This window comes from Xiphophorus hellerii, chromosome 9 (genome assembly GCF_003331165.1).
Source record: "Xiphophorus hellerii strain 12219 chromosome 9, Xiphophorus_hellerii-4.1, whole genome shotgun sequence".
NCBI lineage: Eukaryota > Metazoa > Chordata > Actinopteri > Cyprinodontiformes > Poeciliidae > Xiphophorus > Xiphophorus hellerii.
The window spans coordinates 15942610-16003781 of NC_045680.1; the positions used below are offsets into that span (position 1 = coordinate 15942610).

At 37.6% G+C, this 61172-nt stretch overlaps 2 protein-coding genes across 4 annotated transcripts; one reads left to right on the forward strand and one right to left on the reverse strand.

The window, feature by feature from the left end:
- Positions 1–2932: 2932 nt before the first annotated feature.
- On the reverse strand, positions 2933–21393 carry LOC116725376 (guanine nucleotide-binding protein subunit alpha-11-like). The gene is made up of 8 exons (XM_032571370.1): positions 21136–21393; positions 20646–20818; positions 14021–14205; positions 13195–13349; positions 11535–11663; positions 10205–10334; positions 8244–8397; positions 2933–5242 (listed from the first exon to the last, which is right to left on the reverse strand). Exons 2-8 carry the CDS (start codon positions 20794–20796, stop codon positions 5040–5042), a joined length of 1107 nt encoding a protein of 368 aa, XP_032427261.1. The 5' UTR covers positions 20797–20818; positions 21136–21393; the 3' UTR covers positions 2933–5039.
- A 7730-nt stretch (positions 21394–29123) lies between these two features.
- Positions 29124–58863, forward strand: LOC116725378 (guanine nucleotide-binding protein subunit alpha-11-like). 3 transcript variants are annotated; one of them, XM_032571372.1, is made up of 8 exons: positions 29124–29664; positions 30034–30308; positions 47464–47648; positions 48318–48472; positions 49333–49461; positions 52062–52191; positions 52893–53046; positions 54310–58863. In XM_032571372.1, the coding sequence occupies exons 2-8, from the start codon at positions 30173–30175 to the stop codon at positions 54498–54500; spliced, it is 1080 nt and encodes a 359-aa protein (XP_032427263.1). In that variant the 5' UTR covers positions 29124–29664; positions 30034–30172; the 3' UTR covers positions 54501–58863. The 3 variants fall into 3 exon arrangements, with proteins under 3 accessions (XP_032427263.1, XP_032427262.1, XP_032427264.1); XM_032571371.1 differs by having other exon boundaries at positions 29124–29660; XM_032571373.1 differs by having other exon boundaries at positions 29124–29551.
- Positions 58864–61172: the final 2309 nt, after the last annotated feature.

Below are 61172 nucleotides of genomic sequence, written 5' to 3' on the forward strand. Positions count from 1 at the left end.
ATGAGGATTCTATATGAAAAAATAACCCTCTTGCTTTGGTTATTTAAACATTCAAAATAAAAGAAAATTGTTTCAAAAATATGACAACATATTCCCACTTTGTGAGCAAAATGTGCCACAAAATCAGTGACGTCTCTTAGTCTGACATATAAAATCCCAATAAAAATATCTTGAAGTTTGTAGTTATGACAAAATGTGCAGAGATTCAACATACAAAGTAGTTGTTGTAAATGTTTTACTTTTGACTAAATTGACACAAATCTGAACTTCCTTGGCAGTAGATGAAACACCTCTGTTCTGTTCAAGGTCTTTTAATATTGGGATGGAAGAACAGCAGTCAGGTATCCTCCTTACAACCTGTTCAGACGTGTGTGTGTGTGTGGGTGTGTGTGTGTGTGTGTGTGAGGCCAGAGCACGGTGAGGGAGATGTTGGCTACAAAGGGCCAGCTGCTGCTGTAAACGCTGGAGCTGTTTTGGGAAGCAGAGAGGTGATTCATGCTGGAAAATTGATTAATTTCTTGTGCTGATAAGCAGCTTCTCTCTTTGTCCTCTCATGCTGCAGTGGCTTTGAAAGGGGCCCCTGAACAACACGTCTGTTGTCACAGAGAAAAGAAGCAGGTTGGGAAACACGGCGACGGCAATATCTTATAAATGCAGCACTGAAACACAGGTCAGCATCACAGAACCTTAATCAGTCAGCGTACTGCAAGTCTGCACATTGGTGAACATTATCAACATAATTGGGTCTGGAGGTGTTTCAGAGTTACCGGTGAATCCAGACGGGACGAAGCTTTGGTTGGAGAATCCTCACCTGCGTGTTTGTATGATGAAAGCAAAGCAGACGTTCACTTTGCTTTGAGGAGCTGCAGAGGAAATGGAGGAGCTTCTTATCAGTATGCAGCAGTCCACAACAAGAAGACCGGCTGCAAAAATAAAAATTATAAACCACCCACTTGGTGCGTGGGTGTCCGTTCCAGTTTAAACCTCTGCACTGATGGAAAGGTGAGAGACTAACATGAATATATTAGTTGAGATTTAGTCCAAAGCAACGTTTTCTTTTCCTCCTGATCATCAAGACGTTCTGAATCAGAGAAGTTCATCTTTGGGTCACACAGAAGACAAATAAAAATAAATAAAACTGGATGCCAGTGGTTGAATATTGTTTAAAAACTGGAGCCTTGATCTTTGCTTTTCTACAAAAACCGAGCTTAAGATTGTTCAACAAAAAAGAGAGAAACAAATAAAGACCGTACACGCTGATCTTCACCAGAGTTAACATGAAAATGTTTTATTTTTGCAAATAATGAATAGGGAAAGCAGATGAATAATTCATGTCAGCATCTCATATGCAATTCCTGAAAATTCCCATCAGAATTTTTTCAGCATCTATTTTTCTAGATAATAAGACTCTTTGACAGCGGTTCCCATCAGCGCCTGTGTGAACACAAGGCAGCTGTAGGTAATTAATGTGATTAAGGTTTGTGTCCAAACAGTTCATAGTCTGGATAACAGCAGACTCTCATGTCTGCTTTCAGTGCTGGAAGAACTCAGCTTTATTCTCACAATAAATGGTGATTTTCAAGTGACTTACATGAGTTTTGTTTTGCTGTCATCAATAATGAATGCTTGGTTATTTGAAGACACATGAGTCTGCGTATCTTTGTCATTTTCCAGTGAATACCACAACTTTGAAATTATGAGCCCTGATGGGAAAACTCAACACAAAACTCAGTCTGATCAAACGGTTAACTTTGTTTGAAACGATGAGATTGTATTTTGTCACTTTTATAAAATAGGAATTTGTTCCATCCTTACAAAACTGTGACATTGAGCTTGTGCCTTGCATTTCATTGGGATAGGATGCCTTAAAATACTTGATAATCTCTTTCCTGTTTCCAGAGAAAACTTTCATTTAATTTCCAGAACAAGTCAAACGGTTCTTCACCCTCCTGAGATATCGACAAAGGAATCTTTATTGGTTTTACAGAAATCTTTCCCTCATTATTATTGCTAGTTTGTGATTGCCTCCATAACGTTAATATTACTTCCAGTCAGAAAGAAAATATTGGTAAAAACAAAAGGTTACCTTAAACCAAAAAGGTTCAAAATGATCAGATATTTATTGTGATCTTCATTCTGTTAACATGTCAGTCCAGATCAAATTCAACGTTCAACAGTAAAGATGCATAGGAAGGCGATCTTAGAGGGTTTCTTTGTTTTACTCTATATCTTCTAACATCATTGACATATAAGGCAGAATGTAAACAGTTTGATGCAGGTTTAATAACAATATCAGGTTTTGAGTTAGGTGACCCACAGGGCACTTCTGCACACACCCAGACACGCACACACACACACCAACACACACACACACACAGGCTCAAGGCTGCAGACACGATAAATTATTTTGCGTGAACACATGTCTAAAACAGACATCTACCCAGAGACAGACAGATTCGGTCCAACATATGAGAATATCAAGTCATGTAGATGACAGTCACCGTGGCGACCTTCTCATTTTTTCTGTGGCAGCCAGACAGAGACAGGCAGTCTGTCTAAGGTTGCCTTTTGGGGATTATTTGTATGTATGTTTTGTAGTTGTGTTTTTTTTAGTCAGAAGGGGAAAAGTGACAGACTTTTGTTTGCAGAAGCGATCTGTCCCTCACTAATGAGGAACCGCTTTTCTCCTGCCAGCGGAAGACGCGCCGCTTGGGTTTCACACGCTGACACTACAGTGGAAGGTTTCTCATCTATGTTGTTTTCCCAGTCTGCACCACAGACAAACATACACAACATATGGAAATGACTGCTGTGTGCATGTGTCAGTTCGATGCAAATCCAGCAGCGTTCCTGTTTGCAAACCCCAGGCATCAGCGAGTCTCTGACACAGAGCAGAGAGGCAAGGAGACAAACAAAAGCAAGCAGGTGAGAGTGTGTGTGTTAAGATTTTCTCTTTAATATTAACTATAAAAACATGTTTTTATTCTTCCTCCACCAGACTCTACACAAATGTTTTACTGCCTCCAAAGGGGGCAGATCATTCACTGACACTCTCTGGTCACAGTCTGTGTCCAGCAGGTAAACAATTATTACAAATTCAAGACTTACAAAGAATCAAGAACAGTAGTCATGTACAGAAGGCGTCCATATTTGTATCAAATGCATGGTAAAGAATCAGAAACATGGAAATTAATGCTCTGCTCCAATGAGCTTTACATTCAGGTCAGTTAGTTTTATGATTTTAAAGAAATTTTTTTACGCCTTTTGGACTCATGAATTTGATACAAGACAGAGGAAGAACTCACAATTTAAATAGATTTGAGGCTGAGTTATTATTACACTTTAATCAGCCTTTGTTTAATTTAGCCTTTAATGTTATTAAAGTATGAGAGTACAATTATCTGACCTTTCTAAGAAGGACACCACTTCATATTTCAGCCACTGAAAGACTTTTACATTTCTCTTTCTTTCTGTTATTTACATAAAAAATACCCAAAAAGATATTTGAAAGCTTGGATTAACAGATTGGAGGCTTTTTTGCACCTCCAAGCAGCAATAATGAATTGGCAACACTGAGATAAAACATACCTGCCCATAAAATGAAAAAGCATAAGCATAGTAGATAACATTGAGTGTCCCAGCAAATGATGAAAAGTATACAGATTTCAGGCAAAATCCACCAGATTTTCAGACGTCAAGCTTCTTCTGAGCCCACAGCATCACAGATTATCCACCATGCTCAACAGTGGGGTTGAGATGCTTCTCCATAAATCGACTCCAGGACTCACTTGGAGTGTTTGTCACCAAAAACAGTAAAAAACAGCAGTTTTCAGTTGCAGGATGATAAATTTTCTTAGATATTATCTTAAATATGCATATAATTTAAGGGTTTGTACACGTCCTTTGTAGGTTTACACATAAGTCTGCAAACTTCTGCATAAGTCAACTATATATCCCTCCTAAAAAATTGTGTGCACATAGTGTTTCTCCTCTGTCAGAAAAGCACTAAAAAACACAGATGCACCAATCAATCCCCCAAAGTTGAATTCAGCTGATTTCCTCCTGATACAACAAATACTGAAAAATCAGTCTTTTCTTCCTGCTATTCATTAAATGCTTCAAAAACATAAAATCCCATCATGTTCAGTCTCCAAATGCATCAACCAAAACATGTACTTTGGCACGCATTTTTGCCATTTCTTCATTTTTCTTCTAAGTGCAAAGAAGATATTGAAAAATGGGTTCAGATTTGAATTGGCAAGTCAGACCTCAAATAAAAGTGGAAATCAGAAGCAGAAAAACTCAATAAGTGCCTTTTTAAAACTCAAAACAGGCTTGGAAAAACATTCATCTGAGCAGCTTGACAGTGTGGCTTTTAACACATTAAGCAATAAACTCATCAGCCAAATTCAGTGTAGTGCAGCAGCTTCAATTTCAAGAATTTGACATGCTTTTGAGTCTTTGTTGTAGAGATGCATTATATTTCCAAGATTGATAATAGATGATTGCAAAAAAACAGCTTATCCCGATAAATATCTGTCCTAATAGTTCACATTTTGGTGAAAAATGTGAACTATTATAGGCTTCTACTTTATCTGTCTGTAACTGGGGGATGCTCCTGCAGCAGTTCATGTGTGCACTACAGCAGTGGAGTGCGTGACCCTATCTCCACCACTAATGGCCATGCTGTACGTCATAGCATCTCTACTACAGCGTCATTTACAGAGCAACATGCATAACGTATGACCCAAACACTTATTTTGTAAAGCAATCCTACCAATAAACACAGGTGTGATTTAAAGTACGAGATTCCAGCTTTTATTACAGATCTTCATGTTTTTAAATTCAGATGTGAGTGAAGAAATAATCCCCCCCTGCTGCTCCGTTAAAAACCAATAAAACATGTCAGTCAGAGAAGATTTCATACGGAAAAAGTTCTCCATGTGAAAAAGTGTTCAGTCGCTGTTTTTAGTCCTGACAGCAGGATGAATGTGGGGAAGCGTCGCGTTTCCTTCTGCCTCACGCCACTGAGTAAAAGCTCAGAGGACTCCGTAGTCCCTTAGTGACTTGAGCAGGACCGTGTCTCTGATGTCGGTGAAAACCTTGCGGATGTTGTTGGTGTCTGTGGCACAAGTGAAGTGCGGGTACATGGTCTTCCACTCCCGAGTTTCTTGGTTCATGGAACGCTGCTCGTACATTTTGAGGATGTACTGCTTTGCTAGCTCAGCGTTCTGCTTTTCACCTGCAAGATGATGGTAGACGTTGGAGGGAAAGACAAAAATCTGAGCTGAGTACCAGTAGGAGTTTAAAAAGCCAAAATACAGGACAGAAAAGCATTTCTGTTTTTTGTAGGGGCATTAGATTGAATAAAACATCTTTAGGGAGGCACAACATTCTGAATTGAGCCAGTCACCCCACAGGTAGCACCGTTAAAACTATTGTTCCTTAAAACATCCTCATAATTTTCATATTCTATAGCTATTTAATTAAAAATCAAAGATAAAGCCTTATCCCAGAATTATTTTCATTATTGTTTTACGCTAATTACATATTTCAACTGATCGTTAAACCGATTATTTAAAAATATAACAGAAGATAAACATTTTCATTCCTTATTGTTTAGACTTTATGTAGGATAAGGGGAAAATGTGTATAGTGTCACACTGGCACAAACAGTGCTGTCATTTGGTTTCAAAATCAATTCAAACTTTCCTCAAATACAATTTTAGTTGAGTTCTATGTAAACTTGACTGGATTGAACTGAGTTGTTTCCTTTCACTGACCTCAGCCAAATGAAACCACTTCAGGATAGAGTCTGGATTCTCGTCCCACATCAGTGTCTGACCTCACAGATCTACTTTAGAAAAAATTTCCATGACTGAAGTTTGTGGGAAGCTTTTCCCGGAAGAGCAGAAGCCATTCTGCATCTTCATTGGATGTTGATTGTTTTTCAGCGGTTTTTTTTTTCTTCAGTTCTTATTTTGTCCTCAACTTGTTAACTTTTAAGATTTCCTCAGCAGCTGCTGCACAATTTTCTGTCATGCTCAAGGTCAAGGACTGGAAAGATAATGAACAAAATACCTTTTTGTTTACTTTAAATCTATTTGTGTGTAGATTTTGTCGTAAAATGTTTTGGGTCAGATTAGCGGGTTCTGTTCAAACAGACGCGGCGCTGCAGCCGACAAGTTAATGAATCTAAACAAGCAAGATGCGAAATGGCTAAAACGCCGTAACAAGAGGCTGAATTAAACACTGTTATTATATTGTTGTTTGTAATTGCTTAAGAGCAAGTGAAATCCAGTTTCTCAGTGTCAGAGAACTGCATCAGGAAGCGGAGCTACTTAACAGCAGTGCTTTCAAATGCAGTTACAGCCGCAGTAATAAGGGCCACACAGTCCACACACAGGAACACAACATCATTAGCAGCAAACAGCAGCCAGCGGTAGGAGCTGCTCGGAGTTGTCATTAAGGTTAAATTGACATCAAGAAGCTTGACCCTGTATGAGTCATTATTTTACCGTGCTAATGCTGCCAGTAAAACACAGTGGGTGCACTGCAGATGCACACAAGTGTTCACTCACAGTCACTAAGTCTAACCCTAAGCCACCTGACACACAAACACACGGCTAGTACATATAGTACACCTGAAGGGGGGTGTGGGGCGTTCGGGTGGTGGTGCAGGGCTGGCAGGGAACAAAGTACCTGTCTGTAGTTGCCAAGGGAAACAGAGGGAGAGAGGGTGGAGGTGATGGAGTTGAGGGGGAAGCGATGAGACGCCATAGAGCCTCTTTACACCAGCAGAACCGAAGGTAAGCTGATCAAGAGCACCTGAAGGCATCGTTTATTACTGAGGACGAAAGGCAGAAGGAGACAAGAGAAGGAAGGAAAGAACGGAAAGAATGAAGAAAAGGGAAAAGAAAGGCAGAAGATAAGGAAAGAGGGAAGGCAAGGGTGGAAGTAGGAAGGAGAGAAAAATGCAGGAATGGAAAGCTGCAAGGATGAAAGGATAACAAAAGGAACAAAAAAAACAAAGCAGTAAAAATGAAGAGAAGAGAAGCAAAAAAGTAAGGAGGAATATACAGAAAGAACTGAAGATGAAAAGAAGAGATTGCAGAAACAAGAAAGGAAAGAACAAAATAAAGTATAGAAAAGTAGAATGGGGAGGAAAAAAGCAAAATATGAATGATGGAAGAAAGAAATAAAAAAGGAAGAATGTAAGAAAAATAAGTAAAGAAGGAATAAAATATTTAAGGCAGAAGGTAGGAAAAGGAAGAAAACATAAAGGGGAGGACAGGAGCAAGGAGCATAGGAAGGAAGAAAACAAGGAAAATTAAGAAAAGAAAACAAAATAGAAGCAGAGTAGAAAGTCAGAAAGAAAAATGAAGAATGTAAGAAGAAATGGAAGAGAGAGCAAACAAGCATACAAAGAAGGGCATAATGAAGGAAGGGAAATGGATGACAGAAAAGAGGAGGGACTATTTAATGAAAAAGTAGGGAGGGAAAAGAGAAGGCAGACAGAAAAAGAAATGAGAAATGGAAATGTTGAGAGGAACAGAAAAAGATGAACAGAAGTAAAAGATAAAAACTGAAAAGTGTGACGAAAGGATAAAAAGAAAAAAGAAGGGGCAAAAAGGAAAAACAGAAATGGAGGAAAGATGATTATGATAATAGCAAAGAAAGAAAGAAAGGAGGAGGAAGAGTCGCAGTGGGGCTGAAATCACTTTGTCAATATTTTTGGTGAATAATTCATTATTTCTGCAGAACATTATGAGATGGTTATAAGTCAAAGGCAAATTGACCGGAGGACAAACGGCATCACAGCCCTCATGTCCCTGCAGTGGTCCTGTCTGCTCTGTGATGAGAATAAACAGCTGCCACTGAGCGCGATGATGGCACTGAAATTGACTGATAACCTGACTCTGCCTCAACACTGGTGCAATTTCTGCTCTGGATGTTTGAACATTTTGCAGCAAGCTTAAAAAAATGCAGTCGTTAAGTAATATCAGATTGCGCTCAAACTCAAACACACACACGCCCACACACACAAATAAAATAAGACGAGTTAAAATAGCTGCTGTTAAAAAAAACAAACAAACAAAAAAAAAACGCTGCTAAACTTCTTAATCTCTTCCGGTGAACACACACTTAATTTCACCCATTAAAGTCTCCGCCTCTTCCTGTAAACTCAATGTTGTATTTATAGCGGTAAATGAAAACCAAAAGCACTTCTTAGAACAACGAACCTGTGAAACTGTCAAAGTATTTCCCCAGATCTGACGTCCGGATCTTGTCTACCAGGATGTCGGTCTTGTTGAGGAAGAGGATGATGGAGGTGTTGTGGAACCAGGCAGAATGGATGGTGGTGTAGAAGAGGGCCAGACTCTCCTGCATGCGGTTCTGAGGAACACACAGTCAGTTTAACAGGTTTTGGTTCTGCAGAAGATATACATGGTTTTCTTTTCTCTCTTTTATCCTTTAATAACAAAATTTTCACAAGGAGAGAAAACATGAGCTGCAGCAGTTTGCAGGGGCTTTTGGGTAGCTGGGGGCGAAACTGGAGGTAGGAATAATTTAAACAAAGAGCAAGGGGAAGAAAATGAGCAACAGACCAACATGGAGATTAATGAATGCTGTGGGAGACCAAAAAGAGTCTGGGAGAGATAACAGGTTTAGTCATAGCACGGGAGGGAAGAAGAGAGCACCAGGGGGCTGAGAGGAGAGCAGGAGAGACGATGTGTGTTGTACGATAGTGCCACCTGCAGGAGGAAGGATGAAATTACAAAAACAAAGGACTACAACTACAGACTACAACCAAATATATAAAATAAATAAATAACACAGTAAAATGTAAAGTGTTAGTAAATTGCTTATTATTGAAGCATCCAAGTTAGGCTTATTGAGGACCTGAGTTAATTATCTGTAGTGTTTTAGGAATTTTTTTTTTATACTGCTGGTCTTGGATTATAGATTATGAACAGTTTCTGTCAGTCTAAATGTTTTACAAAAGATAGATGCACTAATGATTCTGGAGGCAGAAGAGACAACAAAGCTACAAGAGGTTTAGCCTCATCCTGTCTGTCTTCAGACTGTGAGGTCATTGTAGGACTGGTTGGGTAAGATTTCTGGAGGGTCAAGTACTGAGGCGTTTGTCTGCTTGTCAACAACAGGAAATAATGTCGGAGCATGATTACTGGCTCTTTTCATCTGGATGATCTCAAAACAATAAACTCTAGATAATAAGTTTGGTTTCTGACACCTGTGTTCAGGTTTTCTACAAAACTGTTTTTTAGGCTTTAACTGATGAAACATTATAAAACTGGAACTGAAACCAGAAAAAAGGCATTAAGCTACAGTACACAGCACAAAGAAACAAAACATGTATTGATCTTTTTCACATGTAAAAACCACAAACTTCAAGATACTTTCTGAGAATTGACCCAATAGATAAATGCAGGAGAAAATTATGAATTGTAAAGTTTTAATTTAATACTTAAAACCTGGAAAATGTGTCACAGCTGGCTGTGTGTTTGGTTTTGTTGACTTGCTAGAAGACGAACCTCGATCTGAAATCTCTTGTGACCTCTTACGCCTTTTCTTTAAAGACTGCTATATATTTAACTTCATTCATCACCCCTTTAACTCTGACCAGTTTCTCTGTTCGTTAGTGAACACACTAACGAGGGGACTTCTGAAGACAATTACTTCAACTGTATTTTATTTCAGGGTTTTGGAATAAAGAGGATTGAATGCAAATGAGCAACAACTTTCAGTTTTTTATCTGTAAAATATTTTTTGAGTTCTGCACCCTTGTCCTTCCAGGTCTATGACAGATAAACACAGAAAAGTTTGTGAAGTATAAAGTAGAAAATGTGCAAATAAAGCAGAATTTTAATAGAGGCCTTTTGCAAAATCCTGAAAATCTGATATTTTATTCCGACTTTTCAAATGCTTCCCAAAGCTTAAGATCACAAATCGCTCAAATAATCAAGAATTTTAACACTGCTCTAATTATCTGAAGCATCTGATTTTAAAGTCGAAACCATCTGAGTCTCCATAATTAAGGAAATGCAGCAGATATGCATTGGAAATATGATATAAATATAATTCAAGAGAAGAAATGGATTCATAAAATAGCTCTTATTATTTTATCCACTTCGTGCTTGATCTAATAGAGTGAAGGGAAAAGGGAGCAAACTCCTCTTACGATGGTCTCTCTCTCCTCCAGGACCTGGTCGTACTCGCTGAGGGAGGCCAGGAAGATGAGCGAGGTCACATTTTCAAAGCAATGGATCCACTTCCGACGCTCCGATTTCTGACCACCAACATCCACAATCCTGAGGGAGGGAAGATAAAGAAAGTTTGTCTGCATCATTGTGAAGGACTCATCGAGGACTGATAAATAAACTCAAACTCTGAGGGTTTCAAAGAACATGAAAATATTCTCATGGAGAGTTGATCAGTGGTTAAACTCGTCAAACTAACAGAGCTTAAAAAACCTGCAGATGTACATCTGGTCAGAAATCAAAACTGCTTTTTTCACAGCAGCAATGGCAAATTCAAGTAAGGAGGTCGTGGGAAAGGACGCAGAAGAGGGAAAGGACCAAATTTTAGAAACAAAAAAGGTAGGAGTGAAATAAAAAAATAAATTAATCAATGAAGAAACAAAAACACAGTATGAAAGGTACAGTTACTAAAATACAAAATAACAAACAAAGGAAGAAAGGTTGGTAGGGATGCAGAGAAGAAAGGAGGGAAGTAAGGACATAACAAAGGAATGAAAAAATAAGATGGCAAAATTAAGGAAAAAGAGAAGAGAAGGAAAACAAAAAGAGGGAATGAAGAAAGGGAAAATGTTGCATAAAAAGAAAACTAGAAAAGAAAGAAAGAAGAATGAAACTTGATGTACAGTAGCAAGAACAAATGTTGTTACTTGACACTGTTTTTTTGTCGCTGTTTAAACCAGTCAAGTTGTATTTAAGAATCGTGTCATTAATTATTGGGGCAGAAAAACAATGAATTGGGTGGAACTGTCCCAGTTCTCACAGATCATTCTCACGCCTACAAACTCTGACAAAGCTGCAAAAAAACCAGGCGGCGAATTTAGGACGTTCTTCACACTGACGATATGTGACGCCTCCAACCGGTCGCTGTGTCAGAAAGGAAGCAAACACCTCCTCCAGTTTTCAAAAAAATCAAATATAAAAACAGGAAAAAAGCTAGCTAAAAGCAAAAAAATAAGAATCATGTTAAAAATATGTCCAGGATGGGCTACTTGGTGTTTGTTTCGCCCATGAAGGTTTAAATCTTTAATGGTAGAAACCCACATATGTGGGATTTGGATCAAAATCAAACACCAAATGGACACTTCACCTCTCAGCACAAACTCTGCAGAGAGGCAATTAGAAACGTGATCCTACTGTGTCCAAGCAGACGCGAGCAGACAAAGCCTCAACAGTATTTTATTCACAGCGCCGTGAATAGTGCTGGTATTGGATTTGTCCCTGTGAGAGGGCGGTAATGTGAGGCCCAGCCACCTTAGCGTGATGTTCTTGATGGTGAAGGAGTAGTCGTGGATGCCCGTAGTGGGAAACCGAACACGCAGCACGTCCTGCTCCGTAGGGATGTAATCGGGGGCCGAGATCCGCTCCAAGTTGTTCAGGTAGCTGAAAGACAGAGAAGACTTAGTGAAAACTCTGCCGCTGTTTGCTTTACATGAAGTTTTGTAAGACAAACTGAAAGTGACAGGAGACAAGTGATGAATTAGTGAGGGAAGAAAAAGTGTGATTAAAAAACACAAGAGGCGGGTGAGGTGTGGGGAGAGCCCACATTGACCTGTGTGCAAACAGCATCTTTATGGCCGGTGTTGAAACAAGCTGTCATTAGCCAGTGTTGACAGACTGTCCCTTATCGAGCACACATCATGATGACAGAGCTGCTGGGCAAATAGGACGGCGCAGCAATAGAAAAGAGGCACTGAAGAGAACAGGCCCAACCCAGGCTTTGTTCTGATCCTGAGTCACTCTGAGCGTCAGGATCACACCTACTGCTATGCATTACAACATGACGAGAAACAGCCGTAAACTCTGCACTCTTGACATTTAAAGCTGTGTGATTCCACAAAAACACAGAGTTGCTAAGAAAGACGCCCTCTAGTGTTGAAATACACAGCAAATCTGTGACAGTTTTGCTTTTAGAGGTGAAACGGTGAAGGAAAAGAAAAAAACTCAAATTTCATTTCAGAAATCAAAAACCAAAAAAGTAAAATTTGAATCAAATTTATTCAAGCATAGAAATGAATTGTGTTTCTACTTGTTCATATTTAATTTGGTAATCAGTTTCCAAGTGAGCATGATTATGAATTTTTTTTGTTTTTCCTAACACCTAATATGTTTAATAGATCAATCGATCAAAACTACAAATTTCCATCATTTTCAATCCATGAACATCCAGTATGATGCATTTTGAATCACTGTTTTAGAGATTAATAAAAATCAAATCCAGATTAGGAACATGAGCTCTGATACACAAGGAGGAACTCGTAATTCCTTCCTTTCCTGTTGAATGAAAAACCGTCAAATTTGAACTTCTCCTTCCACTCAGCCTTTCATTGATATGTATCTTCTTGTTGTTAATACTTTGTGTAACCCTCTTTTACCAATAAGACTTTGACTTCTCCTACAACATTAGAGAGGTCGTAGCAAACGGAGAGAATTCATGCTTTATTGCTACGTTTCTATAGGTTTAAGTCTGGAAACATGGTGGATATGGAAAAAGGTTAATTTTGTGTCCGGTGAAACATTTTTGTTTTGATTTGGTCATGCACATTGAATGATAACAAATTTTCTAGTACTCAGATTTGTATACATTTTTTTATCAAAAAGTTGTTATTGGTGCCCAAAAAATGTCCACAGCATCACTGTTCCTGTACTTATCAGAGACAGACAGTAACAATAAAAAGACCCTTTCACTTTTTATTACTCCCGGGGGAAATAGTTGTGACACCAGTGAATTTACTAAAACAACTATTTCTTAATGTGGCATTCACACTTTGAGACGCAGTCTTCTGGTAAGACTCTTCACATTTCTGACATTGCAGAGACTCTTCACTCACGCGACTCCCTCTGATTCCCAGTCCAGTCGGAGGGTGCGGCTCATTTTTCTCCTCCAGAATAAGTATGCGTTAGTTTTACTCACTACTCGGTGGAGTCCAGGAGCTGATACTCGCAGCGGCGGCTGTAACAGATCCGTATTCCTTGATCTGACCAGAGGCGGCGGATGGCATCCACGTTTCTCCTCTCCAGGTGGACGATCTGCATTGTGTTCACATCCTGCAGCAATCTGGCGCTACTCTAGAGAGCAAACATCGGATGGTGAGAGAAGTGTCTCAGACGTTTGCAAAGACATGGACTACAACAACAATAATCGATCTCTCAATATAATCGATACTAGAAAAATAAATTATTCAAAGATACTCGTTTCCCAAAGAACTGCTGTAAGTTTTAAACTCTGCTAACATTGCAAGTACGTCCAGGAAAACCTGAGCGACACTCTTTACCCGATTGTTTGGAGATTATTTCTCCATGAGCCAGAGGATCCCACATGCTGACGTTGCAACACTGACGTTCAGTGAAACTCCTGCATCTGCAGCAGTGACGCAATAAACCTCCTGTACAACAAAAGCTAACAATATCTTCTTAAATATTAACTTCAGGGACACAAACAATCCATGGACACGAGCGGTACGTTAATCAGTCTGCGGTACGAATTAACGCAGCTTTTCGAATGTGTAGCTTCTCTGTCTTCATGTAGATGCTGCAGGCTGTTTTCCGAGCACAACAAAATGCACGTGTTTTTGTTTGAGTCATAAATGCCTTTTTCTCCCTGTATGCACAATCCAATCAGTCTATAAAGCGTTTTTTACCTGATACCTTCACACCTGTGTTTATATGTGAGCATTCAAGTGTAACCAAGTGCAACCGTGCGTATTTATGCTGGCGGAGATTTATGTGTGGGGCTCTACCTCATTCTCAGGGCTGGTGTAAGGGATTCTGAGTGTGGTCATGGCTCTGGTCATGGCTTTGATGGCAGTGAAGATGTTCTGGTAGATACACTTAACGAAGGATTTCCTCTCCTCTTCTGAGAAGCCTCGACCATGGATGATCTTCATCTGTCGGAGGAAGGTGGTTTTTCCACTTTCTCCAGTTCCTGAAGAAGCAATAACAATGGTGGTAATAATTAGGATTATTAAGTAAGCTATATGTAATTCCTTCATCATAGTTAATGTCAGCCATGTCTGTAGTAATGGCTTCTCTTTTACACGATTCATTGCTCTGGTTTTCTGCCACGCTCTAGACCAACAGATTATGTGATGAACCAAAAAATAAGTCAGATTTTGAAATTTAAACATTTTCTCTCAATCAGTTCTGGTTGGTCAGAATTTATTCTACCAATAACCAAACTTAAAGGAACGTTTTTGTTGCCATTTGAGACATATAAACTAAAACAAAATTCTAATTTCTGCTCAGCAATTGCATCCATCAACAGCATTTGCCATGATGCCCTTTTTTCATTTTACGAAAGGAAAAAAAAAAGTCAAAAACAGCATTACAAATGCATAAATGTTTAAATGGACTATTCTGTGTGATCTTTTATTTCCTTCATTTTTCAGCAGTTTTTTTTGTTTCGTGTGTCCAGAATGGGGAGACCAGAGCTCAAAGAAAGGCTCAAAGAAAGGTGGGATGTTCGCTCGGTGAGTCAGACCAGAACCGACCAAGGGGAGAATCAGTGTTTTAGTGCGTACTTCCTCACAATTGCTGCTGAAAGGTATCCATCCTGCTCTCTGTCTGAAAAACCAGCCTCCTCAAATTGAGCAGTTGTTGCTAATTTCCACATAAAAAAAAAACACAGCCATGAAACTCTGATCAGTCGCACAATAGTTTCACATATGAAACGTTCACCAGGAGGGGCTGTGTCGAGAAGGGATGCATGACCGGCTGAGGCCAAGACGGCTTTCCGCTCCTCTTCTGAGACAATGAGAACTGATTCTGACAATTCAGTCCGACCATGCAGAGCCCTTTGTGCCCTCCATAAGCCTACACAGAATTACTTTCTGTTGCTTTTGATTTATGAGTATAAAATGATGTGCTTTTATATACACTGGACACAATTAGCCTGGTTCTACTATTTTTTCCCCCTTTTTCTACATATTTTTAGAGTTTTCTTTACTCTAAAAACCTAAAAAGTAGAAGGTAATTTGTGGTTTGTTATTTAAACAAGCATGTATGTTTAATTCTTGACAGATTCTTCATTTCTGAAGATCACGTAAGCTTTGTGGTTGTAGAAATGTTTTTCTTAGCAGGAACCAGGGTACATATGGCTCTTTGATTTGTAAAAGTTGATTCAGATATATGGAGAACAAAGGAAATCCTCCCTCACTAGTTTCAGTCTGATCTTCTCATCAAGTTTTGAGAAACGTGAAATTTGTTACATTTCTCTTGTCACATATTTCATGTAACTACTGATAACTACCTTCACCCTGAAATGGTGAAGGTAGCCATAAATGCTATGGCTTTTTGCACCCTTCTCCTGACTGATATCTTTATAAAATGAAACCCTTTTGATTCTTTGTAAGCTGTTGAATATCTTATTATATCAGCTGAATTTTATTTAAAATTAATCAAAATAAAAAAAATCTGGTCCAAGGGGCTGCAAACATGAGCAACCAGGTCATTGCAGCTTTTTATTTTTATATGCTTTCTTCTAATACATTTTTTGTTAGTTTTGCACTTGAATTGCGCAGGGTATGATGGCATGTGAAAAAGTATTTTGAATTTATTTTTCAAATACAAATGTTTAAGTCCCAGAGACCTGGGGTGTGTATACATTGAGCTGAATAATCGTAGACAGAGGTTTCAGTTTCAGTAAGGAAGGTAGGAACTCTTACTTATAAGATTAGACCTAAAAGCTTCCGCTTTGAAAACGCTGGCTCTAATGAACCATGTCTCCACTGGAGAGCTGAGCACAGTTTTCTTCACAGTTTTCTTTCTTTTATTATGGATTTAAAGAGGGATTTTAAGAGGGAGCAAAGTCAGAAAGATAGGGAAGATATAAAAATATCATTACCCCCACTACCGCTATGATTACCACTGATGCAGGTTAATGAGGTCTGAGCAGCCTCCACCTAAGTGACAAATGTTTCAAGATCCCATACGCGAGAAGGGTCTCTGGAGTGAGCACACCTCTAATAATGACTTTTTATAAGCCTGTTGTTGCATTACCAATTCGTGTTGTTGTTGTTTGCTGGGGAGCAGGCAGCGCCGACCAGGAGAGGAGACTAAAGAAGAGCCCTGCATTTTTTTCTGTCTTTGCAAGCTGCTTTAACAATTGAATTTCCCTGCTGTGGGGTCAATAAAGTCAAGTCCTATCTTCTCTTATCGTATCTTCCATGACTGTCTGGCCAGAGATGTTTACACTGTGAGGAAAAGACTTTGATTTCCAAAGCTGACTGTGGCGCCTGGTGTGAGTCTGACTGAACCAAACTGAATTTGAAGTGTTTTTCCATTATTTCACTTTGAGCTTGCCTGAAAACTATTCACATACACAGATTTAGACGGAAAATACTTTTAAGATACTTTCATTCAACAGGGAATTTTGTTTCTGAGACAAGCATCCTTTAAAGATAATAAACAAATTTGGACAAAAAATATTTTGTCCAAAGAAAAGTCTTAACTGGTTCTACAGCAATCAGGTATTTGCAGATCAGCTTTTTGAATGTTTTCAGTGGAACTTGGAACTTGAACGATATATTTTTGGCGATGAGCTCTTAACACGTCAGGTTGGAAGGCCTTTCCATCACAAACATCCTAGCAGCAATAACCTGACTTTAGCAGGCACAAATACTCTGCAGTTTCTCATAATACTTGCCAAACAAATCTTATCTCACCTTTTGCACAGCTGGACTTTTTTTGTGCAAGGCTGAAGCTTCTGACTAGACTGTCTCTGATGTAAAAGTTCACACAACTTTACTCAAAACAGGAACAGAGAAAATGAGCTTATACTGCCGTGAAGACCTAAACAAAGTGGGACACTTGGTCACCCGAGTCTCTTTCCTGTCCTCTCGTCCCCCAGTCAGTCACTGTAGATGGACACTCATACTAAGGCTTGATATTCTGTGAGTTTCTGTTAAAATGGAGTGATTCCTCCAACCATCATCTCGTACTTGCTCACTTTGCGCTACTGAAGTAAAGATCTGATGTATCAAGGTTCCCCTATTTTTTTGCTGACTGATCTGAAGGTTTCCTGAAAGTTTACTTGAATTGAGCCAGTTTATGTTTGGAGTAAATTGTCTTGAGATCATTTTTATTGTGGATCTTAACTCTAGAAATACAGTGAACTGATTTGTTATTGCTATCATGAACTTTATGTGACCCAGAACACAGAGCCATTTTCTTTCCTTAAGCCTGCTAACATTGAAAACAAATATAAAACAGATACATTGATTGAGCTGTTCAGTGGACATACAAAGCAGATTCTAAATGTTGCATTTCCGGTATAAAATGTGGTCTAAGAGGAAATCAGTATTGTCCTCCACCACATGCCTTTCCCCAGGAAAACGGGTTTCGTCCTATTCCTCCTCATTTTATAATCCCAGTCATCTTTTCTGTCTATTTTTCTGCAGTTTCTCTGTATTCAGCCTCCTGTTAACCACTGGTTTGTATTCCAGCAGTAAATTACTTTGAATATTTCTGTGGAGACTTTGAAGTGTAAGAGGAGGTCAAAGTGTCCAGACTGAAGACAAACTGCTATGTTCTTTATCCTTCAGACATTTTCTTACTCCGTTGCCAGTTAGTATATTTGTGGTTTTGATTGTTTCAAGTTGGACTTTTTCAGGAAATGTGGTTTTATCGCTCTAAGAAATGTCTACCAGCAGAGAATCACAAGTTAATTTGGCTTGAGTTTTAATAGTAACTTGACATAAATGAGGATCATAACCTCAATAATTGGAATGCTGTACTGTTTTCAGATAATTACCAATAAATCATAAACCAATAAATTTAGTACAATTGAGCCCAAAATGATTGACTCCTCTGACACATTTTGGGTATAAATAGTAAATCGTTTGTACTTGTATCGTGCTTTATCAAGTCCAGAGGCCCCCACAGTGCTTTACACCACATTCACCCATTTACAACTATTCACACTCTGATGAATACAATAAGCTGGTATGCAGTAGTTTACATTCAAGGGTAAAAAATGGAGGTACAAATATGGTGGAAACTTGAGACTAATGCAGTGTACATAAAAGTCCCCACATTCCCGTTAAAATTACGTTTTTGCAATGTAAAAAAGTAAAACCGTGATAAAAAGGTTTGTTTCGTTTTATGTAAAGTGTATGCTTTAACATGTAAAATCTAAAAAAAAATAGAAGGGAAATATCATAAATGCACAAGTGACCACACTCTTTGTCAAACCACCTTCTGATTCACTTCCACCATTCAGTCTTCAGCTTCGGTTTTTAGAACTGCACGTCACAATTATTGAGGTGTTTTAAAAATGTCATAAAAAACAACAGATCTTAAAGGCAATGTTGCATTTCACATTACAAACCTCATTATTTTTGCTTGCTGCATGTCACTACACACTAAGTGCTGTTTATATCAGCTGATAACCAGTCCATTTAAAAGCCTCATTAAAGCCAATTAGAAAACCAATTATTCAACAAGTTCCTCGAGAAACAACACATGAAATATCAATAAAATGCTTTGGATGATGGTTTTAGGTCAGAGTAATGAAGGGACTGGCAATCTGTAATATAACACCAACACTGTTTATCGACAGGATGTACAGCGTCTCATCAAACCGACCTCTTTAAGCCGGAGACGATCTCCGAACTTGTTGATTTTTGCTGTAGTTCCCAAACAACACGATTCCCCGAGCAGCAGCAAGTTGTGTGAACGCTATCAAGATTTTACAGACAACCCTGTTCTCATAGACAAACATTTGTTTTCTGTCTCTTCACACAGTCACTCAGGTAATAAGACTGGGAAATAATTTTATGTTATTGTTTACAGGATCTCTACATTGTGTCAGGATTTCCCCTAATCCTGGTTCATTCCTGTTATCTGTTTAGCTTGCTAATATTGGACTACAATACAACCCTGGTGGGTCAATTAACATGTGAGTTAACCTACTTTCAATGGGTCAAATTAATGTATTCAGGTTTCTCAGTCATTTGTCTGACATTCATAATAAAGACAAACAAAAATGCTAAACGTAGATAAAGCAGGAGTTGACATCAATCATTAATATTGATTTCATGACAGAAGTAGCCTTCAGCTTAAGGGCTCAACAAAATTCTAAATGTCTTCTTCTACAGAGCTTTACATCAGCAAACAATTACAAAACAATCTAAAAAAAATGTCGTTGTAAAAACTGCAAATAGTGAAGCTATGATTGGCACATTTCAATCATAATTGCATTATTTGGGGAATCTTTGCTGAGCACCACAACCAGGGGTCCTACACATTTCTTATTTCTTTCTAGGGATAGATGGAGAGACAGACAGTTGTAAAGAAAGGAGGAAAGACTAATGAGTGGATGGATGGAGAGAATAAAGATGGGGAAATCGACAGACAGATGGATAGAAAATTATATGTTGGTAGATGGAAAAATGCACAGAAAGCCAAATGTATAAATATAAAGATTGATGAATGGAGTGATGGACAGAAAAGACTATTGGGCAGAACATTTAGACAAAAAGAGACAGAGCATCAAGTGTGGAAATGTTTGCTTTTTCATATTTTTAATTTTATGTTTTAAGTTATCCATACCTGGAAGGCATTTAAAGTAAGTAACTAAGATTGTACTTGCATTGCACCTTTCACAGATAAAATCACAATGAGAATCAAAAAACACATAGGAAAAACACATCAAAATAACATCAAATTGATTAAAAGTCTGTCTGTGTAAATATGTTTTTAGCTGTATTTAAATTGTATCTAAATTCTAGTCTAACAGAGCAGCTAGCAGAAAACCTTCTTACTTCACAAAATTTTCCAAAATATTCAGAACCAACCTGAACTTTTCTAGTTTACTAGTAGGATGAACGCATCAGGAAATGTCGGCTGGCCGAAGACAAAAGCTTCAAAATTGCCATAACTTTGTCTCAGGTATCAATTTACAGCGCAGACCCACACACATCGAATTTCAGCTCTAATTATTTTTTTAACAGTTTCTACCATTTCATATTTTTTATTTGTAATCTATGTAAATTAAATCATCAGGGTGAAACACTGCCCCTGTCAGCAGGACCCCAAGTTGTTTAACCAACCCTGAACACAGGCTCACAGATTTCAGGGATGTGTGTGTCCAAACACTGTTTTCAGGTGTACGTATAGCCAGGCACTAATCTAGATCATTCTTCACATACTCTCAAAGTGACACATGCCTTGCATAGTTTCTGCCTCCTTTCGCGCAGCTGCCAAGCAGGCCGAGCAGTTTGAGGCTGAACACAGGGTGATTCAAGGCGTCATCCCACATCCTTTAATTGCATTTCGCAATTGCCCGTAACTTTCTTCTTCATGCCTTCGCGCTTTGATTTTGTGCCATCGTGTGTTTGAACTCAGGTGCAGCGTTGCTGTACTCACCCAGCAGCAGGATTTTAATCTCTCTTCTCTCCTTCTTCTTCTGCTGCCTGAGGATCCTCTTGATCTCTTTGTCCACAGCGATGGCGGTCTTCTCATCCTCAGACAGACAGCACACGCAGGTGCGGTAGATCCAGCCACAGCACCCCGCCATGGACAAAACTTAGAAAATCCACCTGTTGACAGAATAATCACATGGTATAAACCAGAAGTGATAATAGACATGTTATAATAAACCAGGGCGTCGCTTGGATTTTGACTCAACTTGCCATGATTTAATCCATCACACATTGAGAATATTTAATTAAAACTCTCTATACAGAGATAGTGCTTAGTTAACTTTAAACCTTTAAAAACCTTTACAGTGGTGTTGTGTGTTTAATTTTGAAGCTTTTTACAGCCTTCATTTTAGACAAATAACCAGAGCTAACCTTTTTACCTGTTTCTTTTTAAGGCTAAGTTGGACTTCAGCTACTTAAGCGTATCTCCTTACCTCCAATCAGAGCTTCAAACTTCCTGGAGATGGTACAGGTACAGGCTCCGACTGCTTTACGCAATCCATTTCCCACCCAGTCTTCCCCTGACTTCTCCTCTCTCCTCCTGCCGGCTACCCGCGAACACCTGCCGTCATTCCCTCCAGCTGATGCCGGGTTTCAGCGTCTTTCTCCCGGTCAATCCGCTCTGGAAGGTCTGCCGCGCCTACACAGGAATGCGCCGTCACCCTGATCCGTTTAGCGCTCTATGAAACTGGAATGCGCGCAGCGTGAAGCGCAGCAAATTTAAGCGGAAAACACGCAAAACCCGCTTCCACAATAAGAGCGGGCTGCTTCCATTCTACGTCTCCAGGAAGCCATGGTGTGCGTTCTTTATTTAACCAGGAAAAATAACTCATTGAGTTATATATATATATATATATAACTCATATATATATATATAAGATATATATATCTTAGAATATATATATCTTATATTCTAAGATATATATATATATATATCTTAGAATATATATATATATTCTAAGAGTGACAGCAGCATAAAACATATAACAAATCTAAAATACAAGACCAAATACACAAAAAACATAACCAAGAAAAACCTCACAATTACACAATAGGGCAGTTTCAGAAGCCAAGTGATCTGATCTCTCGCCGGTCCTTGGAATTGATTCAAATTACCCCAAAGAACAAGACATGATAACTTTAAATCCTTCTTCAAATTCTTCCAGGTGGCAGGGGTGTAAAAGTTTAAAAGCCTTTTTTTTTCATTATCAAAATCACTTCTGACCTACGATGTCCTGAGAGTGTAGGCTGTAATGGCTGAAACTTCTGGGCAAAAGTGATCATAAATATGTAGATGTCCAGGGTTTCATTCATAAAATAAAAACCAGCAAGTGGGAAAGTCTGCAGTCAGGAAAAAAGGGACAATTTGCTGTAGCATAGAAAGTGCAGCAATAATGACTGAAAACAATGATATACAGCATCCAAGCTTTTCAAATGCTGAGCTGAGGAGTTCATAAATAGCCGATCCACATAATCTACCAGGAACCGAGTGGCTGAAATAATGAGGTGCCTGATACGTAACATTTATTTTCTTTTCCAGCTGGTGTGTTGTTTAATTTAAAATGTTTTGTTTTTTAATTGCTTTTAGAATAAAGTGATGATGATTGTGATTACTTATTATTTATGTATTATTTTGTTTACTTATTAGTTTATTATTCAGTTACAACAAATGCTGCTGTTTCAATTTACTGAAAAAGGAATATTTCCAGTTATACTGTGACTGAAAGTTCAACAAATTGAAGAGTATGTGGTGATTAAAGATGAGGCAGAACAGTTTTGTACGTGGTTCTTGTCTTGATAATGGTCACACCCTGGGTTTATTGTTCCAAAGTAAATAGCGGCCTCCGAACTGTGACAGCTGGTGAAATATAAATGGCTCCTGACTGTTTCCTTCATGTTTTAGTTTGTATTTTTTGTTTCAAGAAAGCTTCCAGGTGGTTGGATCTTTCTCACGTTCAGGATCCTTCGTTGCAATTCCCTTAAGACCTAAAAACGAAACAAACTAATTAATAAAACTTTATTTTGAAAGTGCCAAACCAGAAGCAGACTCTTTTTGAATTCCTTTGGCTTTACCGTGTTATGACCGAGGGTGCAGAGACTGCGGATAAAGTTTCGGCCGCTGCAGGAGCTCACTGCTTCACGTTTCAGCCCAGTCCGAGAGAAACCACGGACCGCAAACATTTTGTTTTACTTTTCATTTCTAACATAACTGGAAAGCAGATTTGCACTGCTGTATGTCGATATTTGATTGTTTTCCTGTGAATTTTAGGAGTTAATACGTTCGTTTGATGTTTATTCTTAGAAATAAACATTAATTATGCAAACTAAAAGAGTATGATAAATACGTATCTATATTACAAACCATATTAAGCACCTACCACATGCCAAATGTTGCAATACATCACACTGAGCAAAAAATATCACTATAGCAAAGGCTTAAGAGACACTATGCTGCAGAATTTCAAAGCTAAGATTTTCTATTTTTTATTTATGCAGTTAGATTTCTTGGTTTTTTAATTCTATTTTTTTAAGTGTACAGCCGATATTTAGACACATTGTCTCTCTTTGGATGCTATTTAGATGTCAATCCTTTGTTTGAGGGTGCAGAACCGGTTATTCAGGCTTTCATGGTTTCACATATTGAGATCATCTGAGCCCTCCTGTCCTATGAGAAAAGGGTGAGGCAAGAAACCCAGAGAAAAGAGTATGAACGGGTGCTGTTAGCATTCACCAATATAAAGATTTAAAACGAGGCTTAATTTTAACAAATGTTCATAGGGGTGATGTGTTTTGTGTCTTGGGTTGCTCACATTTGTGTTGAAACAGAGTAGAAAAATAATAACTAATGCATGTTATTTAGATGAAAATATTGGTTCATTGCTCAAAATCTTCAAACGTAGGTGTTCCAGTGACAACAGGTGTATAAAGTTAAGCACCTGTAGGCAAGCAGACTGCTGTTCCCAAGAGTCTGTGTAAGAATGGGTCCCTCTGAGAAGCTCAGGGAAATGGAGTGACGCAATAAAGTGGTTTCTGAAATTTCCAAAAAAAACTGGATATCATACGTTGGTGGGAGAGGGAGCTGTTTGGAGAGCTAATGTTGAGGCGTCAAGTCTAACAACAGCATGTAGAGTCAGCAGTAACTCAAAACTTTAAGTAGTCTTCAGAGTAGTTTAAGATCAGCGAGCGGGAAGCTTTGTGAAACAGGCATCCACAGCCAAGAGCAACTGTCTGGATCCAGTTCTTACACTAACTGTGATGCAAAGTGTAGCATATATGTTTGGATTCTGGGAAGAATGTGGGAAGGAAATTTTCACCTTGATTATTTATTGAGCATTTCTTCAAAGTCAGGTGAACAGGTATACAATATTAACAACCTTTATTATGTTTTTAATTATGTTTATGCACTTTTTATGGCATCTGTAGCAAATACATTGAACTACTAAAAACAACAATATGAAACAAAAATTTTTTAAAATTGCAAATAGTAATTACCTTGCTCCTTTCTTTCCTTTCCAGCCTCTTTAATGTTCCCATTCTTGAGCTTTAGCATATTGAACTCTAAGATTTGGGCATAAAAGACAAGGAATGTCTATCCTACATCACTGGTAAGGAGAGTTTGGCAACTGTAACATAATACCCCAAACATTGCATCCAAGAAGTCATTTAAGACACTCTGAAAGGATGGCAAGGATGAGTGCAATTAATTGTACTGTGCAGCTCTAGTTCCAGTGAAAGAATTCTTAATGCTGCAGCGTAAAACATATGTTGGACTATCTCCCTTTCCAATTCCAACATGACTGCGCACCAGTAGACAAAAAAAGATTCATAAGGATCAAGTTATGTGCCAATGGTCAGGACTCTGACTCTTGGCGAAAGTAATGGAGTTTCTTTGGGATAGATGAGAGCAGAGTCTGTAAACCATGCCATTTCATCCAGCATCAGTGCTTGACCTCCCTAATGCTTTCCTGCAAGAGTGAACCTATAAACAAACGTGCAAACAGACAAGGATAGTAATCCATGAAGAGCTGAAGCTGCTAAGGGTAGGCTGACTTCATGTTGTATTCAATTTGTGACAAATGGGGTGTCATCAAATTTTTGGGGGGAATACAGTATATGTATAAATGTGTTAAATATTAGTCTCAGAAGCAACAGAAGCAAATTACATAGTTTGTGTTTGCAGGCAGCAATGTTGGCATTTATATTCCGTTCTTTTGTGAATGATTGTAAATTGTTTCAGGGGTGCTTTTTTAAAAAGAAAAATAAATAATGACATTTATTTGAATGTAATTTGTCATAAAACATATATATATATTTAATCAGTTTCTATTCAGAATACATCCAAATCTTTCTAATTATGTGTTAACAATAGAATTAAATACAAGGAAACAATTGATAAGGAAACAAAGGTCAGAGTAAAGGTGACACAAGTACAGGGAAATCCTGTACGATGTGTGTGTACCTGAAAAGTACCCGTCTCTTTCTTCTTGCAGCAGTAAAACAAACGTTTGGCATCGCTATCAGCCTTCTGTGAAGTTTCCCAACCTGTTAGTGATAATATGACACAAATTCCTCTCCTCATTCATGTCATGAATATGCAGCAGGAGACAAACTGTCTCTGTCACCATATGAGGTGCAAATCGGAAGATGATCAGCGATTACTCCACCAGCGTCAGCTCTCAGACAGCGTGACAAACCCGGCAAACCCAAGATAGAGAGCTGCAGGCATTTTTTGTGTCAACAAAATTTCTAACAGTACATTCAGTCAGACACAGCATCTTTCAGCTCTTAAAGTGTAAGTTTGGCTGTTTCATATGTTTTCACCTCAACATTAAAAAACATCAGTAATTCAATACTGTTGATGGTTTCTTATAAGGTTTAAGAGTCCAAATTTGAGGAAATTCTCATTTTTGCAGAAGTGAAGAACACTTATGATTTCACACTTCCTTATGGGAGTACTGTATGTGGAAAAAAATATATAAATATATCGTTTACTCAGGCCCTCCTGTATAAAAAAACCACTAACATTTATTTGAGACATAAAAACAAAACAATAGCAAACGTGCATAATCATGGAAGTAGATGCATGATTTAACATATGTTGCTGTTTAAAATGTAAGTGAAGTTCCTGTTCATTGTACCTCCTCAATGAATGAATGAGTTTATCTACTATTTCATTAGGTGGAGCTTTTGGCACAAGTTGTAGCTCAACCAAGACATACTGTAGGCATTCAGGACTACATTGTTATGATTCATACCTGAAGATCTTCCCAATCATACCAAACATACCACGTCCTTGTGAACATCTGTCATGTCTCAATTTGTCTGGCTAGGTGCCATTTGAGCCGTGAGAAATACAATCTGAAAACAATGAGAGACTAATCATCATTTATTTTTATGGAAGGAAAGGGGGGACATTTTTATTTTTTCAAAATTAAGTAAACCAGACCTTTAACTTCAATTTAAATTTGGATTAATACACACCATTTAAAGACCTATGGGAAAAAGGGGGCAGGGCTTGGGGTGTCATTGTGATTTTAAGATAAAACTTAAAATCCTAAAAATGCATTTGTTTCTTGTAAAACAAAGTAACAAAAAAATGTGAAACACGCCAAGTACAACAGATGCTCTTAAAACCTGGTTACATCAAATGTCCAGAAGATGTCGCTTTGCTCTGCAGGATTTTAGCATTTGGACAGAAGAAGAAAAGCTTTGCTAATATTCTGTTTATCACCTCATCTGTATGAAGGGTCAACAGTGTCTCAGATAATTAAATGAAAAATGTGGTTAATAAATAATTATATATATGGCAAATCACATAAAATTGGAACTGCACAAGTTAAACAAATGTTTTTAGCTGCATTTTAATCAGTTACGGCCCTGGACCTTATGGGCTGGCTTGCAGGCGTCTTGTTGTCTGTCTATGTGCTCCTTCCCTTTACAGGTGCTGCTGATTGGTGAATTTGGAGCACAGAGCTTTTAAACCTGGCCGTCTCCACCTTCTGGGTCGGCGTCCACTCTGCTCTTGACGCTTGTGGTGCTCTGCTGCCAGGCCTTAGCTCCCCTCCTTTTGCACATTTGAGTTTGTCTTTGTTTTTACACTTCAACACTTCCATATGCACTCATACAACACATCCAGGCATTTGCGCTACACCACTGATACTGACATCCACAATCCATTGTTGTTTTTTGTTAATAAATATTCCTTTTTATGCACTTTAACCACTGCGTGGTCTCCCGTTTTGTTATGACTTTGAGCCAGCCGTAACAGTTATGTTCACTTTTTTGTTTTTCAAGTTTTGCTTCCAGATGTATGTCAAATTACACTATGTGTGTAGCAAAGATAATGCAGACCTTTTCAAAAAAAGTGGAGCAAAAGCATTACCAGTAGCACCATAAAAAAATGTCACCTTCAAGATTGCAGTACATTATGAACAGTTGTTCATTCCTATGTCAAACACATACCAGACTGTAATAAATGCAGGGATAGAGAACATATCCTGCTGTGGTTCCGATTTGTTTTACCTTTCGAAACTAATAGGGATACTGCAATATATGATTAGTAAAATCTTGCAGATTAGAGGCTGAAGTGAAGTAAGAAATCTGAGGGATGAACAGTCATGATGATGAAATTGAGTATTTGATATTTTCTTTGATAAATTTATTGTAATATCCACAACTGAAAGTTTTTAGTGATCCTATTGGCTTTACAGTCTTTCTTTAAGGTTTTTACATGTTGCAGAAGTGCTAACTTCAGTGTTTTCCTTAAAAGTATCCAAGCTAAGCCAACACAAAGTAGTTGGCTTAGAGACCGTGAAATTAAAACATAGGGTTTAAACGAGTTACCAAAAGATACCGCTTTACTGCAACTTGTACTTACTTGTACTTCTACACCAGATTCTTTGAATCTCAGATTCTGTGACTCCAGAGGGAGTGAAATAAAAATGGTTGCATATTTTGATAGTTAAATGTTCAGGCAGTAATTTGGAAAATTTGGGAGTATAAAAAAAATATTATTGACCTGGAACATCAGAAGATGAATCCAAATACTGACAAGCCAAATGATAGCTAGTAACAGTTAAAAATAAATGTGACCCAGTTTTTCTTTTTATAGAAAACAGTGATTTGAAAATGCAACATTCTGCATTTACACACACTTCTTAAGCCAGTGGTAGGTAAATTGTCAAGCACAAATACTTCATCTTCTATTTTGGTCACATTTTCTGTTAATAGCTCTTAAAATGTGACCAGCTGTGTTTCAATTCAGCGGCTTAACAACGCCCTCTGGAGACTTGATGCAGAAAACACAACCGATTCTACATCGGGACTGCCAGGAATGAGATGCTATTCAAAACTTTGTATTCATTTGGTTATGCTGCGCAGCTGGAAGATTTTTTTTTTGCGTTCAGTGATTTATAAACCAACAACAGTATTTTAAAATCAATTCTCTGAGCTACAGTAAGAGAGTACAATGACTTTAGAACTGGGGTGATGTGCTCTATCTTCCTGATTTTAGTCAGAACAGGTAGCAGCTTTCTGGATCAGCTGCAGCTGTTTGATTGATTTATTTTAGGCAGTACTGTAAAGATAAAGATAAACAAGTGGATGAGTTTCTCTAGATCTTGCTGGGACATTAGTTCTTTAGTTCAGTTAATGTTCTTCAGGTGATAAAAGGCTGACTTTGTAAACATCTTTATGTGGCTCTGACGGTTCAGGTCAGAGTCCATTACTACACCCGGATTTTGAGCCTGATCTCTAGTTTCTTGCAGTAATAACCAAAGCTGTGCGCTGACTCTAGAACGCTTAAGTCCAAAGATAATAACTTCAGTTGCGTTTTTGTTCAGCTGGAGAAAGTTACAGCACATCCACAAATGTATCTGTTCTAAACATCTGTTTAGTGCTTGGTTTGGAGTCACTTGGTGACATCGTACTGTCACCAAGTGACAGAGCTGCGTATCATCTTCGTAGTTATGTTAGCTAATATAATTTCCTGTAATCACCTGAGCAAGTGAGAGCATATATATATTGAATAAGAGAGGCCCTAGGATTGAACCTAGGGGTACTCCACATGTGACAGTGTTTTTACTAATAAAGGTACTGAGTAAAGTCACCTAAGTGGTCATGTGGTTAAATAAAGACTGCTGTTCACATTGTTGACCTCTTGTCTTACTCCACCGAAGGAAACATGTGAGAAGCAAACATCCCTGTGGATCGACCTGCTGCTGTTTGACAGAAGATGGGCGTTGCCTGTCAAATCAAACACCGATCTCTTTCCCTGTCACGCCTCCAGAATAAAAGCACTACTTCCTCTCAAGCAAACTTGGGAAATTCTCCATTAGGGAGGGTCTCAACCATGGGTTGTCACATACTCTGTTTTTATTGGTTGAATCGTTTGTCAGCCAGCTACATCTCAAGTGACGTCAGCAGCAGCAGCAGCAGCGCCACACCGGGGCTGTGGAGTGGGTGACGAGGAGCGACCAGAATCACCAGGAAAAATTAAAAGGAGCGACAAAATGCACGGACAATAATTGTCAGCAATCTATTTTCACATCTTGAGGCTATTCCGTCACCGAGATCCCCGAATAGAGTTTAAGGTTAAGGCCATGGCGGCTGTCTGTCATTCCAGGCTGTGTGGCTTTTAGGGATGGTTTCCTTGGCTAGCCTACCCAGCTAACAGTTAGCCTCACTGGGTTCCAGTGTGGAAGAGATAGCAGCGACAGCTCTGCGCTCATACTCTCGTTTGGATTATTCCCGGGCTTGTTGTTCTCCGAGGACCATGAGACAGTGAGCCAAGCTGTCTGGATGGACAGTTTGACGGCGATTAATTGTCACAGCTTGGGCGTTTCTTCCAGGGTAGGTTTTTCTGGGCGGCTAGGCTCGCACTCGGCCAGGCGACCAGGAGAAGGGATTGTACAGATGTGGCCGTGGCAGCCTGTTGTGTCCCACCGTCTCTGGGCCTGAAGTTGGTAGTTTTGTTTTTCTTTTCTTCATATATACATCTGTTTTTCATCAAGGAAAATTGCTAAAAGTGTCTATAAAATAATGAACAGTTGCGAATTTATTTAGTCGTTTAGCACTCCAGCGTCTAGCTAGTTTTCCAGCCTAGCTTCTAAGTTAACGCATCCAAACTAAAACCAGCTCAATTTGGGGAGTGCATCAAATTAAAATGTGTTTATTGCACGTCTGGAGCCATCTAAAGTGGACATGTTGCAGTGCAGATTTTCTGTAAATCTCTCATTGTCCTCCTAGTTTTTAAAACATTTCTTTTTACCGAGACAAAGCTGTCAAATATTGAACCTTTGACGGCAATTTCTTTTCTTTTTTTTTTACATCAGCAAAGAAGGCCAAATTCTGCACAAAGCAGCAAGACTGTAACCAACTTGAAAGTGGACTCCTGCACTCTGATACTCTCGGCGGTGGTGTAGCCCGGCGCTCCTTGTCAGACGGACTTTTCCCCCCCCAGCTCATGCGGTGATGACTTTGGAGCCCATGATGGCTTGTTGCCTGAGCGAGGAGGCGAAGGAGTCCAAGCGGATCAACGCTGAGATCGAGAAGCAACTCCGGCGAGATAAGAGAGACGCACGAAGGGAGCTGAAGCTGCTGCTCTTAGGTAGGTCTGCATGATCACACAAGTGATTGGTTTTATGTTTTTTTTTTTTTTTTACATTGTTGTAAAGATTGCTCAATTTGAGCCCGGTGCACCCAAAGCCAAAACTGTTGGACGTAATTGCACGGTGCAGGTCGCACATGCAAAAACACTGAAACCACAATTGCTCAAGCCACATTACTCAGGCCACCACAGGATTTGTTTGGGATGTGATATGCAAAAATCTAAAATCACACGCGGTTCAGAGAGGAGAGTGGTTCCTGCAGGACAATGAGTGGAAACAAGAACTAAGCTCAGAGCAGTAGGCTCAGATGCACAGGATCAGACTCGGTGATGACTCTCCTAGCAAAGACCCGTAAAAAGTCTGAAAATAGACAAAACCTTTATTGTGGCGGCAAAACCTCACACTGAAAAGGAAAGAAAAATCCAACCTTTCTGGTTTCACTGCAGCTTTGTAGCGAAAAAAAAATAAGAACATTAACAGTAAGATGGAATCACCAGAGCAACATATGTTGCTAACCATACCGATTTCTATAAAATATACGTAAAATGAGCTATTTTTTTAAAGTGTTTTGCTTACTTTAAGTTGACTGGAGTTTCTAGGATATTTTTAAGTAGACTGACGCTTCTCATGGTATTCTTTAAATCAGAATTGGTAAAAAAAAAAAAAAGGACCAATTCCAAGTTTTTCCAGATTTTTCCAAATCTGCATTTGTTGTTCATGACTTTCTGTTTCCTAGAGATATAACTGACAACATTTTAGCCTCTCTTTAAGAGCGGAAAGATGGGTGAACATGCTTTGTAAGGCAGATGTGACTACAAGGCAAGGATAACTTGCCTACATTTTTCGTATCTAAAGTCTGAATAATATTTAATAATCTGGAACTGTGGAAAAAAAACAGGAAAAAAAAAATAGAACTGACTTGTTTTCCTCTGGTCGTCCCATTGTGAGGTTGGTAAGGGAGGTAAACATATCTACAAATCCCTTTTGGAGATCTGCAGCAAAGAGTTGCTTCATGAAATCACAAAGGCAGTTTCAAATGTCTTTTAAAATTATTACCAATTACCAATAATTGTTGAGAGCTCTGTGTATGTGACAAAAGAAACAAACCTTTTATCTATAGTTTTTTTTTTTCACTGACTACTTAGTCTTACCTGAGACTGTCTTTATGAGCTGTAATAAAACGCTTCAGGTTTTGGTTTCCTTTTCTTTTTACATTTCTACTAAACAAATTCTTACCATTGTGATGAACCTATAAACAGCAGCAGAATGATAGAGTACTGTAACTCTAATTTGCCTCTTTTGTAAAATATACACAAAACATTTAGACCCTATAATCTTGGCGAATGAAAAGCAAAATTAACAACATATTCCATTCCATGTTTTATTAGCCTACTTTAGCATTACCATAGATTTATGTGTGTGTAAAACAAGAGAGCAAGAGTTGGCTTTTAATTAAGTCTGCTACAAAGGAGGCAGCTCTCTCTGGATGTCTGGCCTTGGTACGGCATTCATTCAGGTGGTCTACTTTGGGAAATGACCGCTGCCCTAGGAGTTGGCTGATTTCTAAATGAGACTGGAGTAATAAAACCTTTGTGCACTGATGTAATTGTGTTGATAGAAGTTGCTGGTTACACTGAAGCAAAGGTTTGGCCCAGGATTCGGGTCTGCTTCTCTGAAAAACTGGCAAAGACTCAGGATCATGTTAAAGGATACCTAACTCTGGTTTGTTGTCACAGCTGACTGAATACACACTTCCTGCTTGTAAGGATGTTCTCTTTCATATGAGTCAACACAAGCAAGCATAGCAACTTGTATTGATAAATGTTTCCTTCTTCGATGTCCTTGGTAGTAGTATATACTTGTGCCGTAGTGTCACTAAGTTGAACCGTTTACCCAGTTATTAAATGCACTAAGAACCATCGGTGTTTCCAAAATAATAATGCCGAATCTTGATATTTCCTGACAAATATGTGGACAAGCCTGTTTTAACGTCTTCTTAGTCAAGTTACGTGAAACGGTGTGGGCAGTAATTCATCATCATGGTTAATTCAACGCTACTTTTTTTCCCCTTCTCCTTGCCACCATAGGAAAATTAAAGTTGATAGATTTTTTTTCTCTAAGCAATTTGTGCTAAGGGCTTAGAAAATACCTGTATATTTAAACGTAGCTTTTCAAATTGCAAATGTGAAGGCCTATCGCAATATTTAAAGTGTCTTCCAGTTCTAGGGTTAAATGTTCATCAGTATTTAAAGCTTGTTTATCGTTGAGAATGTGTTCTTGCATTATTAATGCATAATAATGCAAGTGGTCTCATGTTTTGAGACCATTTTCATTACTTGAAAGTGGTCTCAAAACTATTATTGTTTATCACAAAACACGGTTTCCCCCAGTGTCTTACAAGCCTGGCTGGCCACCAGGCTTTACTTGTACCCCACCAGGCTAAGCATTACTTATTTATTTAAGTCTTTTTAAAATGTTTGCATTTTTTAAGATTTTATAGTTGGTGTTCAGGTATTAATCTTTCAATAACACATGATTATCAAGTGATATTTTCAAATTTCCTGTCAACTTTTTAACTCTAAAACATGACGGGCTGCTGGATGAATGACTGCCCTAGCACCAAACCACCGGGCTTAGCAAGTTTTCTACGGGAAACCTTGCAATAACTTCTGGGACAATTTATCATCCAGCAACATTTATTGTGACAGGCCCAAAAATGTGCACCCATCCAGCCTTTCTTCTGATGCACATTTGCTGTACGTGTCTCTTTTAAGAGGTTGTAATTAACCAGTCGGAATACACTGACTACACTTGTGTAGTTCTTTTCTTGTCATGCTGGATACTCGAGGCACTTTTACCTCAGAGCCACTTTCACACACACTCAGTGCTGATAAATTTGTGGCTCGATACTAAACTCATGGTAAACTTGCTGCCCAGGGGTGGATCAACATGTGGGGAACACCTGAATTAAACTGACAGCCTTACAATTGCAAGACTGCTATTCCAAAAATGTGAATGAGTCACCTTATAAAGTTGGCAGACGGTCCATGTTTTCACTTGAATTGTCTTTATATATTTTTTTGTTGTTGTTGTAGATGCTCCATAGACTTCCATTTACTGTTTGGTGATCTACTTGTAGTCCTGTTTCCTAAGAAATTTCTAACACCACATCAAGAAGTTCGAAGTGCTCTTATGTCTGTTTTTAGATAAGTGGACTACAAATTCTTGCAGGGTTCTGTCTCAGGCTCAAAAATAATCAGCCCCTGTGGGACATTGTCAGTTGATTAAATGGGCAACATACAAAGTTGACTAGCCACAAGCTAACCAACGAATACAGCGCTGGTTCAAAACAAAACTTGAGGAGCTGTTTAAACTGAAATGAAACATAGTTTATTACAAACTAAGAAGAATAAGGGATATATTTTGCAGACTTAAATAGTATAGCAATGCTGCTTGTAAAAATAAAGTACGGTAACTACTTACATGTGCATGTCACTTTGTCTAACTACAAGTAGCACCAGGGTTTGCTAGAAGTCAGGTGTTGGTTATGTTGGAAAAGCTGCACTTGTTACCTGCCTAATTTTTGTCAACTTAAATACATGTATCTCTGACTTTTAAAAACCTAATTTTTGACTTTCTAGAGATTGTGGGACTTGAAAATATAGAAATGAACAAAACATTTTCCTCAAAGCACTGCTCTACTGACAACAAACTTAACGCATTTTAATTTGCCTTAGGGAACTTGGGGAGTGCCAATGAGATCACTAGATTTTGGTAAAGTGTCAATATGCCATCAAGCTGCGGTAATTATCTGACCTCGATTGGATATTACAAAGCTGTATTTTTGTGTTAATGTAGATTACCAATGATACAGAATGTAATACACCATAAATTACAAAATTACATACAGTTGTTAAAGCAATAATGCATTTTAAATACGTTTAAATACGTTTGGAAGAGTTTAACATTTTGAGATGACATACACCTTTCACGAATAAATCACGTTGTCACAATAATTTATTCAGAAGAAATACATATTAATTTAATTCCAGCTTTGTTTTAGCCAGTATTCGTTTGAGTAGCAACATAAAACATTTCCTATTTTGTTTAAACTACATCTTCAAACATTCAATTGAAAGTGCTTCTTACTGGAGCTCGCCATTTCAGTTGACTAGTTTTTCCTGTTTCTAATAATGAACTGGAAAGGTGACTTCTTGAGAATTATTTGGAAGTCGCAGTACTTTATGCTTTCGGTCACCATAAAAGTCTAAATTGTAGGAGGCTTTTTTTCCTGCTTCTCATAGTGTTAGTGAGTTGTGGTTGTCTCACTTCTCTTTCTCCAGCTATTATGGACATCTTTTATCCTTTGAGTAGACCTACATGCTCTATGTAGCTTTATTATTACTGGCTTTGTTTATTGGACCGCCAATAGCTACTGCCTTGCATTTGTATACATCTGTTTTGGTTGTTTCACTGCTTCTGGTGGCAACATTAAAATTAGCATTGAAGCTTTAATCAAATGCTTGTACATCTGGAAAAAATTTAATACTTAATATTTCTTGACAGTCATATCAATAAGTAAAACTGAGACCGAATAAAGGCTATGGTTGTGCCAGAATGCATTGATAAAACCTGCTCATCAAACTGTTAAAATATCAATAAATTCTTGAAATGAAATATTATTGAAATCTTTTCAGTCCCTCCAGGATTTTGTGATACTTTTTGTAATTTTTGCAATAAAAATCAAAGTGTTTCTGGTAGTAATTGGGAAATATTCCTGCTTATTTATGACAGTAAATGCAACTTATTACTTGCAAGTAAGAATATTTTTGACAATTTTTGAGAAAAATCTGCAATAAACCTCCGATTATTCGTGCAATAAAGTGTGGGGATTTGTTTTCGCATAAATTTCAACAATAGTTCTCAAGAAACTGAAGCAACTAATATAATTTGGCAGTAAACGATAATTAAAAGCTATGGTGGACCGGATTTGGTCCATGGGCCTTGAGTTTGACATGTTAGGTGTTTCCTTGCTTCAGCTCAGGTGATTTCATTTAACAGGTGTTTGCTGAGATGTAGTCAGATGAATCAGGCGTATTTAAGCAGGGAAACATCTAAAAGGTTTGGGAAACACTGCCGTACATGACGACTTTCACTTTTTAAAATGACTGGCAAGAAATCAATTATTGCACGTTGACACAATACTCTATATTTTTGAAATGTACTAGTATGAGCTTTTTCAGCAAAACGTGTGCAACTCTGACATTGGTCTATTGCGTTTGTTGCTTTGTTCTGAGTTAAACTGGAAGCTCTTCATGTGGTGTTGTGGCTAGAGCTCTCTAGTTCTGGTTTGGTGCAGCAGAGTGAGACGCTCATCTGCTACCTGTAAGAAACACTGGTGGTTTTGTTTGAAGTTTTAGGGGAAGGCAATTATTCCAGCTGTTATTCCAGCAACATGCCGTCGTTCCCCTTTGGTGTGGTGAAGAGTGGAGCGGTCGGAAGAGCAGTCTTCTGCTCTGTACTCTATGAAAGAAACCAGTGACTAAAATGTGCACAGATTTCATTAAGTTGTGACTTCAGTTTGGATTTTTGCTTCTTTACATCCAAATAAAATGTTGATCTTCTGTCGGACAAGTTTAAAAATTAACATCCCTTATCTGGTAAATGTGTGTCCCTACTCCCAGTGTGTGTCTGCCCTGCTCATAAATGTGTGCTCAAACTAACTTGAACAAACTCCTTATATTTTTAATCAAGTGAACACAAATCCTTTTTTATAAGACCTATTGTTCCCTTCTCTTTTAATATTTATATACTCAGAAAGAACCAAGCTACTTCATTACCTCTCTGAGCTACTATTGCTGTCTGAAGAAATTCACTCTGCTTGTTCAGAAACCAACCAATCAGAACCAGGAGGAAGGCATAAGATGATATCACTAAGACCCTCCTCCTGGTTCTGATTGGTTGTTTCTAGTTGGTACTGGTGAAGAGAAGGAGCAGCTCTTTTTTATGTATTGCTGCTTTAAAGAAGAAAGTCTAGGAAGATATTTTAAATACTGTTCATAATCTCTTTGTAAATTAGAAATCATAAGGTCTAAGCATAACAAAAAACAGTAAAACTATTTGACGGGATGTGCATAAAACTGACATGACACTGTCATAAACGTGACATAACAACTGTCATGAACATGAAGGAGTTTTTATGAATGTTTGAGTGTTGTCATGAAGTGTCAGTCGGTAAATAATGACACTTAACGCAAAGTTGTTTTAAAAGTTGCATTAAAAATCCCAACTTTGCATGATTTTTGCAGACAATGTCACTTTAGTGCAAAGTTGACCCTTTTAATGGACTTTCAAAGCAACTTTTAGAGCAACTTTGCACTAAAGTGACATTATTTACCGAATGACACTTCATGACAGCAGTCGTAGACTTTCATAAAGACTCCATGTTCATGACAGGTGTTATGTCATGTTTATGACAGCGTCATGTCGGTTTTATGCACACCCCGTCAAATAAAGTGTTACCCAAAAAACAAGTTGGCAATGGGCCACAAAATTCTGACCGTTGCATCTCTGCTAGTGATTCACATCTGTTTTCTTTTCATTTATTGCTTTGTTTTAATAGAGGAACAGATCATCTGCTGGCTCTTCTTGGCAACACAACCTGCCTCTTCCAGTTTCTCTTCCCATCTATTGCCAGCATGGTTAGGTAGACACAGAACATGTGGGTAATGAGAACACATGCAGGTATATCATGTAACTTGTATTTGCACAAAATGCAATGTGACCTAAGAATCTATTTCAAATATGTACTTGGTATCACAAGCACAAACGGTGCAGGATCAGATGTGAGAATATCCGCAGTCATGCTGGAGTTAGTATTTTATTTGGTCATCACATTTTTCTTTAAAAATATAACTTGAAATTAACTTTCCAAGTTTAAAAACTTTGAAAGATACAATATTTACCCATACTTTATTTAATTGTATGTTTAGATTTGCTTAAGGATTAAGAGACTTGAAAACAAAGATCAACATCCAATTTTAAAACGGCTTTAAGTCAAGACTTTTATTTTTAGAAGATTGTTCGACAGCAGTTGGGATTTTAAAGATAATGGTTGGATTTAATCAAGCTAAGACGTTAAATCTCATCTACACACCTCTTCAATTCACAACATCAGGGCTGCAATCAATCCATGCAAATGGCAGGCAGAGGCAGGACTGATAATTAAAATATTAAGATTTTGAATTAAGACATGCAAAACAAGCATGCAGTTGATCTCGCGTTGCCTAAACGGGTTAGAACTATCTGGGTTAATAAGTATTTGTTTTTGGCAACACCCAAAGTTGTCTCATGCATGGAGCTGCCTACGCCCATTATGGCTTCTCTTAGCAAATCTTACAGTGAAATAAGCAGATAAGCCTCAAGTTGGCCATATTTGTTTGCCTCCATGTTGGCTGCTTCCAAGGCAACGGCAAACACGGTTGGCTTTTGTTGAAATAACAAAACTGCAGACAGTGGAGCTGAACAGTCCACACTGAAAAGCTAAAAATGACCCAAAAGAAACTGGAGGGTTTGTTTGTACAGCAGTATTTTTGGACATCACAGGGATTCCTCCTCATATCTCAGCTCTCCTCAAAGGGATTTAGGCTTGCTGAAGGCAGAGGTAGAGGATACTTTATTAAGGCCTCACATGTATAATTATGCATTGGTACGACTGATTGTTGCTGTGGCTAAATTTAATCTGTCCTTTCCCAAGTAATTTTCATTTTGCATCTATTCTATCTATATTTTCAAGCCCAGTAAGATGAATGATGCATCCGAACCAGTTGTCGGATGTAGTCAACTGGTTGTGACAACATCTCACAGTCAAAACCAGTTATTCCAGTATCCAATTCTCGATGATCCTTTGTAAAAATGCACATCTTTATTATAACCGTTCCAATTATTTGGTGTGTACATAGCATTTATGGTACTGGTGAAGCTGTCAGTCAGCATGTCACCCAATTTAGTCAGTGGTCTAACGGGAAGGTAAATGTTTTTGCACCATATTTTGTGAAATTAAAGTCGGAATATTTGATTTGCCGGAGCTGCTTAAGATACCAGTGGACCATAATAATCAAGTTGGGTTTTTTATGGTCTGTTTTAATAGAGGCATGTCCTTATTCCCTTTTACAAAACACTTCAAGCTGGGATTAGACCTTTGTTTTACCACCTTCATATGTTCTGTGAAAGGCCCGACGTGACAGAGGGGTTGAGCCCGATGGTTACCTTCTCTGTTAGTCTGTTGTCTGACTTGTGTAGGCACAAGCCAGCTTTGCGGCTTGAGTGAGTGATGTAGATGATGTGTGGTTTATGCGACCAGTGAGGTCCAGAATTGCAAGACTTGAATCATTTCTGATGAGAAGATCAAACATAACATAAACATTTCAAGGATTTGTTCTGCCATTACACTGAACTCACCCACCATTATTGTTTTAAAATAATAGGATGGGAAGACTTCAGACAGATTTTATGTTCAGTACTGATGTTGATGGTGGACATTGCTTTATTTATCTGTGATTTGTGAATGGCCAGAGGCGGCTTGGAATCGGCTCACCTTTGCAGGTTTATAATAGGTTTTGTAAGAGTGCAAGCCTCATTGTTATGATTTTCTTTGTAATGTCTTTAGAGGCTTAAATGTCTAAGCGGGATCTGAACTGACTAAAGCCACAGAACCTGTGAACCACACTTATTGAATTATTCAGGAACTCTCCCGAATGCTGATGTTTTCTGGGGTCAAATTTGAGGCTACCTGATACCTACGTTTCAATTACCCCCAAAATAAACACTTCAGGTTGAAATGGGAAGATCTGTTAGACTTTTTTTTTTTTTTTTTGTAGCCAGATTTTTTTTTTTTTTTTTTTGACCAGATTTGTTTACAAATGTGACACTTTCTATACCTTAATATCTTGCCAAGCCAAACCTAGGCTTTCTCTAGATTTGAAGCCTGCCGTTACCCTCTCTTGTTTGTTCATTCGTAATGTGGCGTAGAATTTAAATTTAAAGCTTGGCCTTTTTCAGTGTTGTCTCACTGCAATACAGATTGCAGTGATGTTGGTTAAAAAATGGGCTTGATACTTGCGCAACACTTTCAATAGATGGCACTAACTACTTAATCGTTTTATCCAATTTATTACAAAAAAGTGCACAAGCTTACAGAGAAAACATAGCATAGATTATCTAAAGAGTAGGATTATACCAAAATTTAAAACTAAATACAGATACTAACAAAAATAGTGCACTGTTTTGCACCATATATTTTTTTGTCAATTTCATTTAGCAAAACAGATACAGTTAACATCCTTTATGCAAGCATATATCTTTAAATCAGTTCTGCAATTATTCTTTTTTATTACTGCTTGTCTTTAGCCACTATGTGATTTCATTTGCCTGTCAATTTGCTTTTAATACAAATAAAATTTTACTACTAGGGAACAAATAAAGAGTCATTCTATGCTAAAATAAATTGTATTTTAAAACAAAGATGGATTTGGTTAATTCAAACAGAAGCCCTGTGCAATTCATGTCTTTCTGGTAATTTTGCATAATATTTTTCTTCATGATCAATTATAGCAGAGCGTCTTGCACTGGTTTTTTCATTACTTAACTATTTAGTAGTTCACTGGACCATAAACTATTAGAGCAGACTGTTGTGTGGTGTGGAGCGCTGCAACGGGGAAGTGCGTCCTGATTAGAGCACCGTCATCGGACAGTTAGTGTTTGTGAAGATGATTTTCAAGCAGATAGCGTTAGCCTATGTCATCCAGAAGGTTTACGACTTCACTGCTGCAAATAGGAGCTTTACTGCCCTTTTTAAATTGCTTTGACATCGGTGAATTGTTAGCATTAGCAAAGCTAGCATTTCCTTTCTGCCTTAAAGGGAAAGTAGCTCTGAACAAAACTTTGTGTTTGCCTTGTTGGATAAAGAGTGCTGCTCATGCTGCTTGTTTTCTATCTGTACTTTCCATGTTAGAGTTTAAATCTTCCAGCAGCTGCAGGGAGCTAGGGAGGTGCAGAGTATATGCTGCTGTAAGGAAACTCAGCAATATGAGCAGCTGTTCATGGGTCAGTTTAGTTTGATTTTGGCACGAACGATTATCTTTAAGTAATGATTTATATTGTGATATTGATTACTTTGACACCCTTTCTAAAGAGTCCACAATCCTTTTGAAATCCAACATCAATGTTTTTTTTAAGTCTTTGTTATTGTTAAGCTATGCCTTGTTAAATATAGCTACCAATCAATTGTTTTATTTAGAGTTGCATGCATGCATTTGTCTGGAAGATGAAAACTCAAGTTTCATAGTGAGCTATAAAAGCAAGACAAGCAGGTGTTTCATTCTCTGTTGTCTGTTTGTCACGTCACTGTAACACAGTGAGCAAACCGAGGTCGACACACCCAGAGTTTCGGCAGAACCATAGCAGCCAGGTCTGTTAAGGACTGCACGGTCCCTTTCTTGTCAGTGCCTGCCTGGTTCATTACTGACACACATGGCCTCATTAAGAGCATGAGTTATTAAAGAAGAACCCAGAGGTAAAGACCTGAGATTTTGGGTGTACATCATGACATTAGTGGTTTAATCAGCAACACATTCTGGCTCCAAGACAGATGAGTTACCCGTGATGGTAAATATGGAGAGTCATGTGAGCACAAAAGTTTATTTAACACTTGAGATCCATAGTTAAGATATGGCTCCAAGCAATAATTTTGAAACTTGAGATCTGAAATCCAATCCTTGATATCAAGTATAAGTGCCTGTGTTAATAATTTAATGGCTTACTAACTCTATAGTGTTAAAAGCCATCGAGACCAATTTTTTATTTTGAATTTGCATTTTTATTCCCCTACAGCACATTGTTTAATACTATGATTCATTCTTTTACAATGCTTTGCCTACAAGTTTAAAAAATTAAAAATCCATGTGAAAATTAAGTTATTTTTACTACTTAAAAAAAAAAAACCCTACTCAATTTTATTTATATTTGTACTTATTTTGTTTGGTCATTTAAGCGACAGGAACTTTTCGGTATGACCAGTCAATTTGATCAGATATGGATACATATTAGCTCATCACAATGCCTTTTACCTGAAGTAATTCTGAAACTTTTATACAAATTCAGGATGTTGACGATTTGACATGTGCAGCCATCATGTGTATCTGTCATCGTGCAGTCTTGCAGCAGAGCGGCTATTAATGTGCATGCTTAGCAGATTGCAAACTGACTGTTGGAGCTACTAAATTATGAAAACTTTGAAGGTCAGAAAACAAGTTGTGGCCTTGCATGAGTAGTCATCTGTGTTGAACAGCAGCTGGCACTTACACCACAGGATAAACTGGGCCGTAGTCTGAAAAGGACTGCCTACTCAATAGAACAAGTTTATCTAAAAAAAAATAAAACATTTTTATTTTTTATCACTCATTTCAAAAAGGAAAACTTGTACATAGATTTAAATTTATGATTTAAAAATATGAAACTCTGTGCCTTTGAAAATTAGAATATTACGAAACACCAACTGGCTATATTATAGCCAACACATTCATGGGGAGGACTGCTGACTTACCGGACGTCCAGGTGACCACAGAAATATTTATATTGGGGACATCATTAAATCGACACAGATTTTCTTAATTTTGTGAGATCCTCAATCAACCGATACTTGCACGAGAAACTGATCTTATCGTGGCACCCCAAACTTATACTCCTCAGCCACTTCCACTTATTTTTCAAGGAAGGAAAAAGGATTTGACATTTAGCCCTATTTTTCTTAAAATCTGCAATGACCTACTTTTTGTTCACTTTGAAGATGGGATTGTTCCCACACCTGGACACAAAGCAGTCAACCAGCTCTCTCAGCTTCTTGTCCTCTCTGATACGACTGCAGTCATTTGAGTATTTATGCAGACGACAGGAATGTATTTTGTACAGGAAGTCAAATGTGTACAGAGTGAAAATAAATGGTGAGAGTACAGTCCCCTGTGGTTCTCCTGTGCTGCTGACACACAATCCTTCTCTCTCCTAATCTGTGGTCTATTGTTCCAGTAGTCATCAACCTGTCTTCTGTAGTTTTTGACTAATGAAATCCAAAACTTCTGGCAGAATTAGGTTAATGTAATCTTTTTAATTTTACCAAGATGTTTCTTATGTCACGAAGGAATTTTGCTGTGTTGGATTGGCCCAGAGCTAAAGATTATAGTGATACAGATAAAGTATTTGTCTGGTGTAATGCCAATAAACATTTTGACATTGATTTTACATTGAAATGTATTTTTTCCCAAAACTGATAGTACTCATGTATCAGAAACAAAGTTGTTGGTTGAATGAAAAATAATTTTCAATCCAAACCTGTTAGTGGTGTAAATAATTTTGAGTTTTATTACAGTATCAAAATATTGTTATATATAATAAGCTATTTGATATTTGTAGTTAGTCCACTGAGTTAGCCAACAACTTATCTTCAAGTTCTATAATAATACACAGGCTTATAGTTTGGTTCAGTATGTTAAAATAAGCCCTCTTATTACAGCAAATAATTTTCTTTTAGCACTGAGTGGGAGGAAACTAGAGTGGAAATACCAGAGGAAAAAAGACAAAACAGGTGAATAAAGAATAGTTGCCAAAAATGTTCATGTGTTATGAAAATTAAGATTCTATTGAAACGAAGAAATAGTTTGATCTCACATTATCTCATAGATGCTTTAATAGACCGCCCACAATAGACACCTAAAACTATTTTTTTAGGTGTCCTGAAAGAATAGTAATAAAAATAAGTGATTTTGAAGAGCTCTATTTGTGTTAGAGAGACTATGACTGCTGCATCATGTGGCAATGACTTTATCAGTGCCTAAGAAAGGAGTAATAAATTATTGTTTTTGCCACGTTTAGCGTTATTATAACAGTACCACAAAGAAATTGTGAAACGCATTGAATGCACAACATATGTGCCTTGTATGTTGTCTGGATTTTTTTTCACCACTGCTCTATTGTACAGATGAATGCCAAAACCATTTTTGCTCTAATTGCTCAGAAAACTTTTTTCTTTCTTTACCAACAGCTTTATATGCTTTCACACTTGAAAATATTTCTACCGGCGTTTTAAATTTATCCTTTCTCAACATGGAAGAATGTTTCTGCCTGTCTTGCTACATGCAGATTTGTTTTGGTTTTGTCCTGTGGTGTTCACTTGAAGCGGGCCAAGACTTGTGTTTTTAGAGGAACGGTGTTCACTCTAAAGATCGACTGCACATTGACACCTCCCCAAAGAAACTGCACTGTCTGAGGAAACGTGCTTGACATTCATTCAATAGGGCTGGTCTGAATGCACCTTAGCATTTTTAGCAGTTTTTTTCCAATGACCTTTCCATATTTCATTTTATGTGTAGCTACTGTTAAGCGGGGCTCCTGCACAGCAGAAACTATAGACTACTACATGATCCTTTATAGCTTCTCATCAAAGCTCCTTGGTGGCAAATAAAGTTTAAATTCCTAAAATAATCTTGGGAAAAGTTCCCACAAATGGACACTCAGCAATAATTAAGTTTTTCTACATCGAGTCGGGCCTCCAGCTGTGCCATCTGACCCAACTCTCTGCTGTTTAATTATGGCAGTAATTAAAACTCTTTGGACATCACTTCCTGTTTGATGTGCTTGGATAGGCTCTCAGGAATCATTTACTCAGAGTGCTGTTTGCTTCCTCTTTTTCACCCTTTGTGCCTCCTTTTTGTCCTTCTTGTCTATTTTGCAATTTTTTCCATGTGTTGATGCTGAACTTTAAAGTTTATTTTGCTGAAAGAGTAATGCTGCTCAGGTTTTTGCTTTAAAGATGAGTTATTATGAATTAGCTGCATGACCTAGTAGTTTTTCTATAGTTAGCTCATGTGAAAATAAGAAGATTGTGTTGTTTTAAGTCAAAATTAACCCATTTGCCGATAAGAACCTCAAAATCTTTTGCTTTTGCTTTGATTCAACTTGGTTGATTTATATCTTGCTTCTGTTTGATCCAAGTTGATCAGTTCTTAGTAAATGTAGCTGGCTAATATGCAACTGTTTTCTCTGGAGGATATTTTTTAAATTTTGACAACAACAATTGTTTTTTGTGAAGATGTATTGGCCTATTAAAACAACGGCTGCCATACCATAGTCACATTGGGGTAATTTTGCAGTTTATTTTACTTATTTGTGGATTAGTACTGAAGTTAAAGCTATTTGCATACATCTGAAAGGCATGTCAGCACAATGGGATGGATACTTTTCTGTTGTTCCTCCTAAGTATATCTTGTCTATTTGTGGGTGCGACCATTTTATCAGTCTAGATCCAGCTGGTGGTTAACAACTTGCTGATTTATGTCTCATAGACAACAAATAAGTCAAAGGGAAAACATGAGACAAATGACCACAAATGGTTTTCTTTAATTCAAGTAAATGCTGGTGGGAATTCACCAAGCAGTTGCTGCTGTAAGGTGCAACTTGGTTTTGCACTTGCAAACAAAATTCCTTATTTTAAATTATCATAATAAAACCACTCTAATAAAGCATCACATTTTTTGATTTTAACAAATTTGGTGGCATGTTTATTTGTGAGAGTGAGGTACTGTACATGCGAGCCACAAAAAAGATGTGGCTCGCATGTATACACTGAAACATGACACTGCCATTTTGAAATTTTTTCACTCTGGGTTTGTAAGAAATTCTAGTTTGTGGTTTCCCAAAACGCCGGATCCATGCGGACGTGGATCGGTTAAATGGCAAAAACTTTCTCTGTATGGGTGGGAGCTTAGTTTTCCCAACTGCCATAAATTTCTTTTGAGTGACGGAAGCACTGGTTGAGGATGTTTTTTGTTAAAAAATGAAAAAAGTTAAACCTGAGCTCTCTGAATACAAGCTGTGGCTGATCAGCTGGTGTTTTCTGCCACATTTTTAGAAGTATGGTGATGGAGTTGCTATGGGAACTAGCATTACCCCTCAGGAGTCGCTCCAATGAGTTTATAGTTGCTTGTCCATTACAAAAGCTTCTGCTTGCTATTTCAGGCTGGCAGCAGTTACATTGAGTTAAACTGATCATACATGCAAAACTCAAATCCACTGCAAGGTAAACACTCTTTAGTTTGTCTATGCAGAGTGTAAAATGAACCATCCTTCTCTAAATACTAGATGGTAGAGAAATGCTCAAGGTATATTAGCAGACTGCAGATGTATAGGGATGTTTAGTTTTCTATTAAAGTGACAGTGTTCAAGGAATTTCTAAATCTTAGTCAAAAAGGGCCTTTTTGTACTCTGCAAGCTACACGTTTTGCTCTTGAGCTCTAGTGAATTTAGAAATTAATCTGGGATAATGCATATTTCCCATTGCCCTATGTTTTCTTGTCTAATATTGAGTAAGGACTATATATATATATATATATATATATATATATATATATATATATATATATATATATATACACAGTGTTTTCCTGACTCTTGAGTCCTTAAAAACCAGTGGCAATTCTCTCTTCTATTTCTTCGATTGAGCTCTTTAATAAAATAGGAAGTGGGATATCTAATAGTGTCTTGGCCCTGTAGACCCAGCGTTAACAACTTCAATCTGGAAAGGAAACTCCGATGTTGCCTGACCTGCTTTTCTCAGTTAAAGATTCTGTCTGGTTAGAACCATTGCAGGGCACGCAGCACTCCCTCACTGTACACTCCTGTCTTCATGTCCTTGGAAAACATTTTAACCTTTTCGTCTTAGGACGCCTAGTCAGCACAGCACACATTCTGTTATCTTATCAGCCGCTGCTGTTTTTCTGCAGAAAACGTGCTCCAACAAGTGTAAATTGTTATGAAAAGATGGACTCAATACAATTCACACAATTTCTGAAATACTGACTTTCTAAATAGGAAACTGATAGAAAACTTGACCGCATTCTTACTAAAACCTTTTTAATATCAGCTATACCAGTTAATATCTGAGCTACAGCAAATAATTCTGCTTTGATGAAACAGACCCTGTTTGGGTTGGGCATTTATTGTAATCTTAATTCTTTGTGCTGGACACATGGACTGATATACCACTTATTTACTAGGGCAGTGTAATTTTATCGATTCTACGATATTTATTGATATTCTTCAGAAATCATTGATTTTTGAGTATCGATCCATTAAATACTACTTTGAGTTTTATGTCAAATCCACATGAATGAAGGAGGCCTGTCGCAATAAATTAATTAATCGCATGAGAAATTAAAATGACTCAAAATTTCCATGTCCAGGATTGTTTTTTTTCTTTCTGTTTTCCCCTTTTACCAAAAATTGGATTAAAAAGATCTTCAGTCTGGTGCTTTGGCCTCAACTAGCTCTTTTTTTTTTTTTAAAGAACAATTATGTCTACAGAGACTTAATTTATTTTGTCGTTTCTGCTGTTTATTTTGGATACTTAAAATATCTTCCAGCTCCAGTGTTAAATGTTTATTAGAAAGTAAAGTTTATTGATCTTTGAGCAATTTTTTAACATGACAGGCCTTTTTTTTGTTTTGTTTGTTTTTGTATATTAAGTGAAGTGGGTGAGTCCCTGTTTTGTTTTTGTTTTTTTGATGGCCAGAAAGAGATTCACTGCAGTTTGGATCAATGCCCGGCACACACTAGTGTAGCTTTCTTCAGTTTGACCCATCGTCAGCACTGAGGTGTGGGTGGACAGACTAGACCAGTTTGTTGCAAACACACCTATTTATAATCGGAGTTGGGTTTAAAAAAATACTTTGGAAATGATCATTAACAAGTAACAGATATTAATGTAGAAGAAGTATTAGCTTTGATGTTTTATACATTTCAAACAAAGGACTTGTCAATAAGTTGTATTTTAAGTAACTGTTAAATAGGTGGAGTAATTATAAATGTTCTTTCTATTTGCATCTTCTAATGGATTTCATCCTACACACTAATTCCTCTGTCTCATGTTTGCAGAAAAACTAGAACCACATTCTTTTTAAACATTCCCAGTCGTAGCCCGGCACTTTTAGCCACTATTACGTTATTTTGGTTTTAGCCACTATTACTTCACTAAAAATATGTGAAGTCAAATTTGTGATGTTTTCCAGTAGTTGATTAGTGATTTTTTTGTATTGTCTTGTCTTATAGGGACAGGTGAAAGTGGCAAGAGCACTTTCATCAAACAGATGAGGATAATCCACGGGGCAGGCTACTCAGATGAAGACAAAAAGAGCTATACTAAACTGGTCTACCAGAACATCTTCACCTCCATGCAGGCCATGATCCGTGCCACTGAGACCCTCAAAATCACCTTGGAGATTGACGAGAACAAGGTCAGCCGTACAAATGGGATTTTTTTTTTTTTTTGTAACCACAATCAGTAGATCTGTGCAAAACTGCACAGATGTGACTTGTGGTCCCTGGTTGACTATCATAATTAGACTTTTTGTGTAAATCTGCTTCATTCAGATTCAAATTAATTTCCTTTCAAGACAGTTTCATACAGCTGTAAGGGATATATTGTCTTTATAAATCAATCTGCACGGTCAGATCATGTGATAGTTTCCCAGTCTCTTAAAAACAGCAAAATAGCCCTTTACCTTTAAATCTGCTGCTCCATATTTAATGTTAGTGTTTGACAATATTTTCCTACAGTTGCTTACAAATTATTTACAAAACATTTGCCACTTTGTTTGTAATTTTTATGTTTTTATTTTTGTCCTGAAACAGTCCCACACAGATCAAGCGGTTTACACAACTGATTCTTATCTCAACAAACAATATTTAAAAATTTTAACATAACAAAATCTACTGCAAAGAAAGGCCATTGCACCCAAATTGATTTAACTTAAAAATTTACCTTATTCTATGTCAAAATGTTGTGATAGCTACTTAACTTAAAATTCTTGACATCTATGAATGTAGGAAAATGCTATGAAGACAGCAAAATTTAAAGTCCTATATACTATGATTAATTGTTGATTTTATTTATTTATTTTTAGAGTAACGCCTTTCTGGTGAGGGAAGTGGACGTGGAAAAGGTGTCGACGTTTGAAGAGCCGTACATCAGTGCGATAAAGACGCTTTGGACCGATCCCGGGATCAAGGAGGCTTACGATCGTAGGAGAGAGTACCAGCTCTCTGATTCAACCAAATAGTATGTCTGTGTGCTATGTACTGTAATTAATTACACTTTTTCGGACAGTTCTGGAAGGAGGGAAAACATTTATGGCAGATGAGAGAAACTAAAAATGGCATTTATTTGAATCAAATGTAAATTAGCCTCATTTGGCTCTGTTAGGAAGATCTAAGTTTGGAAAAAAGACTCATCTAATTCATAGTTGGATTGCAATATCTATACAAGTGAAATAATCATCTAAGTAATTCATATGTGTCCGTTCTGAATGACAGCAGTTCTTGTTGAAGTCGACTGGAATCGGCCTGTAATGTTGACACGGATTAGTTTGTCCACATCTGCGCTTGTGTCATATGTTCCCTGCATTCTCGCAGTTACCTTGAGGGATTAGGACGAATAGCGGCACCAGAGTATGTGCCCAGCCAGCAGGATGTGCTGCGGGTTCGAGTGCCCACCACTGGCATCCATGAATACCCATTTGACCTGGAGAATATTCTATTCAGGTACTGGTTCTGAGTGCTGCCAGTAAAGGCCGACGAACTGTAAAACGACTGGTGAGCCAATGGGAAACTTTACCACCTTCTCCATCCACCCTCCACTGCAGGGACAGGCTCGACACTAACAAATTCCCAATGGTGGCTCCGAAAGACTGTCTGTAAAAATTAGCAGGCAAGATCAATTAATTGGTTTGTCTTTGGGAGCTGCCATCAAAGATAAAGCTGTATGTCTTAGGAAGTGGAACTCTAACTCCTTATCCTCTTGAAAATGGTCCTCTGTCAGTATATCTGAACTCACATTTTAAGGTGTTTAATCTGCTGTGATGCTTTACTCTTTTTCCTTTCTCTCTCTTGTTTTTATTTCCACTTTCTTTCTTCCTTTAGCTATTTAAGTGATCTGGGTCGTATCTCCGACGCGTCCTATCTACCAACCCAACAGGACATACTTAGGGTTCGAGTCCCAACCACTGGGATTATAGAATACCCTTTCGACTTGCAAAGCATCATTTTCAGGTAGAAGACAACGTTCACTTCGAATTTCATCACATTTAATAACAGAAAACTACAGTGTCTCCACGACTATGAATGATATTGTGTAGACTAGACAGTGAAGATTTAATAAGAATTTTAACCAATATAACTTTTGGTAAAATTGGTATAACATTTTAAAGTTTTTTAAGGCACAATGATACACTTCTTCTAAACCAATAAACTTTTAACTATTGTAGATAAGATACCTACGACTAACAACTACCTCACTTTGAAAGAGAGATCTGATAAAAATAAATCCTTTCTGGTTCATTTAGCAACACTTTTGTTAAATAAGGTAGTTACAAATACAGCATTTCTACTGACTCGGTTGCCATGTTCCCGGGCTTTTTCAGAGCCGCTGCAATACTGACTGCTACAGGAAATCCTTCCTGCCCACTGCCATCAGGGTCTATATCAACTTTTTGAAGAACCATGAATTAATGAGTTACAGCATAATTTATTCTCCGTTTGAGATTAATAAAAAATGTTTGAATTGAATTTACAGTTTGGTTCATCTGATTACTTATTTTTGGATATTGTAATTTCATTGTCTAAGAGCTTCTTGTTGGTGGAATGGTGAATTCTGATGCTGATCTTTGAAGGTTTGTGTCTAATTAATGCATTGAAGATGAGGAATGTCAGAGAAGGCAGAATAATAGTTGGGAAGCAGGAGGCCTGACCAGAATAGAGCCAAAATCTGGACTGTGTTTGTTTTATGCATCCTAATCACTTGGCTGTCTTGTTTGTGCCAAATATTTAAAAAAAAGAAAAACTGGATAACCAAACTTTAATCGCTAAATTGATCAAATAATCAAGTCTACATAGAGAAATAAGTGAATTTCTCAATAAGAAATGTTTTAAAGTTTAGGGCGCATCATAGGAGCTAATATGGCTCACATTTTTTATGTTTTTTTTGGGAGTAACTTCCTTTTTTTTTATTTTTGAAGGAGGAAGGGAAGAAGAGCGATTGCAAATCGATAGGAAGCAATCGTGTCAGACCCCTCCCACGTTCGGCACAGCTAGAAATAACTCTGGTCGCAATAAGGCTGCGTTCAAGAGGTTTCCAGCAACCTCGCTGCAGCTTAGCTGACAGGCTCTTCTCTGCTCGACTGTGCTGCCGTTGGCGGTGAATCGCTGAATACTCTCAATGACATCAGTTTTGTGCTGTAGGCTTTGAGGATTTAGATTGAGGTGGGTTTTAATGGGAGAAAGGAGTTGATTCAGATTTAATATTAGTGATTTATTAGTGATGTGTTGTCACATTCTTGCTGTTAATTACATGGCCGGTTTGATGCATGATGAGGTGTTCTTTAGCTGATGCATAGCTAGAAGAATAACACTCCCTGTGGGTCTAAACTGGCTCTGCTTGCAATTGACTGAGATGGTTGCAATTGTTTTGACAAGAATCTCCATTAGGATGGCTTCCTTCATTCTTAATTAGCGTTAAACGTAACAGAACATGTGGTTTGGCTAACATAGGGGAGCTTATGGAGCTAAGTAGGTCACTTGTCATTTCTCGAGGCGGGAACGGAGGTCTTCTATGAAGGGGTTTTATTTTTGGGCTGACTTTTGGAGGAACTTGATTTTATCTGTACTGTTGCTTTTTCTGGTCAGTTTACCTTTTATAGTTTGATGGTGCAAACGGTGAGTTTTAGCTTGGTACCCCATAATAAAAGGGGAGTTATTATATAAAATTTACATATTTCTTTTAGCCTGATATAAAAAAAATTTTGAAGCCATGTTTTATATAGATGGAATATTTATTGTGAAGGTAATATAGTTACTTAATTGTGCTATTAAATGACACTATGTACATGGAAAACGCATAATAATCCCCTTTAAAGGAAAAAGATGGCTTTTTGCTACTTTGTTTGATTTTATTTAAAACCAGTAGTTCATGTTAGAAGTCCTTTCACTTGGTTTCACTTTAAAAGACGCATTAAAGCAATATCTAAAACAAATACAAAGTAACCCGAGTCGAGGAGTGCTGCATTATAATCAAAATGTAAACGTTTTAAAATCTATAAGTGTTGCTTTCTGTTGCTTGTATATACACTTTTTACGTCTATGTTGCTAGTTTTTCTTAATCCAAGGGAGGATTTGCTCTGTCCACACTATTTTATTTCAGAGATTCTGGTCATTAGTTTTGTTTATCTTCATTGTTAAAACAGGATGTTTGGTTTGCAGGATTCATATGATACTGGGTTTTGAAATCAGGGATTTGTAGTGATGTTCTCATAATGTGGCCACCTGTCTACTGAGTAAAAAAATTCAACTTAACTCAGTTTTCTTCCAAAAATCCAACCCCTATATTCTGATTTAACCCTAATTATTTACTAAATTGTTTCATTGGGTTCTCTCTTATAACACTTTTCAATCATTCCTGCCACCTCTGAGCATTATTATATTAAATTGTTCATTAAGAGACACGGCATTCTGCATTTCAAATGTTTCAATTTACTAAAACAATTTATTATCTACTATTTTACTATCAGAGCCTTATTAATGACATCTAGACATAGAATTGATTGTAATTCTGTGTCATGTGTTTCCATTTGATCTACCCCATCCTCTTCTATCAGGATGGTGGATGTTGGGGGTCAGAGGTCAGAGAGGAGGAAGTGGATCCATTGCTTTGAGAACGTCACCTCTATCATGTTTCTGGTGGCGCTCAGCGAGTACGACCAGGTTCTGGTGGAGTCCGACAATGAGGTAAAACATCAACGCTCCCTCTTTTGTCACAGCTGCTCTGGATTTTTAGATTTTTTTTCTTGCAGTAAAATGTTTTAATTAAATCATATTCATATATTTCATAAGACAATCACAAAATGGTGCCATTAAAAAAACAAAAAACTTCAACTCTGCCTAATTTAATCTACGGTAATATATAAATTTAGATGTTTTTTTGAAAAGTTGAATGGTTTGTTAGTGAACATTTATGAAAAAATGGCATCATGAAGACCAAGAAACGCATTAGGAAAGTCAGACCGAGAGTTGAAAGGATGTTTATTCCAGGGTATGTTTCAAAACGATACAACATTCTTGTAAGATCCATTAGCGATTCTAGGGCGATACAGTTGCTTAAAAAGACCGCAAATAAATTGCAAATACTTCCTTTTTTAATCATATTTTTTTATTTTTATCAGAATAAATATCACAAGATATTGTGGTAAGATTCTAAATCTATATTCCCCAGATTAAGCTACATCTAGGGCAGTCTTGGAAGAGGAGCTGTTGAAAATGAATGAATAATTTCCATTAGATTTTCTCAGCTTTTTTAGTAGCCTTGGCAAGGTTAAATATAATGGCTTATATTTACCTTATCCAAGAAGATGCACAGATGTATAATTCATAGAAGGTGGCACAAGTGACGGTCACCCAGTAGATGAATTTGTAACTCTGTTTCCTGATAGAACCGTATGGAGGAGAGCAAAGCCCTGTTCAGGACCATCATCACATATCCCTGGTTCCAGAACTCCTCTGTAATTCTGTTCCTCAACAAGAAAGACCTGCTGGAGGAGAAAATCATGTTCTCTCACCTGGTCGACTATTTTCCAGAGTTTGATGGTAATCTGATTACTTCACATTTCACTTTTTTCACATTAGCACAGATTTAGTGTCGCTAAATAAAATGTTCAAGTGATGTGCTCTTTCTCACCTTTGAACTGCTGATGTATCTTTTTTTTTTTTTTTTTTAGTTTTGAGTGACACCTTGTGGTTGTTATGTGCGCTACAATACAAAATAAATTTTTAAACGTATACGCACATTCTTTCACAGACTCACTGCTGTAATTATCTATATACACATTTATCTAAACTTTTTACTTTTGTTCTCTATTATGAATTATATTTATTATAAATAAAATGTTCAAGTGATCTTTTTCTCACCTTTGAACTGCTCGTGTATCTTTTTTTTTTTTTTTAGTTTTGAGTGACACCTAGTGGTTGTTGTGTGTGCTACAATACTAAATTAATTTTTAAAGTGCAGTGAACCCTCGCTGTAACGCGGTTCGCCTTTCACGGCCTCGGAGCTTCGCGGATTTTTCTGTGCGGTTTTTTTTCACAGTGCATTGTGTTCTGCGTCCTGATTGGCTAAACAGACTCCGCGCTTCTTCTCTATATACCGTAACGTGCCAATAACGTCACGGTCTTTAAATATAGGTAATGCAGCTTGGCAAATTTTGGCAAATATTTTTGCCCAGAAGAAAAAAAAGCAACAACAACTACCGATAACTATGTTCTTTTCTCGAAAAAACACACCTGCACCACAGACTTCAGAAGAAAAAGACACTACAGAGCGGAGTGAAGCAGCAGCGTCACAGTCGGAGGCACAGTGAAATACGCGAGTCACAATTTTTTCCTAGTGTAGGCCTACTTCGTATTGATGATTAAAATGATTATTTTACTGTAGTTATTTGTAAGAAAGTGTTCTATTTGTTAAAAAAAAAGCTTGGTCCTGAAAACAGGTTTTGTTCTTTGGTTTCAATGTAGAGTATTTAATTATGCTGTATAATAATTGTAAAAAATAAAGGTAACTGCTTCACGGATTTCACCTATCACAGGTTCTTTTTGGAACACAACCCCCGCAAAAAACGAGGGTTCACTGTATACGCACATTCTTTCACAGACTCACTGCTGTAAATTATCTCTATGTACACATTTATCTAAACTTTTTACTTTTGTTCTCTATTGCTTTTAAGGCTTTCAAATTGATTCCCATGTTGATTATTTTGCCAAAAAATGGACAAAAAGACAAAATTATCTTGTGTCTATGAAAATAAAAAAACATTCAGATTGAGCGTAATCATGAGATGGTTGTTGTTTTCCCAGGTCCTCAGCGGGATGCTCAGGCAGGTCGGGAGTTCATCCTGAAGATGTTTGTGGACTTGAACCCTGACAGTGACAAGATAATCTACTCTCACTTCACGTGTGCCACCGACACAGAGAACATCCGCTTCGTCTTCGCAGCTGTCAAAGACACCATCTTGCAGCTCAATCTCAAAGAGTACAACTTGGTGTGAAGGGAGGATCCGCGAGCGAGGCGCCGGCCTCTCAAGTCACACTTGGTGCAGGAATTACCCTCCAGAGACGTACACCTGCATGAAACACACTGCTGCACAAAGAGACGAGCAATGCTTCATTCTTTACCAGACCGACGCTTATCCCTTTTTGCTCCTTCTCTTCATGCGGCTGTTTGGTTTGTTGGCAATTTAAAGATATAATTTTTCTGTTTTGTGATTTTTACTAACTGCTGGTCTTGCACAGTCACAAATGAAACACATTTAAAAAGAACACTTTTGTCCTCTTTTTGGATGCCTCCGGCACACCTCTTGGCTCTCTGTTTGGCTCTTTCTTTTTTTTTTTACACTACATTATCATTTGTTTTTTAGTGTTTGAGGTAGGCAGGAGTGGGAAGGGGCATCTCTGGGTAGAACAAGCCTTTGTGGACAAAGGGCTCCTCATGCATGCTACACACTACAGCATGGGTTTGTGACACCAGGCTGCAGATTACTGGACTCTGCTTATCTGCGAAGGATGACTAATTTTGAAATAGTGCAACTAGGCAATGCTGAGGTGCAGTCAGGTACTTAGTTCCCTGGAACTCCAATTGTTTTATTTTCTTTTCTTTTTAATCACCCTGATTTCCACCAGAGCAGATAAGCTCTATTGAATGTAAATAAAGTTTTGATGCTGCCCACGCAGAGTGAGGGCTGTTACAAAGATGACTAAATGTTCACTCTTCACTTTAGATATATTCAGAAATGTTAACTTCTTGAGCCTATTATTTCTAATATGGGTCTGTTAATTATAATGAAGATGACTACTCAAAGGAGTACATAAGAAAAAGTCTCAATTTGTTTAACTCTCAATTCTGCAAATAGTCAGTGATAACACTAGTGGTATTTATTACTATTTGAGTTTTCACATTGCCAACTTCAAACTAGCTGGGATTGATCATTTTAAAAAATATATATTATTTTGTCACCAGTGTAATGTACATTCTTTAAATGTTCCATATTGAGAAAAGAGATTAAGGATCTGATGTTAAAATCAATTGGGTCAGATCCCCATGTTTGTCAGTGGCATTTTTTAAATGTCAAAGTTTGAATTGGTCATGTAGTTGAAATCATGTTTGGTCATGTAATTGAAATCATGTTTTCTTTTGTTTCCATTTTAAATGCAATGGTTATTCCAGATCACTACCATGGTAAGATGTCAGGGAACTACAGCTTTTAGGTTGCTGATTTAAGCTTCCGTTGGTCCTGAACATTCATGGGGCTTTTTTTTGCCAAAATAAACACACAGTGATCAAATAGGGTATTTTTTTTAATTATTTATCACAGCTCTGTTGACTCAGTATTCCAAATTTTATTTCTGATCATTTTTTTCCAGCTTTGTTAATGGAAAAAAATTTTTTATACTGCTGTAAAATATCCAAACTATTTTATGGACAAGTGTTCTATCTTTCTGATGATGCGTCATGTTTAGTTTTTGCGGGTCGGTTTTGACGTAATTGCTGATTTGGGAAAATAGTGTTTCCATGTCAGGTTTGTGCTTTATGCAAATCAAAACAGACAAAAAAAAAGAAAACTTTATGGTTAAATATTTGCTGTTTTAAAGATTCTTGCAGATTTTGGGGAAAATTTATAAGGATGTGCGTTGGCTATTGGTACAAATCCCATATCGTGTGTTTTTCCGGGTAGCTGTTGAAATACTTCTCTAAGATTTGTGATTGCTATTTTTGTCTTCACAATGTAATTCAGGTGAGTTTTCATAACTTTTTCATCACAAGGGCTACTCCTAGCAGATCTGATTGAGCTCAAATGACTATACAAAAAGAGCTAAAGGTGCAATTGATGACCGGGGTGGGTTGGGGTTTTGGACGGCTGAACTGAGTTCAGGGAGGAGGAATGGTGTCGCTCCTGTAGGAAGTCTGGCCACAGTCCACTTGTTTAGTTTTTGATTTTAAATGAAAAGGAAGGAGGAGTTTCCTCAAGGTCCATTTGGTGTCCTACCTGTTGGACTGTACCGTCCAGTAATTCTGATGAGATTCCGCAAAGGTCTTTTTGACCTTCATTGTTTTCCATAACGTGCATTTGCCTTTACATCTGCAGTATTTCCATCTTTGACTTTAACTTTGATCCCTTGTTGGAAGGGCTAAGATAATTTGCTCCTCACACTGTTTAGAAACACAAAGAGCTGGGAGGGTCTTATGAAAGAACAGTTAAGATTTTCTTGTCTTTTATTATTGAGAAGTTGGAACCTTCATGAAGTGAAGTTGACTGTACTATGCTTTGTTTTTTGTGTTTTTGTTTTTTTCAACCAATTTATGTTGTGAAATACTCAAGGGATGAACATTTTTGGCAAATTTTCTAGATTTTTACACAGTCTTGAATAGAGGTCGATTAGAGAATGATTTGATTTAATCATTTTACAAGTTTGGAAAACGGTTAAATCAAAAAACCCAAAAAGACTGTAGAATAAAGATAATGTACATTTCAGCGCTTATTCTGTGACATCAAAAGGAAAACTGCTCTGAATATCTGACAAATTAAGGGCTGTTCAATTTCAGATTTAAGGTCTACATAGCACATTTTTAAAATAACTTTAAGATTAGTAACTATGGCTCTAGAGTCAAGTTAAAACAACCTTAAACAACTTACAGAAAATGCTGCACACTTTAGATGTCTGGAATGTCATCAAAGCTGCCGGAAAAATATAGGAATTTCAGAGTAGTTTGGAAATTTTTCATGAAAAACCCCGAGTGCCACATCCCTGCCCCTTGCTTTTTTTAAAAGATTGGTTCAGAGCTAAAAGTATTTCTTTGGCTCTAGATATTTCCATGCATGATGCTAAAAAAAAAAAATAATAATAATAATCATGTTCATAGTTTCTTTCAAAGTCGCAAGTTAATTTGGTGAATGACTAACATAAGCACATAGCAGGCTTTTGCATTGTTTGGAACAACCAGTATGTGTCACTCTGGATGATGATGATTTTGTAAAGTCCATGACTTTCAGGAAACATGCTGTTCTCCCAAATTTCAGCGTACCACCTCTAAACAATGTGTGTGGCCTGTCCTCCGTTTGATCAGTTGTCACGCAAACTTGGTGGGACTCTGTAAAGATTAAATTGTAGGCTGTCAGATTTCCAACTAGACTTCAAAAGGGGCCAGCAGTGAAAGTAACGTGGCTGACAGTTATCAGAGCAGCTGGGTCACTCCTTTTGAATCCTTTCGCACAGACTGCTGCTTTGCTTTGTTCTACATGTGTGAAACATTTTCAGAAGTGGTTTAGTTGACAATCCAGTACAAAGACGGTGCCAAAAACATACATCAAAAATGTTTTTGAATCTGACCCAACACTTTGATACATTTTATTGATGCGTTTTTTAAAAGATTACCTTTTTTCCCCAGAAGAAGCCTCAGTATTAGTCTATTTATTGAAGTGCTTACCAAGTAAAGGTACTAAACAGGCCCAATATTGGTCAGAGCAGTGAATAAAGAGGAGGATGATTCTGCTGAGTGTTTACATACACCATTTTCCCACTATCCTTTTTTTTTTTGATTGGACTGTGGACTGTCCTGCCACATTGAAGCTACAACACTGCAGTGGGCTTGCATTTGTTAACGTAGATGTCCATTCAAGCATTGTTGGTACTTTGCGGTGTGTGTGTGTGGGTGTGTGTGTGTGTGTGTATACACAATTGTTTAAGCTTGAGCTGCGTCCTGGTCAGAGGATTGGACGTACAGTGATTATTATTAAAAGCTATCTTTGCTTCTTGTTCAGTTTTCTTTTATAAGGTTTATACACCTTAACACGTGGACCACTTTAAATAACTTTTTCTTTGTTGTTAAATCAACAGTTAAGTTTGTGTAGTGGTGTACAAATTGAAAGTAATGCTTTTTTTTTTTTTTTAAGTATACCAAATGTAAATTCTGTACAATGTGTGCCAATCCCCTTTCTTTGTAAAGCCAGACTCTTAACAAGTGCCGATGTTGTGAAAAATCAGAGGGCCTGTATAGTTCCACGGCCCACTTTTTAAAGCAAACACTAAGTATATGATTAAGTAACAAGAAAAAATACACTATTATATATTTAAGATTAATTATGAACTGCTGTTTTTAAGATAAGTGTCAACTGATTTGCATGTGTTGTCAGGTTGGGGGAGGATTTGGGTGGGTGACAAACTGTTCTTGCGTCACCCTAGAGAAGGGTGGAAATGGTTATTAATTTACAGTATTTTAGCCATATTTCTCTTTTTGTATGTTTCATTTCAACCATTGTTGCCTGAACCTCATTCAAACATGAAAAATAATGATTTTTACATAGCCTTCTCCTTTTAAATGTTTTCAATTGGAATAAACTATGTTCCTATACTCTCTCCTCTTGCATCTTTGTGCATTTACTGGTGTCACATATTTTACGTTCTGTAGGCATGTCAGGTTTTTAAAGCGATTGCCTGTTTTTTTTGTTGTTGTTGTTTCCCCCTCCATTTTTCATACAAATCTTTTAGTTTGGGTTCATTATCTTGAAGCACAAGCCTGGCCTTTGAAAGCGGGAAAAAACAGCGAGTTTCCTAACTACAACAGAAATTATGTTTGCCAGTCATCTATAAGCTGGGGTATTCCTTAAAGTATGCAAATGTCATTTTACTTTTAAGATATGGTGCAAAAATAACCCTGCAGTTTTTTCTATTTTTTATATTTTCAGAATTTGCATTGCTTTCTCCTTTGTAGTCTGATTCTGACCAGTCTCTAAATACTACATGCACTAACTAAAATGTGAAGGAATAAGAATTAATTGGAGAGAAAATAGGGATGCATTTTATGTTTCAATTCTATAATGAGTGACGGGTTTGTAGACTGACTGATCTAACATCCAGCACTGTGCTGTAATATTTTGTCTTGTTGAAATGAGATGCGATCCATTTCTACAAAACCTGTTGAGGATTCAATAAGAACAATCAACTCGTTTGAGCTTATTGGAAATTTCTGAACCTTCCAACATCTACTTCCACACCCCACCTTGTTTAAAAGAATTTTGATCTTGCATTTAGGCAACAGAGCAAAGAACAGCAGCACCACACAGCCCATTTGATGTCTTTGTTTATTCCTAATGTACAAGATGAAGAGGTTTCTTTATATTTCCTGTGTGTTATGCTTTATAAGATTTTGGAGATTTGAGGGCCTGCATTTTGGGACTTTAAGAAAATCAGATTTATCTGTATATCGCTTCCTTCCTCAAAGAAGTGTGGCTGTTGTCATGATGCATTTTCTTTTACATCCCACCGTAATCATTGTTGAACTTTGAGTAAACAGGTTTTACTCAAAGGATAGTAAAGCATGCTGAAGTGTAAAACAAAATTACAGCACCTTAGAAAAGTACTGAAAGCCCCTGAGTGTCTTCTGTCACCTTACAAACACAGAATTCAATGTTTGTAAATGAAATTGTATGATAAACCAACACAAACTGGAGTATACTGTAATAGAAATATATTTTACTCTTAGCAAAGTGACACAAGGTAAAATATAACAATGAGACTGTACAGTAATGGCAGGTTTATTAAAAATACTGCAGTTAAAAGTATCACTCATTTTCAAAGAAAATACAACTGAGAATGGCATAAAATTTAAATGTGCTGCATGTTTGTGATGTAGGAAAGTATGGCACTTTTTTTCCAAGCCCTCTTGAGTAAATATTTTTGTAGTTTCATTTTGCTGTAGGCACAGCTGCAAGTTTTTGTGTCTATGCCTCAACAGCTTTGCACATCTAGAGACATTTTGCACATTCTTCTGTGCAAAATAGTGGTAGCTCCATCAGATTGAATGTAGAGACAGTGTTTAAGTCACATTCTCTGTTGGATTTATGGCTTGGTTTTGACAGGATCATTCTAATACATTATAAACAGCATTTTATTGTGTCTGACTGTACATTCAGGGTACCTTGTCCTGCTGGGGTTTGAATGTTTTCCCAAGTCTTGAATTTTTTACAGCCTCAAACAGGACTCATCCATCTACAGTACTTATCAACTCTTCTAAGCGTCCTTGTTCCAGCAACTTTTAGATGCGTCTCTTCTTCAACACACCTAAGTCAAATAATTAGGTAATTATCAGGACGCTGGGTAACAACGGCATATTGAGGAAGTAATTCAGTCATTTGATTCAGCTGAGAAGCTCTGGGACACATTGAAAAGCAGCAGGACTTTGATGATTGGGGTTGAATACCCCTGCTGCAAGGTTTCAAATGTTCACCTACAGCTGATCTCTGAAGGCAACTGACTGCTTTATTTTTTTGTGGTATCAGAGTAAAGGGGTTCAAATATGAAAGATGTCTGCTCTTTAGTGTTTCTCTATTACACAAAATGCATTGGATTTTGTTACTGCGATATGATGGCAAGGCATATGAAGACTCAAATACATGTTGGAGCTAAATTTTAGCCACTATATATATATATATATATATATATATATATATATATTCTCCCACAGAGTTATAGTTGCGTGGTGTAGTGATGGAGTGGGTGCCCAAAATACAGGGGCTGTGGTCCTCAACGCAGCCGTCCTGGATTCAATTCCTGACCTTGTGACCTTTGGTGCGTGTCTTTCCCACTTGTTCCTATCTGGTAGCTGTCAATAAAGGCCATTCAAGGGCAAGAAGGGTATTTTTAAAAAGTACTGAATGAAAATATAA

Bases quoted from the DNA above. Each gene is read 5' to 3' on its own strand.
- LOC116725376 (XM_032571370.1), bottom strand. From the start codon at position 20,796: ATGGCGGGGTGCTGTGGCTGGATCTACCGCACCTGCGTGTGCTGTCTG. The intron at 13,350-14,020 runs GTAGAGCCCCAC...TTTGCTCTCTAG, and splicing joins ACACCAGCCCTGAGAATGAG to AGTAGCGCCAGATTGCTGCA. The intron at 5,243-8,243 runs GTTCGTTGTTCT...ATCATCTTGCAG, and splicing joins ATACTTTGACAGTTTCACAG to GTGAAAAGCAGAACGCTGAG.
- LOC116725378 (XM_032571372.1), top strand. From the start codon at position 30,173: ATGACTTTGGAGCCCATGATGGCTTGTTGCCTGAGCGAGGAGGCGAAG. The intron at 47,649-48,317 runs GTCAGCCGTACA...ATTTATTTTTAG, and splicing joins TGGAGATTGACGAGAACAAG to AGTAACGCCTTTCTGGTGAG. The intron at 49,462-52,061 runs GTAGAAGACAAC...CTCTTCTATCAG, and splicing joins TTGCAAAGCATCATTTTCAG to GATGGTGGATGTTGGGGGTC.